The sequence below is a fragment of the Malus sylvestris genome, chromosome 12, assembly GCF_916048215.2.
Source record: "Malus sylvestris chromosome 12, drMalSylv7.2, whole genome shotgun sequence".
NCBI lineage: Eukaryota > Viridiplantae > Streptophyta > Magnoliopsida > Rosales > Rosaceae > Malus > Malus sylvestris.
Genome location: NC_062271.1, coordinates 11231243 through 11303331, shown reverse-complemented (window position 1 = coordinate 11303331; position 72089 = coordinate 11231243). Strand labels below are relative to the sequence as shown.

The following is a 72089-nucleotide window of genomic DNA, read 5'->3' as shown; positions in this document are numbered from 1 at the left end:
TAGTTTACGGACTTGGTACTACAAAACCATAGATTGTCTTTAATGGCTTGTAAAAGTACCAAAGTAGTCTCATCCTCACAATCTTCCTATTGATAATGTATCATTAGAAGAATATGTTAGAAAAGGTCTATCATAAAGAGGACAACACTTTTAATGTCATAATTCTTCAATTACAAATTGTTGTATGAAGAAATAGGAGTTGCTTTGAACAACTCTTAGTCAATGCAAACACTAGTGCTTATTTCTTTGTTAAATGAACAAAGAACTTGAGAAGAAAGCACAAAGGCATGAACACTTTATGTGCCATGTTTCTTCACTTACAAATTGTTGTATGAAGAAATGAGAGTTGCCTTGTACAACTCTTGAAGGTTTGTAATTATGTTTAGAACATAATGGTTGGTTGACAAAAATAGTCCATTAACATGGACTTATGATGATTTTGAATCATTGAATGTTGAAGTGATAAACCACTTAACGAGACGGAAACTAGGCAAGGACTTCACCTTTGTTTCCCTATCCTAATCGTTCACTAAGTTTATTGTAAACTATGTAGTGAAAAATAACCACATGCTCTCCAAAATTGTTTGATGTGATAACACAATTGAAAAAAAGGTTTCAAGAGAGATAGTGGGAGTTTAGGGACCATGACTAATGTAGTCAAAGGTGAAAGTCAAATAAAGAAGATAAATAACTCCAAGGGAACAAACTTTCTTTATGAAAGGATGGATATTGGAAGGGGTATTTGCAAGAAATGTCTTGCAAGTGTCAAGGACACACCTTTCGAAGGTGTTGTAAAATGTTCTTGAATAGTTCAAAACAGTTGGTTCTTCTACTTGAATGCATGATTCCGTATTAGTGACTATGTTTTACAATCGTTGTAAAAGTGTGGCTAATAAGAAGTAGAAGATTAATGAGAGAAGAGAAAGTACTTCACATTCGAAGCGTGAATCAAATGTAGATCTCTGCGAAAGCAGATGGTACTTACTTCCTCATATGAACTACCAAAGAAATTGGAAAAACATAGATTGTCTTTATATTCCAATTTTAAGGAACTAAATTCCGTCACTATGTGAAATGGATAAATGTTTTGTTTGACAAAACAATGTTCTTTATTAATCAATGATTGGATTATGGTAATCTAATTAATTATCTCTATAGTAGAGATAATATGGTAGTGTTAACTGTTTAGAAAATAATGATGCTTAAAACCCAAAAGGTTGCAAGGTAGTGACTAATCCCAACTAAAGTTGTGATACCTCTAAAACATAAATTACGAGTTGGTGAAAGATGGATGCTTTGGATCGTTAGATCCGGATCCAATACCTTCTTGTTAAAATTGTATGGAGGCGAAATGTTCGAATCTTTATTCTTTTGGAAAGAAGAAAGAATCACAAAGTTGTTGAGGTTAATTCACTTAGATGTTAGTGGCACTTGTCCACAAACATAATATTACTCATGTTGAATAACATTCACCGAAGATCATTCTCGGTTGGACTATAGTTTATTTTGAATAAACACAAGTCCGAATACTTTGCAAAATGTTTCAAAGAATTCAAGTAATGTATGTTGATGAGTAAGACGTCTAAAGTAATTACCTACTTAGATTTGATCCAAGATAAGGTAACACTTTAGATGAGTTTCCTTGAAGGATATCAAGGAAAATAGCATCATAAGATAATGTATTTCTCCATTAGGAGAAGAACGAACTTGAATAAGATTTAGTTCGTTAGATGTTATCTATTACCCATATATAGGATATATACTTCTAAAACAATATGATTGTCAATGAGAAGATCTTCCAATATTTTCATGACTCCATAAGATGTAGTTGGAAAAGAAAGACAAATCTTAAGCATGTTAAAGATTTGGGGTTGTGTGCTAATAAGCAATATTTGTTTGATAACAATCTTGTAGGATATCCTTAAAATAACTTTTGGATATCGCTTCTATAAACCAACTAACAAATGGTGTTTTGTTGGGTAGTTCATTGTAATTCTACAATGTGATTTGCCTAAGAGCAAATGAACGAGAGATAGAACTCGAAGAATGGGTTCTTTGAGAGACAAGATAGTAATCAACAAATATAACAACCTAGTTCCTATACCACAAGCTCCAAGGTAGTCGATAAGGATTTATAAACCGTCTCAGTTGAATGGTTTTGAACTTTATGACTACATTGAGTGCATATACGATATATACTCAAGAAAATGGTAAAGTACCATTTGACTCGAAATAATGAAACCTTCAAAGCTAATTGGTAGCTTAAGGTGACTACAATCAAATAGAATGGTTGACTCTAAAGGAACCATTTTTGACGTAGTCTTAGTTTCAATAAATTCGAAGATTGCTAGCTACAACTAAATGGTGATTCAATGTTTGGACATAATATGGGTTTCCGAAACCATTATTAAGATAGTCTTGATAATATATGTCTAAAACTATAAATCACAAGACATGTAAGTTGTAGAGATCCATCCATCATGGATCTTAGCAAGTTAGTGGGAGCTATTTGCATTTTATGAGGAAAAAGGATCAAATCGTTTGATTTCTCATAAAGATGTAAATGAATCTTTTGTTTACTAGGTTTACAAAAGATTAGTGGGAGTTAATCATGTTCCTAAAATTTAATATATATGATATATTAATTTTGGAAATGAAAAGAATACTTCTTCGTTAAAGTTATGACTTTAATACATTATATGAAGATAGAATGTATATGGGAGATATAGTCTATATACATGGGATGGAAATCTATAATGATATATTTCATGATATAATTGGATTATATCAATCCCTAATAATAGACAATGGATGCTAGGAAGTTTCTCATATGATGATAAACTTCAATAAGAAGGACGATTCTAGTGAGACTAGCAAGTTGCCCTTCTCAAAGGGAATGTACCCTTTGACTCCCAAAGAAATAATGCGTAAATATAATCCTTTATGCATACGCAGAAAGGTGATTTATGTATTTCATATTGTATGAAAAACATTGATATGAGTTGTACCTAGAACGGTACAAGACGATATCAGTGCAAGCCCAGGATCAGAACCATGGCAACTGTCAAGTGAGTCCTTAAGTATTTAAGAAATACTAAAGGATAAATTCCTCAAAGATCGAGGAAGAATCAAAGTGACGTAATGGAAGCGTAAATGTATTAGATTATGAATCTAATCCATCATTGGATGTTTCTTCATTATGAATGAAGAGATAAACGGATATCTCTTTATTATGACTAAAGAGATATTTGGATGGAAACATTAAAGTAATGACTTTAGTGTGTTCCATTATGAATGCAAAATATATTGCCATATAGAAGTTTACAACAATGTTGTTTGGATGGGAAAGTTCATTTATGAACTCTCTATTCGGTTCCAACCAGAAAGTGTATGACACTAATGGGGCGATAGCTCAAGCCTGGGAATCAAGGTCTCATCAAGATCCGAACACAAATGAGAGACTGAACCACATGATTGAGAATCATGTATAATGGTGACGTCGTTATTCTCAAGGTTGCTTCTGTGGATAACACATATAGATATCCACTGCCTAGGCCTACTATTCAGCCATTTATGAAATGACTACAGAAGAGATATCATCATTGATGATCAAGCTGATTGGCTCTAGTGCAAGTGGGAGATTGTTGGAAATGTGCCCTAAAGCCAATCATGTGATGATACTTTACGGACATTTCACATGTTAAACTAATCTAGTTTAACATATAAAGGGCATAAATTATTGTTTGAGCCGTCTCATATAAATGTTATATGCTTAAACAATAAAGTCCAAGGAATTTGTGATTGGGAGAATGTAATCTAATGAAGTTAGATTCATGAGACCATTCTTTCGTAGACACATCCTAAACGTTCCTGATCATAGGATTGCCAATTGGGCGTTGACAGTCCGTTAAGATCAGTACGTACTATGTCTTCTCTCAGGGAGAGTGATTAGTCTCGAATCATTGGTGTGTGTGACATCAAGACAAGTACGGTAGGTGCTCAATAGAGAATGAGTTCACTGAACGCGATCAACGAAGAGTTCTCATATTCCATGTCACATGAGAACTCATGGTTGGGATAATGCAAAGTAGTCCTTTGACCTGAGGCATCATAGTTGTCTTGTGGTTAAGACCTTGATCTTTGATTATGTCAAAGTCATCCCACCAGGAGGGTGTCCACGGCATCGTTGGGGTCAAGCCGCTTAGCTATGGAGACAAGTGAATGCGCAACAAGGGATCTCTAACCTTCAAACCGTTTGAAGGAGAATACTCTCTGATATGATTTGAATCTCTGGCCAGAGTATGAATGAGATTAGGGAATGCGTTCCGAATCACATTCAAGGTAATCATATAAGCACAAGACACACATTGGATAGTAGACATGAGAAAATAAACTATCAAACCAAACAATGTGGTCAAGAGTATTAGATTAGAGAAGGACCGTATTGCATTTGTAATCTCGAACTGAATAGGTTCTCTAACCTCTTCTGATTAGCTTGGGTAACCATGATATGCTGCTAGGTGTCACTCATGGTTTGTGGAAGCCCTAAACGTGTATAATCACTAAAGGGAGAATTGAAAATAGTTTCAATTTACAATCGATGTAAAATGGTTTTAATCGCCCACTACCTCGCTAAAAGGAACCTAATGGATCGCACACCGTGAAAGGTGGAGATTGAAGATTAAACGGAAATGAGTAAGAATGATTAAATGGTTTAATCATTTATTTATGGCAAGGATTAATTAATATGTTAATTAATCAAACGAATAAGTTCGTTAAAGACTTCGGGATAGTTTTGGACCTTAAGGCCCAATGGGCTTCGAACGTCAAGCCCATTAACTTAAGTTGTATGACAATTTAATGAATAAAGATTCATTAAAGCCCAAAAGCCCAAAATCCCCTAAATGGATGGCCATGATGAAATGAATTAGGGTTTTGGTTGTTTAGGTCACTTAAAGAAGTGACTATATAAATGACTTTATAACTAAATATTCATTAAGTGAAAAATGGGTTTATTTTTGGGGAAAATAGGTGAGAATTGTCTCTCCATTTTCTCTCTAAAGAGGCCAACACCTTGGAGGGTACATCTAGCAATCCTACTACTCCAAGGTCACTCATTTCTTCTACAATCGAACCTTGGTGTCGAGAATTAGAGGTTCTCAATTTTGGGAACTTGGAGAACCTATTCTTCCATCCAAATCCATGGATCTAAGAAGCAAGGAATGAAGGCCCTTATCTCTTTGGGTGATTAGCCTTTGCTTATGCAAAGAGGAATCTACAAAGGTATTAATTTCAACTCACTTATGTTTTGAGTTGATTATTGGTTCACCAATCTACTAGGCTTTGAATTTCATGTGGTAAATGTTTTGTTTTTGAGTGCATGTAAGCATGATTCCGCCTTTAATTGTTAATTGCATGCTATATGATGTTGCTCAAATGAACATGTTTTACAAAAAAATTCCTTCACTTTTTGTTTCTCTCTTGGTTTGGAGTTTTCTGTTGCTTGAGTATCTACGTAGCTTTCTCAATCCTCATACCACTTTTTGGAGGCTCGCAATCGAAAACCCTACCCATTTGGACGGACTGACTCGTCCACCTTCCATGCCGCAATTGTTGAAACTAAACCCATATTCTTACAAATCCTGAACCCAAGTGGCGGCAAAGTTAAAGGGTCCAGTACTTGTCTAGGGTTAGCTATGCAAAACCAAAATTAGGGTTGCCATCAAGTCATTGCATGTTTTGAAATCTCGATCGATCGAGATGGTGCAGGCAGCCGTCTATTTTCTATGTTTTTTTTTCAACATTGATGCAGTGCTAATCAACCCAACCATCATGCACTGTTGGTTGGCCAGGGCTCTCACCACCGACCCTTTGTTCATATCTTTAATTAATTTTGATGTAAGTTTGAAGTGACATTTGTATTCTTTTTCTGATTTGCTTGTTTCAATTTTATTAACACCAAATTCCTAATTCTACTGAATTTCTTTGTATTTTGTAGTGGTTCGATTTCTTTGTATTCTTTTTTGATTTGCTTGTTTTGATTTCTTTGTATGTTGTAGTGCTTTGATCTGCCCAATACTGCATTTTTAAACAAAGATCCGCCTCTGTTTATCTGCTTCCACTCCCCTTGTTTCGATTTTTCAGTGTTCAAGTTGCTTCCAGGAGGTCCTAATTTTGATGTAAATTTGAAGTGGCATTATTGAAGGAAAATTTTTGTCCTAGCTAAGAACAAGTGAGAACATTTGAATACATATGCAAACTATTAACATATTAAAGTAGGCATGCATTAAAAAACAATTCATAAAACCCATGACTTTCAAAGCCTAGTATATGGTGAACCAATAAACTCTTTAACAACATTAAAGAGAGGGAAAGATTTAGAGTTTCTTTACCCTTGAAGCTCATCCTTGATTACACAAGGGATTCACCCAAGTGGAGGGCCTTCAAGTCACCTCCTTGCTCCTTGGATCTTCCTTGTGATTTTCCTCCTTTTAGTGCTCCTTTGCTTCTTTGAGGATTTGAGGATTTGTTCTCCAAAACATCAAAAACTTGATGTCTCTAAGTCTCCACACCAAGGATGAAGTGTGAAGATGAAATGGATGACTTAGAGAAGAAAAGATTGCTAGCCAAATCCCCTCTAAGTGGCCGGCCTCTTTAGAGAAAATGAGAGAAAGTGTTTCACCTCATTTCACCAAGAAAAACCCTAATGAGAAATAAAGCTATAAAGTTGATTTTATACTTCATTTCCAGTGAGTGGCAAACTTGTAATTAATCCAAGTTTGCAACCCTCACCCTTATGGCCGGCCTTACCTTCGTTATTGGGCTAATTGCCCATTTTGTTTTAGTTGTCATACAACTTAAACATAATGGGCCTTGTGGACTAAAAGGCTTTTGAGCCCCGAAGCCCAAAACCAACTTAAAAGCCCAATACGAACCTTTCGTAAAATTAATTAACTAATTAATTAATCTTGACATTTCTCAATTAAACCATTTAATTGCTTATCCATCTCATTTATATTTCTTCACTTTCACCCTTACTCGGTGTACGATCCATTAGATTCCAATTAGCGAGGCAGTGGGCGATTGTTACTCTTAACGATCGATTGTGAATTGAAACAACATTTCAATTCTCCCTTTGATTAGTGTTTGCTAATCTTCAAGGCTTCCACAAACCATGAGTGACACCTAGCGGCATATCATGGTTACCCAAGCTAAGTAGAAGTGGTTGGAGAACCTATCCAGTTACAACTACAATGCAATACGGTCCTTCTCTAATACAATACTCTTAATCACATTGTTTGAGTGATAGTTTGTTTCATGTCTACTATCCAATGTGATACTTCTCTATATGATTCAATTGAATATGATTTGGAACAAATTTCCTAAGTCATATTCATATGCTTTGGCCAAAGACTCCTGAATCACATCTTAGAGTATTCTCCTTCCACCATAGAAGGTTAGAGATCCCTTGTTGTGCATTCATATGCCTACATGACTAGATAGCTTGATCCCAACAATGCCGTGGACACTCAAATGGAATGCCATTTAACATGATCAAAGATCAAAGACCTAACCATTAGACATCTATGATGCCTCAGGTCAAAGGACTACTTTGCATATTGCAACTATCGAGTTCTTACATGACATGTATGTTTGAACTCTCTTTTGATCGTTGTTCAGTGTACTCGATTAGTCTTTCGAGCACCTATGTGTTTGTCTTAGTGTCCAACACTAAATGACTTGAGACTTGTCATACTCGCGCTTAAGTCGACATAACACATACTAACCTTAGCGGATTGTCAATGCCCAATTGGCAATCCTATGGCTAGGAACGTTTTAGGAATGAACATAAGAGAAAGGTCTCGTTAATCTAACTTACTTAAATCACTTATCTCTTAGATCAAATACATTCCTTGGATTCCCTTATTGCTTAAACACAAGATACAATAAATAATGATTAACAATAAGCTTTGCCCTTCATTAAACATATAAAAGTTTAATACAATAAGTATTCCAAAAGCTATTACATGAAATGAGTGGCTTTGTGGGCATACTTCCAACAATTATTATTCTTAAGTACTTAAAGACCGTCTTGACAGCTGCCCAGTGTTCTGGTCCTGGGTTTGATTGATATCGACTAGTAATGCTCACAGCATATGCGATATCAGGCCTTGTGCATATCATGGCATACATGAGACTTCTTATGGCGGAAGCATAAGGAATAGTATTCATTTGCCATATCTCTTCAGGAGTCTTAGGTCCCATGGACTTAGAAAGGTGAATTCCATGTCTAACAGGAAGAAAACCTTTCTTAGATTGTTCCATCTGGAACCTACTTAGCACCATATCAATGTACATAGATTGGGATAATCCAATTAGTCTTCTGGATCTATCACGATAGAGCTTTATCCCAAGTACATAAGATGCATCTCCTAAATCTTTCATATGGAAGGTTTTGGACAACCACACTTTTATAGAAGAAAGTACTGCAGTGTCATTCCCGAATAGTAATATGTCATCTACATATAACACTAGGAACACAATTGCATCCCCTACGACCTTTTGATAAACACAATTGTCGTCTTCGTTTTGAGTAAAACCAAACGATTTGATTTCAGTATCAAAACGAATGTTCCAGCTCCTTGAGGCTTGCTTAAGTCCATAAATAGACCTCTGATGCTTGCATACCTTAGTCTTTTCAGACTTGGACACGAAACCTTCGGGTTGAGCTATAGCAAGCAAAATCCGAATGGACTTAATCATGGCTACAGGAGAAAAGGTTTCTTCATAGTCAATCCCTTCTCTTTGCCTGTAACCCTTGGCTACGAGTCTAGCCTTATAAGTCTCCACGTTCCCATCAACGCCTATCTTCCTCTTGAAGACCCATTTGTTTCCAACACGTACTATACCTTCTGGAGGGTCTACAAGAGTCCAGACCTGATTTTGATACATGGAATCCATCTCGGATTTCATGGCCTCTTGCCATCTCTTTGAATCAATGTCGGACATTGCTTCAGTGTAGTCCCTAGTGTCCTCCTTTGTGTCATTGTCACCTAGAAGGTGCAATTCCGCAAAGTCATTGTCTAAGCCATACCTCTTAGGTGGCTTACTAACCCGTTCAGATTTACGTGGAGCTAGGGGTTCAGGAACAGGGTTGTCAACTTGTCGAGTGCTTGTTTGTAGTTCATCATTAATCTCATTAATTTCCATCGTTTTACTTCTAGTTCATTTGAGAACAAATTGTTCCTCTAGAAACATAGTAGTTCTGGCGACAAAGACTTTCTGGTCGTCAGGATGGTAGAACTCATATCCCATAGTTTCTCTAGGATATCCCACAAAATAGCACCTTACTGATCTCGCTTCAAGCTTAGTAGCTTCAAGCTTCTTGACATATGCTTCACAACCCTAAATCTTAATGTGATTAAGACTTGGCTTTCTTCCATGCCATATCTCATAGGGCGTTTGTGAAACTGACTTGGAAGGTACTCTATTAAGCAAGTAAGCTGCTGTATATAGAGCGTATCCCCAGAATGTTACTGGTAGATCAGCGGAACTCATCATAGAACGAACCATGTTCATCAAGGTTCGATTTCTCCTTTCAGAAACTCCATTAAGTTGTGGAGTTCCTGGTGGAGTCCACTGTGATATTATTCCACACTCTTTGAGATAATCTAGGAACTCATTACTCAGATATTCACCCCCTCGATCTGATCTTAAGATCTTTATCTGTTTCCCAGTTTGCTTCTCAACTTCATTCTTGAATTCTTTGAACCTTTCAAAGGATTCTGACTTGTACTTCATAAGATACACATAGCCAAACCGAGAGTGATCGTCGGTGAATGTGATATAGTAGGAGAAGCCTCCTCTCGACGTAGTAGACATAGGTCCATATACGTCAATGTGGATTAACCCTAGAATTTCAGTGGCACGCTCTCATTTTCCAGTAAATGGAGATTTGGTCATCTTCCCTTTCAAGCAACATTCATAAGTACCCATCCGGTCATTACCTAATGGGCGGAAATATCCGTCTTTCGACATCTTGCGAATCTTATCAAGGTTCACATGTCCAAGCTTAAGATGCCACATCTTTTCTTGGTTAACTTCTTCTCTAGCCCTTTTGGGTTTTGAGGTATTCCCGCTTTCAATACAGTGCATCCCACTATTCGTCTCTAGGTGAAAAAGTCCCTCTATCATATTACCATGAGAGATAATACGACCGTTCAAGTATAAAGTGCAACTCATTTTGTCAAACAATACTGAGTGCCCATCTCGTAAAAGCTTAGAGATGGAAATCAAATTCTTTATACATGAAGGAAAATATAAACAATTTTTAAGTTCCAGGACTTCCTCAGAGGGTAGTTTAAGCATGTAGGTGCCTATTGCTTTTGCAGAGATTTTAGTGCCGTTCCCAACTCGCACAACCATCTCCCCATTGCGCAGTGTCCTGCTCCCTGCTAGTCCCTGCATCGTATTACAGATATGTTGACTAGCGCCTGAATCAAATATCCAGGAATTGGAGCTCACTGTAAAAGCACTCTCTATGACGGAAATAGTCTCTTCAAAAGTTCGTGTCATAAGGCTCGCAATGCGCACCCTGTATTTCTTCTTCCAACGTTCATCCTTTCCACAATGAAAGCATGTTCCTTTGGATTTCTTTGCCTTCTTCTTATGCAACCTTTTCCTTGTGATTGCATCCTCACTCCCACTGTCTTTTTTGAAACCTTTTTCAAATTTACAGCACATGTCAATCATCTCGTTTAAAGTATGATCGAATCTATTCACTTTATAGTTTACAATAAACTTAGTGAAATCATCCGAGAGAGATGTAAGGAAAAAATCTTGGGCCATTTTCCCATCGATGGAAGTTCCTAAACTTTGAAGATCTTGAAAGATCCTTTCCATCTTTTGTCCATGTTTATGGACCGATGTCCCCTTTGCCATTTTGGCATTCATTAGACAACAAACATTTGAGAATCGTACATTACTAGTCTCATTGTCATGCATCTTATGCAAACTTTCAACCATGGCACAAGAAGTGTCCATGTGCTTATGTAGCTTCATAAGCTCCTCACTAAGTGAAGTTAGGATTAAGCATTTGGCTTGTAAGTCATCCTCATAGTGTCTAACATAATTTTGACACTCCTCATTTGAAGCTAGTTTCGTAGGAGGTACATGAGGAGGGGATTGCTTAAGCACATACAATATGTCTTTCACCTTTGAGACATTCTCAATGTGGTGATACCAAGCAAGGAAACGTTGGCCCTTAAGGCCCCTTTTGTCAAGTATAATGGTGGGTATTATTTTAGGCATGTCGTTAACTACATAACATAACAGAAATCGTATTAGATTGTTTGTTTTAAAACTACTTGATTGGGTCTTAAATCAAATAGTACCACCCACTATTTTCGGCAAATTCCACATCCCTCAACGGAATTCGAGAGTTATATTGAACTCTTAGCGGGGTATGGGAGACTCACCATTACCAAGCCCACCTCACGATGATACGATATTGGTTAGCAAAAATAATGATGAGAGAATAACGCTTTATTCATTTACAACTTTTGTAATTTCCCATCTTGTTTGGCCTGTAGAGAATGATGCCTCACGATGATACAATATCGGCACCATTGCACTTAGTTAAGTCATTCCCACCATGCTTAGTTCGTGAAGGGGTTCAAGAATAGCCTCACAATGATATGATATCGGCCATTCTCGTTGCCTACACCCACCTCATCATATGTTTATGGGCTCCTCCTGGATGTAAGCACATACTTTGAACTTCCCCATGATAGGGTGAAGCTGGTGTAGGAGTCACAAACGATTGGAGCCCACCACGGTGGAAGGTCTACGAAGAGATGTTCAAAACATCTCTCGCTTATCAACTTAATATTCGTTTTGTTGAGGGAATAGTGTTGGGCTACATCAAAATCATTTTAATCTTATTAAAAGAACTTGGGCCGATCACAACTATTGGTCCAAGTTAATATGAATTAGTAGCATATAATACTCCCACTGTTTCGTTGAAACAAGCGAGACTATATGGAACTACTAACGAACGCATTGCATCCTCATATGGACTATATAGTCATATTAGGTTTTAGGATGATTATGAACCGTTTGATTTGATCCAACACAAGCCTTGTGTTGGACCTTGGGTTTAAGGTAGATAGTTGTTGATTTTAGTTACGCGTTTAATCCAATTAAACCGTTATTTCCTATTGGGCGTTGGACCCAACTATTCCAATTTGCATACAATTAAACAAAAAGGAATACTTGAAATAAAGAGAAGGGCTTATGCCCTTTTACAACACATTGGAGGACTTATGCCCTTTACAACAAATTGAATTAATCAAATTACATTCAAATCTACTCTACTAAACCCAAACATTCATAATGTAAAGCGGCCAATCACATAGCTCAATTATCGAAGCCTTTGGTTCATAATCACCCTTTTCTTAATCAATCATATTAACTAAGAAAACAACTTTAAACAATTGGTTTTTGGATCCATAGAATTGATTTAAATGGAACTAAATGAAATGAAAATCCAATTCTCATTAAAGAGACAAAACCATTTTGTTCTCATCTTATTTGGGCCAAAATAAAACAATGACCACAACAATTGGGCCACAATGCAAATTCATAAACTTTTGGGGTCACTTTGTAAAAACACAAAAGTCCACAACTTCATGTAATTACAACTAGAACCCAAAATTTTAATAATGTAAAAACATCATTAAAGGATCAAAACAATTTGTCCTTTAGAGTTTTTGGGCCTTAACGTAAAAACGTAAACTTTTGGGCCAAAGTGCAAATACACAAAAGTATCAAAACTTTATGTAATTGCATAAAAGGCCCCAAAAGTACCCCCACTAGGGGGTGGCCGGTTTTTGAGTGTAAAAGAGTGTGAAAGGGTTTTGGTGAAACAATCAAAGGTTTAATAAAGTTTTATGCAAGTAGAACATGCAAGTGGATTAGTTAGGTGAAGATAAAGGTGATGGGTTTATGTGTAAGAAAATGTTTTGTAAAACTTTAATGGCATTTATCAACCCTCACCAATAATCTATCACCCATCCAAATAAACCAAAACTTTATGAAAAACACCAAACACTTTGAATAAAATAAACAAACCTTTTGGTTCTTGGTAAGAAACTCAAGAACATTGAAGAACACACATGAAAACTCATAAGAGCTCCATGAATGTTTTCACACATTAAAACTCAAATTTTTACAACTCAAAAGAGGGCTAACATCCTAGGGTACTTAGGGGTTCCAAAAGTCACCTTAAAACCATTTTAACAAGACAAACAAGAACCCAAAAAATCACCCTTTGGATTTGGCCGAATTTCCCAACATACATGGCACCAAATTTTAGTTCCAATATTCATGCTTAAATGAAATACATCTACAACATTTGAGATGCTAAATTTTCTAGCAAAATTTATATTCAAAAGCAAGAACAAAGCTTGTAACATTTACAACATTTAAATCACAAATCATGAAAATCACAAAACCCAAAAGGATTCACCATAAACTAGGCCTAGGCTTTGATACCACTTGAAGGAAATTTTTTGTCCTAGCTAAGAACAAGTAAGAACATTTGAATACATATGCAAACTATTAACATATTAAAGTAGGCATGCACTCAAAAACAATTCATAAAACCCATGACTTTCAAAGCCTAGTATATGGTGAACCAATAAACTCTTTAACAACATTAAAGAGAGGGAAAGATTTAGAGTTTCTTTACCCTTGAAGCTCATCCTTGATTACACAAGGGATTCACCCAAGTGGAGGGCCTTCAAGTCACCTCCTTGCTCCTTGGATCTTCCTTGTGATTTTCCTCCTTTTAGTGCTCCTTTGCTTCTTTGAGGATTTGAGGATTTGTTCTCCAAAACATCAAAAACTTGATGTCTCTAAGTCTCCACACCAAGGATGAAGTGTGAAGATGAAATGGATGACTTAGAGAAGAAAAGATTGCTAGCTAAATCCCCTCTAAGTGGCCGGCCTCTTTAGAGAAAATGAGAGAAAATGTTTCACCTCATTTCACCAAGAAAAACCCTAATGAGAAATAAAGCTATAAAGTTGATTTTATACTTCATTTCAAGTGAGTGGCAAACTTGTAATTAATCCAAGTTTGCAACCCTCACCCTTATGGCCGGCCTTACCTTTGTTATTGGGCTAATTGCCCATTTTGTTTTAGTTGTCATACAACTTAAACATAATGGGCCTTGTGGACTAAAAGGCTTTTGAGCCCCGAAGCCCAAAACCAACTTAAAAGCCCAATACGAACCTTTCGTAAAATTAATTAACTAATTAATTAATCTTGACCTTTCTCAATTAAACCATTTAATTGCTTATCCATCTTATTTATATTTCTTCACTTTCACCCTTACTCGGTGTACGATCCATTAGGTTCCAATTAGCGAGGCAGTGGGCGATTGTTACTCTTAACAATCGATTGTGAATTGAAACAACATTTCAATTCTCCCTTTGATTAGTGTTTGCTAATCTTCAAGGCTTCCACAAACCATGAGTGACACCTAGCAGCATATCATGGTTACCCAAGCTAAGTAGAAGTGGTTGGAGAACCTATCCAGTTACAACTACAATGCAATACGGTCCTTCTCTAATACAATACTCTCAATCACATTGTTTGAGTGATAGTTTGTTTCATGTCTACTATCCAATGTGATACTTCTCTATATGATTCAATTGAATATGATTTGGAACAAATTTCCTAAGTCATATTCATATGCTTTGGCCAAAGACTCATGAATCACATCTTAGAGTATTCTCCTTCCACCATAAAAGGTTAGAGATCCCTTGTTGTGCATTCATATGCCTACATGACTAGATAGCTTGATCCCAACAATGCCGTGGACACTCCAATGGAATGCCATTTAACATGATCAAAGATCAAAGACCTAACCATTAGACATCTATGATGCCTCAGGTCAAAGGACTACTTTGCATATTGCAACTATCGAGTTCTTACATGACATGCATGTTTGAACTCTCTTTTGATCGTTGTTCAGTGTACTCGATTACTCTTTCGAGCACCTATGTGTTTGTCTTAGTGTCCAACACTAAATGACTTGAGACTTGTCATACTCGCGCTTAAGTCGACATAACACATACTAACCTTAGCGGATTGTCAATGCCCAATTGGCAATCCTATGGCTAGGAACGTTTTAGGAATGAACATAAGAGAAAGGTCTCGTTAATCTAACTTACTTAAATCACTTATCTCTTAGATCAAATACATTCCTTGGATTCCCTTATTGCTTAAACACAAGATACAATAAATAATGATTAACAATAAGCTTTGCCCTTCATTAAACATATAAAAGTTTAATACAATAAGTATTCCAAAAGCTATTACATCAAATGAGTGGCTTTGTGGGCATACTTCCAACAATTATTATTCTTTTTTTATTTGCTTGTTTCGTTTTCATTAACACCCAATTAATATGCAAAACATTTGTAATTTCCACTACCTGTTTTGGTCTGCTTTGGTTGGTTCGATCTGTTGTTGACTTCATATATAATAGTTCATCTAATTGACTTCAGCTGTTGCCATTATGAGTTGAGGAGGAAATGAGAAGGCTCTGGCCTTATTTCCATGTGGTTGTTGTGCCAAGGAAAGAGTTTTCTTTAAAAAAAATTATCCTGGTTTCCCAGTTATTGGAGGTTCCCGATATGCATGAATTAAATATCCCACTACAATGCATTTTAAACTTGCTATAATGGTGTTTGATATTTTCTATGCATGTCTGTCGAATAGAAGTTAATTTTTGTGAATTGCTATACTGAGCTTCTAGTTCACAGTTTTAAGGACCATGGAAATGTTTTGTTATGTACTCTAAAGAAAAATGTTGGGAACACATAGAACACTTTATTGTATTGTTTTATCACATAGCTCTCTCCAACTTTTTAGGTCAGTCGTTCAACTGATTGAAGCTTATTTGGTTGTACTTCGTTTTCAAGTCTTCAATCGCTAAAGTTATGGCTTGTTTGTCTAACTTATTCAGTAATTACAATGTAATTTTTGCTCAGCTATCCACATTTAGGCTTCTGATGGAGTTCTTATTTTTTTCTTCCAGATTCTCTCCAGTTGATACAAATTTAGTTATACGAGAGTTTGAAAAATGTGGAGTGATTTTGAAACATGTTCCTGGTCCAAGAGATGCCAATTGGATGCACATTCTATATCAGGTTCTTTTTTTCTTTCCATTATTTTGAGTTATGAATCAAATTTCTTATATCAAGCATTGATCTTCTCTTCATTTCTTCACCTCTTTGAATTGGTAATGTTACCATGAATTCGTTAATTGGAGAGTATGCAAGTCAAACTCATTGACTCTCTGTAAGAAATGCCCTTGAAATTGGGAGTAAAACTAACCAAAACTTTGATATAAATTAAAAATTTTGAGCAGTTGGGAATAGCTGAGTTTGCTTTTATGACTTATCTTTTGTTATGTGTTATGAAAGATGTTTTACTTGTAAAATGTATGGATTTGTCTCTGTCAAATATAATAATGGCATTGTGCATCACTTCTGCTTAAAGTTGGGCTTTATTATTGGCAGGATGCTGCCATGTATGTCAAAAGTAAGATCGCTTATTGGCCTTGGTAGTAAACATAGCCTCACAGAGGCATAATATTGATTAAGATTATTAGTAATACTTATGTCTAAGGAAGTAATCACAGGATCACATTATAATTATTTGCTACTGTTGTTGGCTTATGGCATGGAAGGAATTTGTAACACCATTATGTGTGCACCGTGCGTATATAAGTGAAAATGGATGTAGACCATGTTTGTGTATGTGTTTTGGTTGCCAAAGACTTACCTGTATTCCATCTTTCTACTCTCCGTTTGCTCAGTTTGGCTAGGTATCCTATAAGAATGCAACTGCTATTGAAAATTGTTAACCATTCACTTTGCTGGTGGTGCAGAGTTACTCTGATGCTCAGAAGGCTCTTAGCAAGAATGGGATGCAAATAAACGGAGCACTAATTATAGGCGTGAAGTCGTTGGATCTAATACAACACCATGCATTAAATGAAAGGGTCAACAATCATGGTTTCATGACATTTCCCCCTCAACCGTCCATGAAACATGCAGAGATGAATGCTTCAAGAGCCCCCCCTTGTCATTACTATCTTCAAAACGGCAATACCAGCGGGCAGAAATCTGGAGGCGCAATTGCTTCCCCAGCAAAGTCATTAGTGTCCAAAGTCATGGATTTAATGTTTGGTATGTAGAATTTTGTGGTTAAGAAAATGTAATTGTTGGTTAAAATTTTCAGTTAAAACATGAAAGAGGTGTCGATCCTCAACAGAAGTGTTGGAAGTATGCCCACAAAGCCACTCATTTGATGTAATAGCTTTTGGAATACTTATTGTATTAAACTTTTAATATGTTTAATGAAGGGCAAAGCTTATTGTTAATCACTATTTATTGTATCATGTGTTTAAGCAATAAGGGAATCCAAGGAATGTATTTGTTCTAAGAGAGAAGTGATCTAATGAGTTAGATTATCGAGACCTCTCTCTTATGTTCATTCCTAAAACGTTCCTAGCCATAGGATTGCCAATTAGGCATTGACAATCCGCTAAGGTTAGTATGTGTTATGTTGACTCAAACGTGAGTGTGAACTAGTCTCAAGTCATTTGGTGTTGGACACTGAGACAAACACATAGGTGCTCGAAAAGTAATCGAGTACACTGAACGTCGATCAAAAGAGAGTTCGAACATACATGTCATGTATGAACTCTAAAGTTGCAATATGCAAAGTAGTCCTTTGACCTGAGGCATCATAGATGTCTAATGGTTAGGTCCTTGATCTTTGATCATGTCAATGGCATTCCTTCGGATTGTCCACGGCATTGTTGGGGTCAAGCTATCTAGTCATGTAGGCATATGAATGCACAACAAGGGATCTCTAACCTTCCATGGTGGAAGGAGAATACTCTAAGATATGATTCTAAAGTCTTTGGCCAAAGCATATGAATATGACTTAGGAAGTTTGTTCCAAATCATATTCAAAGGAATCATATAGGAAAGTATCACATTGGATAGTAGACATGAAACAAACTATCACTTAAACAATGTAATTAAGAGTATTGTATTAGAGAATGACCGTATTGCATTGTAGTTGTAACTGGATAGGTTCTCCAACCAATTCTACTTAGCTTGGGTAACCATGATATGCTGCTAGGTGTCACTCATGGTTTGTGGAAGCCCTGAAGATTAGCAAGCACTAATCTTAAGGGAGAATTGAAATGTGGTTTCAATTCACAATCGATCGTTAAGAGTAACATCGCCCACTGCCTCGCTAATTGGAACCTAATGGATCGCACACCACATAAGGATGTTAGTGAAGAAATTATATGAAATGGATAAGCAATTAAATGGTTTAATTGAAGAATGGTCAAGATTAATTAATTAGTTAATTAATTATACGAAAGGTTCGTATTGGGCTTATATGTTGGTTTTGGGTTTCGGGGCCCAAAAGTGTTTTGGTCCACAAGGCCCATTATGTTTAAGTTGTATGACAACTAAAACAAAATGGGCAAATTAGCCCAATAACAAGGAGAGGCTGGCCATTAGGGTGAATGGGCAAGCTTGCTTAATTACAAGTTTGCCACTCACCAAAGAAAATGTTATAAAAGCAACTTTATAGCAATTTTCTCATTAGGGTTTTCTAATAGAGATTGGGTGAAACTTTTTCTCTCATTTTCTACATAGAGGCCGGCCACTTAGAGGATTTTTACTAGCATCTAAAATCTCTCTAAGTCATCCATATCATCTTCACAATATACAACCTTGGTGAAGAGACTTAGAGACATCAAGCTTTTGATGTTTTTGGAGAACAAATCCTTTTTCCTCTAATCATCAAAGGAGCACTAAAGGGAGGAAAACACAAGGAGGATTCAAGGAGCTTGGAGGTGACTTGAAGGCCCTCCACTTGGGTGAATCCCTTGTGTAATCAAGGATGAGCTTCAAGGGTAAAGAATCACTAAATCTTTACTTCTCTTTAATATTGTTAAAGAGTTTATTTTGGTTCACCATATACTAGGCTTTGAAAGTCATGGGTTTTATGAATTGTTTTTGGATGCATGCCTACTTTAAAGTGTTAATAGCTTGCATATGTATTCAAATGTTCATACTTGTTCTTAGCTAGGACAAAATTTTTTCCTTTAAGTGGTATCAGAGCCTAGGCCTAGTGTATGGTGAATCCTTTTGGGTTTTGTGATGTTCATATTTTGTGATTTAAATGTTGTAAATGTTACAAGCTTTGTTCTTGCTTTTGAATATATAAATTTTGCTAGAAAATTTAGCATCTCAAATGTTGTAGATGTATTTCATTTAAGCATGAATATTGGAACTAAAATTTGGTGCCATGTGTTTTGGGAAATTCGGCCAAATCCTTAGGGTGATTTTTTGGGTTCATGTTTGTCTTGTTAAAATGGTTTTAAGGTGACTTTTGGAACCCCTAAGTACCCTAGGATATTAGCCCTCTTTTGAGAGGTGAAAAATTGAGTTTTGGTGAATGAAAACATCAATGGAACTATTATGAGTTTTCATGGTGTTCTTCATTGTTCTTGGAGTTCTTGCCAAGAACAAAAAGGTTTGAAGTTTTGATTCAAAAGTTTTATGTTTTTCATAAAGTTTTGGTTTAATTTTGATGGGTGATGGATATTGGTGAGAAGTGATTAAAAGGCTTTAATGTTTGTCAAAACTCATAAATGTTTTACAAAACATTTTCTTACAAACCATCAATTTCACCTCACCCACCAAAATCAACTTGCATATTGCACATGCATGCACTAAAACCCTTTCACACTTGTTCACACACCCCTTGGCCGGCCACCCCTACAAGTGGGGTACTTTTGGGGCCTTTTGTGCAATTACATAAAGTTGTGATAATTTTGTGTTTTTGCATTTTGGCCCAAAAGTTTACGTTTTTACGTTAAGGCCCTAAAACTCTAAAGGACAAATTGTTTTGATCCTTTAATGATGTTTTTACATTAATGAAATTTTGGGTTCTAGTTGAAATTACATGAAGTTGTGGACTTTTGTGTTTTTTTCAAAGTGACCCCAAAAGTTTTTGTATTTGCATTATGGCCCAATTGTTGTGGTCATAGTTTCCTTTTGGCCCAAATAAAATGAGAACAAAATTGTTTTGTCTCTTTAATGAGAATTTGATTTTCATTTCATTTAGTTCCATTTAAATCAATTCTATGGATCCAAAAACCAATTGTTTAAAGTTGTTTTCTTAGTTAATATGATTGATTAAGAAAAGGGTGATTATGAACCAAAGGCCACGATAATTGAGCTATGTGATTGGCCGATATACATTATGAATGTTTGGGTTTTAGTAGTGTAGATTTGAATGTAATTTGATTAATTCAATTTGTTGTAAATGGACATAAGTCCATCATTTGATTTGTGTTGTAAAAGGGCATAAGCCCTTATTATTATTTCATGTATTCCTTTTGTTTATATGTATGCAAATGGAATAGTTGGGTCCAACGCCCAATAGGAAATAATGGTTTAATTGGATTAAACGCGTAACTAAAATCAACAACTATCTACCTTAAACCCAAGGTCCAACACAAGGCTCGTGTTGGATCAAATCAAACGGTTCATAATCATCCTAAAACCTAATATGACTATATAGTCCATATGAGGATGCAATGCATTCGTTAGTAGTTCCATATAGTCTCGCTTGTTTCAACGAAACAGTGGGAGTATTATATGCTACTAAATCATATTGACTTGGACCAATAGTTGTGATAGGCCCAAGTTCTTTTAATGTGATTAAAATGTTTTGATGTAGCCCAAAACTACTCCCTCAAATCAAATATTAAGTTGATAAGCGAGAGATGTTTTGAACATCTCTTCGTAGGCCTTCCACCGTGGTGGGTTCCAAGCGTTTATGACTCATGCACCGGCTTCACCTTATCATGGGGAAGTACAAAGCATGTGCTTACATCCAGGAGGAATTCATATACATATGATGAGGTGAATGTAGGCAACGAGGATAGCCGACATCGTATCATCGTGAGGCTATTCTTGAACCCCTATACAAACTAAGCATGGTGGGAATAACTTAACTAAGTGCAATGAAGCCGACATCGTATCATCGTGAGGCAACATTCTCTAGAGGCCAAACGGATGGGTAATTACAAAAGTTGTAAATGAATAATGCGTTATTCTCTCATCATTATTTTTGCTAGCCAACATCGTATCATCGTGAGGTGGGCTTGGTAATGGTGAGTCTCCCATAACCCGCTAAGAGTTCAATATAACTCTCGAATTCTATTGAGGGATGTGGAATTTGCCAAAAATAGTGGGTGGTACTATTTGATTCAAAGACCCAATCAAATAGTTTTAAACAAACAATCTAATACGATTTCTGTTATGTTATGTAGTGAATGACATGCCTAAAATTATACCCACCATTATACTTGACAAAAGGGGCCTTAAGGGCCAACGTTTCCTTGCTTGGTATCGCCACATTGAGAATGTCTCAAAGGTGAAAGACATATTGTATGTGCTTAAGCAATCCCCTCCTCATGTACCTCCTACAAAATTAGCTTTAAAGGAGGAGTGTCAAAACTATGTTAGACACTATGAGGATGACTTACAAGCCAAATGCTTAATCCTCACTTCACTTAGTAAGGAGCTTATGAAGCTACATAAGCACATGGACACTTCTTGTGCCATGGTTGAAAGTTTGCATAAGATGCATGACATTGAGACTAGTAATGTACGATTCTCAAATGTTTGTAGTCTAATGAATGCCAAAATGGCAATGGGGACATCGGTCCATAAACATGGACAAAAGATGGAAAAGATATTTAAAGATCTTAAAAGTTTAGGAACTTCCATCGATGGGAAAATGGCCCAAGATTTTTTCCTTGCATCTCTCTCGGATGATTTCACTAAGTTTATTGTAAACTATAAAGTGAATAGATTCGATCATTCTTTGAAAGAGATGATTGACATGTGCTGTAAATTTGAAAAAGGTTTCAAAATAGACAGTGGGAGTGAGAATGCAAACATAAGGAAAAGGTTGCATAAGAAGAAGGCAAAGAAATCCAAAGGAACATGCTTTCATTGTGGAAAGGATGAACGTTGGAAGAAGAAATACAGGGTGCGCATTGCGAGCCTTATGACACGAACTTTTGAAGAGACTATTTCTGTCATAGAGAGTGCTTTTACAGTGAGCTCCAGTTCCTGGATATTTGATTCAGGCGCTAGTCAACATATCTGTAATACGATGCAGGGACTAGTGGGGAGCAAATCACTGCGCAATAATGAGATGGTTGTGCGAGTTGGGAACGGCACTAAAATCTCTGCAAAAGCAATAGGCACCAACATGCTTAACCTACCCTCTGGGGAAGTCCTGGAACTTAAAAATTGTTTATATTTTCCTTCATGTATAAAGAATTTGATTTCCATCTCTAAGCTTTTACGAGATGGGCACTCAGTATTGTTTGACAAAATGAGTTGCACTTTATACTTGAACGGTCGTATTATCTCTCATGGTAATATGATAGAGGGATTTTTTCACCTAGAGACGAATAGTGGGATGCACTGTATTGCGAGCAGGAATACCTCAAAACCCAAAAGGGCTAGAGAAGAAGTTAACCAAGAAAAGATGTGGCATCTTAAACTTGGACATGTGAACCTTGAAAAGATTCACAAGATGTCGAAAGACGGATACATCCACCCATTAGGTAATGACCGGATGGGTACTTGTGAATGTTGCTTGAAAGGGAAAATGACCAAATCTCCATTTACTGGAAAAGGAGAGCGTGCCACTGAAATTCTAGGGTTAATCCACACTGACGTATGTGGACCTATGTCTACTACGTCGAGAGGAGGCTTCTCCTACTATATCACATTCACCGACGATCACTCTCGGTTTAGCTATGTGTATCTTATGAAGTACAAGTCAGAATCCTTTGAAAGGTTCAAAGAATTCAAGAATGAAGTTGAGAAGCAAACTGGGAAACAGATAAAGATCCTAAGATCGGATCGAGGGGGTGAATATCTGAGTAACGAGTTCCTAGATTACCTCAAAGAGTGTGGAATAATATCACAGTGGACTCCACCGGGAACTCCACAACTCAATGGAGTTTCTGAAAGGAGAAATCGAACCTTGATGAACATGGTTCGTTCTATGATGAGTTCTGTTGATCTACCAGTAACATTCTGGGGATACGCTCTATATACAACAGCTTACTTGCTTAATAGAGTACCTTCCAAATCAGTTTCACAAACGCCCTATGAGATATGGCATGGAAGAAAGCCAAGTCTTAAACACATTAAGATTTGGGGTTGTGAAGCATATGTCAAGAAGCTTGAAGCTACTAAGCTTGAAGCGAGATCAGTAAGATGCTATTTTGTGGGATATCCTAAAGAAACTATGGGATATGAGTTCTACCATCCTGACGACCAGAAAGTCTTTGTCGCCAGAACTGCTAAGTTTCTAGAGGACGAATTCGTTCTCAAAGGGACTATAAGCAAACAGATGGAAATTAATGAGATTAATAATGAACCACAAACAAGCACTAGACATATTGACAACCCTGTTCCTGAACCCCTGGCTCCACGTAGATCTGAACGGGTTAGTAAGCCACCTAAGAGGTATGGCTTAGACAATGACTTTGATGAATTGTACCTTCTAGGTGACAATGAAACAAAGGAGGACCCTAGAGACTACACTGAAGCAATGTCTGACATTGATTCAAAGAGATGGCAAGAGGCCATGAAATCCGAGATGGATTCCATGTATCAAAATCAGGTCTGGACTCTTGTAGACCCTCCAGAAGGTATTGTACCAGTTGGAAACAAATGGGTCTTCAAGAGGAAGATAGGCGTTGATGGGAACGTGGAGACTTATAAGGCTAGATTGGTAGCCAAGGGTTACAGGCAAAGAGAAGGGATTGACTATGAAGAAACTTTCTCTCCTGTAGCCATGATTAAGTCCATTCGGATTTTGCTTGCTATAGCTGCGTACCATGATTATGAGATCTGGCAAATGGACGTGAAGACGGCCTTTCTGAACGGCTACCTAGAGGAAGAGCTCTATATGACTCAACCCGAAGGTTTCGTGTCCAAGTCTGAAAAGACTAAGGTATGCAAGCTTCAAAGGTCCATTTATGGACTCAAGCAAGCCTCCAGGAGTTGGAACATTCATTTCGACACTGAAATCAAAACGTTTGGTTTTACTCAAAACGAAGACGACAATTGTGTTTATCAAAAAGTCGTTGGGGATGCAGTTGTATTGCTAGTGTTATAAGTAAATGACATATTACTATTCGGGAATGACACTGCAATACTTTCTTCTGTAAAAGTGTGGTTGTCCAAAACCTTCCACATGAAAGATTTAGGAGATGCATCTTATGTACTTGGGATAAAGCTCTATCGTGATAGATCCAGAAAATTAATTGGATTATCCCAATCTATGTACATTGATAAGGTGCTAAGTAGGTTCGAGATGGAACAATGTAAGAAAGGCTTTCTTCCTGTAAGACATGGAATTCACCTTTCTAAGTCCATGGAACCTAAGACTCCTGAAGAGATAAGGCATATGAGTAGAATTCCTTATGCTTCAGCCATAGGAAGTCTCATGTATGCCATGATATGCACAAGGCCTGATATCGCATATGCTGTGAGCATTACTAGTCGATATCAATCTAACCCAGGATTAGAACACTGGGCAACTGTCAAGACGGTCCTTAAGTACTTAAGAAGAACTAAGGACATGTTCCTCGTATATGGAGGAGCATCAGAGTTGCGAGTGGAAGGTTATACAGACGCAGATTTCCAATCTGACGTCGATGATAGAAGTTCCAACTCCGGATATGTATTCACTCTGAATGGTGGGGCTGTCAGTTGGAAAAGCAAGAAGCAAAGTGTAATTGCTGATTCCACGACAGAGGCTGAATATGTCGCTACAGCTGAAGCCGACAAAGAAGCGTTCTGGATGAAGAAGTTCATTACTGAACTTGGAGTGGTTCCAACCATTACATCACCAGTAACTTTGTACTGTGATAATAGTGGGGCGATAGCTCAAGCCAAGGAACCCAGGGCACATCAAAAGAACAAGCATTTTGATAGGCGTTTTAATATCATTAGAAGATATGTTGCCGAGGGGAAAGTCAACATCCTCAAAGTTGCCTCAGCCGATAACGTAGCAGATCCACTGACAAAGCCAATGTCTCAAATCCAGCTTGATCGTCATATGGATAAGATGGGTATTAGATACATGGGAAGATGGCTTTGAGTGCAAGTGGGAGATTGTTGGAAGTATGCCCACAAAGCCACTCATTTGATGTAATAGCTTTTGGAATACTTATTGTATTAAACTTTTAATATGTTTAATGAAGGGCAAAGCTTATTGTTAATCACTATTTATTGTATCATGTGTTTAAGCAATAAGGGAATCCAAGGAATGTATTTGTTCTAAGAGAGAAGTGATCTAATGAGTTAGATTATCGAGACCTCTCTCTTATGTTCATTCCTAAAATGTTCCTAGCCATAGGATTGCCAATTGGGCATTGACAATCCGCTAAGGTTAGTATGTGTTATGTTGACTCAAACGTGAGTGTGAACTAGTCTCAAGTCATTTGGTGTTGGACACTGAGACAAACACATAGGTGCTCGAAAAGTAATCGAGTACACTGAACGTCGATCAAAAGAGAGTTCGAACATACATGTCATGTATGAACTCTAAAGTTGCAATATGCAAAGTAGTCCTTTGACCTGAGGCATCATAGATGTCTAATGGTTAGGTCCTTGATCTTTGATCATGTCAATGGCATTCCTTCGGATTGTCCACGGCATTGTTGGGGTCAAGCTATCTAGTCATGTAGGCATATGAATGCACAACAAGGGATCTCTAACCTTCCATGGTGGAAGGAGAATACTCTAAGATATGATTCTAAAGTCTTTGGCCAAAGCATATGAATATGACTTAGGAAGTTTGTTCCAAATCATATTCAAAGGAATCATATAGGAAAGTATCACATTGGATAGTAGACATGAAACAAACTATCACTTAAACAATGTGATTAAGAGTATTGTATTAGAGAAGGACCGTATTGCATTGTAGTTGTAACTGGATAGGTTCTCCAACCAATTCTACTTAGCTTGGGTAACCATGATATGCTGCTAGGTGTCACTCATGGTTTGTGGAAGCCCTGAAGATTAGCAAGCACTAATCTTAAGGGAGAATTGAAATGTGGTTTCAATTCACAATCGATCGTTAAGAGTAACATCGCCCACTGCCTCGCTAATTGGAACCTAATGGATCGCACACCACATAAGGATGTTAGTGAAGAAATTATATGAAATGGATAAGCAATTAAATGGTTTAATTGAAGAATGGTCAAGATTAATTAATTAGTTAATTAATTATACGAAAGGTTCATATTGGGCTTATATGTTGGTTTTGGGTTTCGGGGCCCAAAAGTGTTTTGGTCCACAAGGCCCATTATGTTTAAGTTGTATGACAACTAAAACAAAATGGGCAAATTAGCCCAATAACAAGGAGAGGCCGGCCATTAGGGTGAATGGGCAAGCTTGCTTAATTACAAGTTTGCCACTCACCAAAGAAAATGTTATAAAAGCAACTTTATAGCAATTTTCTCATTAGGGTTTTCTAATAGAGATTGGGTGAAACTTTTTCTCTCATTTTCTACATAGAGGCCGGCCACTTAGAGGATTTTTACTAGCATCTAAAATCTCTCTAAGTCATCCATATCATCTTCACAATATACAACCTTGGTGAAGAGACTTAGAGACATCAAGCTTTTGATGTTTTTGGAGAACAAATCCTTTTTCCTCTAATCATCAAAGGAGCACTAAAGGAAGGAAAACACAAGGAGGATTCAAGGAGCTTGGAGGTGACTTGAAGGCCCTCCACTTGGGTGAATCCCTTGTGTAATCAAGGATGAGCTTCAAGGGTAAAGAATCACTAAATCTTTACTTCTCTTTAATATTGTTAAAGAGTTTATTTTGGTTCACCATATACTAGGCTTTGAAAGTCATGGGTTTTATGAATTGTTTTTGGATGCATGCCTACTTTAAAGTGTTAATAGCTTGCATATGTATTCAAATGTTCATACTTGTTCTTAGCTAGGACAAATTTTTTTCCTTCAAGAAGCTGAGTACCACTGTTTAATTGTAATATAACCTATTTAAGTTCTAAATGTTTAAACCCTAAAACGTTTACAACATGCTTGATCATTAAACTTATATATTTTTCAACATTTCATGGCAACCATGAACAGAACCATCTTAGCCATCTTATTCATGCTAACGATCTCATTACTTCCAATATTCACTGGCTCGAGGAAGTCTAACTTCATCAACAAATCATAGAAGACATAAATTACAAATTTTAAAAGGGTTTGCATGTGGAACACAACATATACCGAATAAAATTTGGACTAAGAAAAACAAATAATGGATAATAGTGTTCAAATTTGAACAACTTAAAAAAATAAAAAAAAATTAAAAAGTCTTGTCCCGTTCTACGCATAAAATTGTACCAAACAATAGACGAAACATGGGTTTTTAGTCATTTTAAGCTTTGGGTTCTGTTTCGTCCAACCGCTACCAAACGCTGAACGGAACAACCATCATGTTCTGTCCTGCGCGTACCAAACATACACAGAACATCTGTTTCATCACGTCCTGTCCCATCCTGTTCCGTCCCGTCTGCGTACCAAACGCTACCTTTGGCATGCTTTGTTGAGGTCGTTGTAGTTTACTCAAACCCTCTATTTGCCATTCTCTTTCTTCTTTACCAGAACGACGTTGGCAAGCCATGTTGAGTGTGATACCTCTTCTATGAATTCCAGTAGCTTGTCAATTTCCACTTCAATGATCGTCACTTGTTCAGGTTTTTTTTTTTTTTTTGGATCATCGGTTTGGCAGAGGGGTCGACGTGTAGCTTATGGCAAGCTATCTTGGGGTCGATGTCGGGCATGTCGGAAGGTGATCATGCGAAGATGTCATGATTTTCCTTAAGGAAAGCCGTGAGTTCTTCCTTTTCCTTTGGGCTTCGACGTGAGAAGATACTAGCAGTCTTCTCTGGCCGCTGGGGATCAAGAATGATGTGTTTGGTGTCCTCTTCGAGTTTCCATCTCGTCTTGTATGCTGGCATGTTGACTTGGACACCATATTCTTGATTCGACTGCTGCAATTGCTATTTGGTAGCTTCATCGTCCCTTTGGACCTTGGTAGTCTCTACGGGGGTAAAGGTTTTCTTTCTTGATTCCTTCAATACTTGCATAGTGCATCGTCGAGATGTGGCCTGGTCAAACTTAATTTCTCTGATTCATCATCTCGGGATGTGGAATTAGATTTTTTAATACTTGATGGAGGTTACAGCGTCCAGCTTGATCAGCCAAAGTCTCCCAAGAATCCCATTGTAGGGAGACATGTCACTTACGATCGTGAATGTCTACTTTGAGAAAATTGGTGGTGTTCTCACATCAAGTGTAATGTTGCCGATGACAATAGAGGTGTGCCCGTTGAATCCGATAAGTACCTCCGCTTGATTTATGATTATGCTTTCTAGGCCCATCTTCTGAATTATTGAGAACTGAAGTAGGTTGACTGCATTTTCGTTGTCAACCATCATTCTATCGACTATAACATGGGCTAGTTAGACAGATACCACTAGTGCGTCGTCGTGTGGGAAGTCGACGCCTTCTGTATCTTGCTCGATGAAGCCAATGATGGGTCCAAGTTAGGTGTTGACTGCCTGGACCTATGAGACTAGTAGAGCCTGCTGGATCTTCCTTTTCTTGGAGTTGTTGGTGGCCCTCAAGTGCTTAGATTCGGCAATGATGCCATTGATCCGAATCTCCTTGTTGGGCGGTTCTTCGTCGGCATCTGCGTTCCTTTTAGGCTGCGCAACCGACTTATCCAAGTATCTCTCGACTTTGCCTTATTTCACGAGCTTCTCTAGGTAATTCTTCAAAGTGTAGCAGTTGTCGGTTGTGTGACCAGTACCTCGGTGGAATGCGCAGTACTTAGTGTGGTTTAACTTGGAAGTATCTCCAATTGATTGTTTCGACAATATGAAATATGGCTCACTTTTGATAGCGCGGAGGATTTGATGGATCGGGATTGAGAACTTAGAGTAGTTCTTGGGCTTTGGGCCTCCTTTAGTCGAAGATCGGTCCCTAAGCTTAGCCCCTTAACTGCTTTTGTTATTGTATTGTTTTCCTTCCTCATTCTTTTGAGCCACCGCTGATTCTTTTTTAGACTACTCAAGCACTTTGTCTACTCGCCAAGCCTCGTCCTAGAGTGCATGCTTCTCTGGCAGAGCGAAAGAATCCCCCTGGGTTAGATCTTCTTTCATGATCAACTCTCCAAATAGTGCGTGGTATGCTGGGAGTAATTTTTGGAAGGCTGCCCTTACTATTGAGTCGTCGCACCCGACTATCTTCGCCTTCTTTTCTTTGAACCTCTTCATGCCGTCGCAGAGCGACTTCTTTAGATTCTTCTTCACATTGACCAAATGATCGGACTTTTTCTTGATTGAGCAGTAGGATGAGTATTCTTTGGTGAAAACCAAGGAAAGATCATCAAAACTCAGGACAGATCATGGCGGTAGGGTGTGAAATTAATCTTGCGCCTCGCTTTGTAAAATGGTGGCAAATATCTTGCACATAAAGGCATCGTTGTTCCGATAAAGAACCATCATGCTTCGATAGTGCTTCAAGTGCCTTTTCGGATCTCCATCTCATTTGAAAGATATGAAATGTGGCATGCTAAACTTGGGTGGAGGCTCTGCCTGCTTGATCTCGTCTGTGAAGGGTGACCTGCTCATGTTGGTTATGTCTCGTCGTAGTGCCTCATCGATGATCTTGTAAAGTTGGAAGTCACGCAATCGCTCATTCAAGAACATCTCTACTTCTTCCTGAATTTGCCTTTGTTGGGGTAGTGGAGCTCTCAGTTGCCCCCGGTCTTGGCCTGCTGGTTTAGGCTACTCTTCTTCGTGCTTGGCTCGTCTATGTCGTAGTTGTGGTGTATGTGGTTCATTCCTAGTAGGCAAGGGAATCCCTCGTAGGCTGCCGATTGAACTTGAGTTAGATCCAGTGACTGCTAATCTCCGTCCGTCGTTCTGCCTACTTCGATGTGAGGTGGAGGATGCTCCTTGCGGGCCTAGCCACACTTCGCCTAGAAGGTTGCTCATGTTGACTATTGGAGTATGGTTCCAACCATGAGTGTATGCTTGTCCGTGGGCCTAGTTAAGAGTGCACTTTCATCCATGCTCTAAGGTAGGAGTATACGCTATTTTAGGGGCCCAGTCGGGAATATACATTACCAAAACGCTCGTTTCGTGGCTGGTTAAGTGGCTGCTTGATAGGATTTTTACTACTCATGTGAACGGGCTTAAATCTCCTATTTTACTTGCAAGAATCACAAGGTTATTGTAGTATAAACGGATTTCGCAAGGTCATCTCCACAGGGATTATTAAATAATTCGAACAAATCAGATTCTATTTAATTATTGTAGAGTAGAAATTGAAGTGATTGATTTGATAACCTAATTAAAATAAAAACGAATTTAATGAATTAAAATAAACAATTTGCAATATTAGGACTAGAGAAGAAAACAGTTCTGAGAAAATCAAATTAATAAAGCACTAGGGTTCCACCATCACCTAGCAATCCTATGAATTTTTACCAATTACTTATAATCTACACATGCCACTTTGAAGGTTAGATTTTCCTAATTCATATTCTACTTGGAACCTCCAACATAGAACGTATATCTAACATGCAACCCGTCCGGACGTTCGGATCAAATCTAAACATGAAAGACTCATTATGCTTTATAAAAATCCTTTGAAAAACCATGCAATCCTTAAGACATGATATTCATCCTAAGAGAAATTACAATTATTAATCACAAGAAGCCAACATCAATTTCAGGGAACCTTCCGACCAAAATTGCATCAAATTACTTTTCTAAAGATCCTAATGGTGATCAGGCATTACGACAATTAGATAGTTTTTATCCCGGTGATTAACAATTCAAAGTACGCATGCAATCGATCATAAGCAATTAAATAAAAATCACATATTCATGCTAAGGCTCAAGGCTTCACCCTAGCAAAAGAAATTAGTTCCGCATATTCATAATTGAAATCATAGAAATATCTCTTAAGAAAAGGATTGAAAACACCTTCAAGTAGAAAATCTTCAAAACCCTAGCACTTCTCTCTGTCTCCAATATTGCATAAAATAAAGCGTACTCTAAAACTGTAGACGGCCAAGCAATATATTTGCTAAGCCCCCACACAAACCCTAAATAAAAATAGTAAAATTCGTCTAAAATCTGAACAGCCACGTTTTGGCCCAAAAGCTGCTCCAAAACTAACCCAATATAGCTGGATTTGATGTTTGGAATATTCTGAACACTTTTCCAGCAGGCCACGAACCCATCCGATGTCATCTTGGGCTCCAAAAACGCAATTTAAGCCCAAAAACGTCATTTTCCAGCACTGCGCACTGCTTCTTTATTTCATCGCCAGAGAATAACCGCTTGGTGGAAAAATCCCAAATTTTGATACGATCAAGCTAAGTGACTCACGAACGTCCTCCAACTGGAATTACTCCAAAATTCATCCATTTGATTCTGTTTTGCTCCAGAGGAAGTCGAAAGTCCTATATTGAAACTACAATTCAAAGTATCAAAATTCTTCCAATATATTAACCAAAATATACTAAGATTAGGGTAAAATATATAATATAAAATCTACTCATCACTGCTTGCCAGAAAATTGCTAGAAAGGTTTTTTGTCTGCCCTCGTCCTACTTCAGGACACTTCTTCTGGGACACGTTGCATCTCAGTGCACTAGAAAAGCTGATTCACCAAGGTCGTCTGCTATGCGAGGGCGTTCGTTAACTCCATGACTTGTCGAGACAAGTGTTGTTCGCCATTTGGGTTGGAAGAGCTTAGAAGGAATGCATCTCCTTGAGTGGTGGAAGTGTTGCAGACTCCAAGCGCGAGATTTGAGTTAGGAAATGCCAAATCTACAGAGAAGTGTGGTGAAAATACCCCCGGTTCAATTGTTGGCCCAGAAATTTGAAGTTGGGATGGTTAAACCACTCTTAGACTAGTTTGGGCTGCTTGGGACACCACGGGAGTGCGCTAGATTGCATGTGGGGCACACGAGTGCTAGGCTTGGGCTCGGCTCGGCAAATCTCGGGCTTAGGTCTGTGGAGCTTGGAATGGCGAGGCTTTGGCCTACTTTCCTTGGGCCTGGGCCTTCGTGGTTTGAAGTGGCGCGGGGCACTAAGTTTCTCTTGGCACAACTTGGGCCTGTGCAGCGCCTTGGGCATGTGGGCCTTGGCTTGTCACTTTGGCAGTTGCGGCTACAACTTGAGCTCCTTTACGCTGGGCCGAGTTGGGCTCCCTTGTGGTGCGTGCTTAGGCTCATTGCTGCAAGGTGGCATGGGCCTAGGCTTATGGCTGCAAGGTGAGGCCTTCATCATGAGTCCCTCTCTCACTGTGAGCTGCCACGGTCGCTGCCATAGGCATAGCCACGGTGGTGTCCCTTAGGAGTGGTGCCACTCCACTCTTCGTTGCGTTGAGCCTCATGGATCGCCACAGTCCAAATTCTTGAACGTTGGAATTTCTATTCATCGTGGTTTCCAAGTTTCTAGTCATTGTACTTTTCTTCTACATTTTATCGAAGAATTTTTATAAATAAAAATTCCAAGAATAATAACGTACGAAAAATCTACAAATGAACAAGAGAACAAAAAACCTTGAATGCAAGACACTTTTTTCGAGTGTTTGATCAAGACTTTCAATGAAAGCACCAATTTGTGGATGCAAATTTCCACCTTCTTCTTCTTGGACGAAAATGCACTTGCAAAACAATTAACACCTTAGGTCAAGGCCAAAAGCCTCACGCGCCCATGATGAATGGGAGTGGGTGGGGGGGGCATTGGCTGAAAAACCTCTAATGCCAAAGTTAGAATTTGAGGAAAAAATGTTTAGAGAATTTTGGAGAATTTTGCAAGAGAGTTGGAATTACGTTTTTGTGAGAAATGGAAGCTATTTATAAGGGTGTGGCTGGCCCCTATTTGGAGAAAAGGGGTCCGGCCACTCATAAATAATATCTTGCAATCAATTAGGAAATTAATCAATTAATTTAGGCAATTAATCCTATTTTGAATGAATAACTGAAGGTTACCTTGTGGGGAGGATTTGATGAGGATGGATGAAATAGGTTTTGAATAAATACCTATTTTGATCACTTTTGACCTTGATTGAGTTGTGATTATTCGCTGCTTGCGCATAGGAATTCCGGTGTGCCTCAAGGGTAATTTTGTTTGTTTTTTTACCCAAGAATCCACGTATCACCTCCATATTTTTCTTGATTATTTTTGGCTCCACAAATGGGAATTGGATCCTCTCCTGAGCTTGGGCTCAGGATCCTCCTGACCAACACACAAGGATCGTTGGATTTTGATCCAACGGCTACAATTATTATAACTTTTAAAGAGTTCTCTATTTATGGTTGTTGGATCAAAATCTAATGGTCCTTGTGTGTTGGTCAGGAGGCTCTGAGCCCAAGCTCAGGAGAGGATCCAATTCCCCACAAATGCCCCCACATGCACGTGGTATAAGTGACATGCTCCCTCCTGGCCTCGTGTATGTTATGCATGGCACGCGTTGTGTGCACTTCCGACTATTTTTTTTTATTCATTTCTTTTTGCTTTCTAATCCTTTATCTTTAGAAAATTCTCAAATAAAATCCTTTTTCAAGGTGAACAATACTTGCATCCATTCTATGTACTTTATTTACCCTTTACTATTAACGAATTTTTATTACACAAATTTTGTATTCGGAACCTGTCATCTTTTAATATCATTTTTAGTAAAATTGTTCAAATCGGAGATGTTAAGTTATTTATATGTATCAAATAAATAAATGCTTCATGATGAATATCTTATTTTATATTAGCATGGCTTGATTTTGTTTGATATAATAGATAAATTAATTAACGATCTCCAATTTGATTGATATTTATAGAGATGATCTCTAAATGAGAATTAAGAAAATAAAAAGTTCTTATTATAAAGTTTTTATTGTAAAAATCCGTTCGTTGCAAGAAGTAAACAACGTAGTACACACCATGAGGTGGAAGCAAATATTTTCCTTTCAACGTTTTGTTTTTGCTATAGGGTTCCAAATGTTTCTTTCCAAATTAATACGAATTAACATGTAGATTTCTCACCATAATTTTGGTATTTGGGTACATGAACTCTTTTGGCATAGTGGAACCTTTTACTCCATAAATTAGGTTAAGCCACATAGATCTCTCATCCAAAGAATACACATTCCCACACACGCAGTGGAAGTTGACAAGTCATTTTCTCATCCGTCTCATTGTAATAGTGAATATTTATTTATTTAAGACAACCATTTTTAATTTGATCAAGCAATTACGAATCCTAACCTTCCTACATTTTAATAAGGATAAATGTTGTAACTAATCATATAATATGATGTCTGCTTGTATAAATGCTTGACATATATATTTACTCATCTCAATTTCTAAGTTTCTAAGCAAATTTGGCATCAGCGCCGCATCGAAGTAATTAACCAGTACACGATGTTAGCATTGTCTCCTCCTTTGTTTTTAACCGTAGGATGGCCATTAGAGGATCCTATAAGCCATGATTACAACTACTTCTACAAGGACCGTAATACTACTACTACTGTTAATGATCATAATGCAGAGTCATCCCTTCATATACTTCCATCTCATCAGCTACAAGCTGAACTTGATTGTTCCACACCATCGACAACCATCAGCGGTGAGTATTCCAGAGTTTCCCCGATGGCAAGGAAGCTTAACCACAATGCTAGTGAGCGTGATCGTCGCAAGAAGATCAATAACTTGTATGCCTCATTGCGTTCACTGCTTCCTACAGATCAAACGGTATGTACCAAAATGAGTTATTTTTTTAATTTCAAATTGGATATTAGTCTACTAATGTTTTCTGAAGAGATTTTACATGTTATATATTTGTCATACTACAAATTTTGCTTATATATATTCGAAAACATGAGAAAAAGTTTTAGTCTGAAACTCCGAATAGATATGTTGTCAACATCGTTACTGAACCCTACCTCACAGTTTTGAAAATTTCATGTGCTCCATTACAGAAAAAGTTAAGCATTCCGAATACAATTTCGCATGCGCTGAAATACATACCAGAACTCCAAAAGCAAGTGGAGGGACTAAATCGAAAGAGGGAGGGACTCTTATCAAGAGCTTCTAAGCAAGAAGGTGTAATGCATGTGGTGAAAAAAGTAAAAATCACAGCTCGAAGATCACTATCTGCTGGTTCAACCTATCGTCTTAACGATACAGAAGTTGCAATTCAAATATCCACCTTTAAGTCCGACAACAATCTGTTATCTGAGATCTTGCTACATTTGGAGGAAGAGGGGCTTCAAGTACAAAATGCTTCTTCCTTCGAGTCCTTTGGAGGGAGGATCTTCTATAATTTACATCTTCAGGTATATGTTTTGTACTGCTACAATTTTTAATTTACTTACTTCCATTCAATCTAATTTGTTTACAACAATTCATATAAATTATAATTATATATTTTAGTTATTTTTCTGTATGTATTATATACAGGTGGAAAGAACATACAGATTAGACTGTGAGAGCTTAAACGAGAAGCTCAAGTTCTTCTATGGATGACAAAAAGGAAGAGCTAATTTTGAGAAGGCTAGCTCAACCAAATTCAAAGTAAAATTCCAAAGAGTGCCCATGTAAATGTACTAGCTAGTTGAAAGTTGAAATGAACCTCTCTGAACAATAGCCATGTACAAAAATATTGAGAGAATGTACTATAGCTACACTAACTCTACGTCTGCAAATAATGTTTGATGTATCGCTTATGATATATGAATATATACTTATAAATGTGTGTGTGTGTACATATTTATATTAAAACCTTTGATAATCAGTTTCGCTAATGTATATATAATCCAACTAGGTTTACTTAATGATCATAACTCTTTACAAAGGTCAAATCAAAGAGCAGTTAATCTAGTATTGTTCAACAACAATGATCAGTTACCATCATTTCCCTCCAAAGAATGTGGGGGTAAACTTCTTGTTATACTAAGGCATGTTTACTTAGAAGAAATGTGTTTGAACACGATATGTAAGACAAGTTTTTAAGATTGAACCTAAATATCAATGAAAGACCTCAAAGAGCTTAGAAGGCACCGATGTGTTGCCGGCTACAAATCGGTCAAGTACTTCTCAAAGTAGTAAGCTTAGAGGGGGATTATTTCATTCATTTGACGAAGCAATTTATTGGGATTGATGGAGAGTCCTTGTGAGTTATAAACCCTAGCACGGGTGTAATGCACTTTGTGGTACTAAACTTTCGCATTCTTCAATTTTGACAAAATTGTACGTATAAAACAAACTACACTTTTGATCAAGGCCAATATCACACGTGCTCCATTTTGGGGGGGGGGGGGGGAGAGAGGAGGGTTTGGCCAATAAATATCCGATGTCCAAGTTAGTTTCTCTGGTAAGGGAGAGAATTTTAGGACTTGTATGCATAGCGAAAGCTTACCAAAAATTGGTGTGGATGGAGTATTTATAGGGGGTGGCTGGCCATGGAGTAGGGTTTTTCTTACACATGGCCAAGATGTATCATCTATAGGATGGATGGGAAAAGAATAATTTCAAGATATTAATTATGAGATAATATCTTGGATATTCTTGGAAGTATCCTTGATTGAATGTGATTAGGATTCCTTACTTGTTTGAGTTGATATTCAATTAAGAATATATTAAAGATGGGATAGGATCAAGGGACAAACATTTTGATAAATATTTTTACACTTTTTTTAAGCTTTTAAATTACATAACATCCAAAGGTTCTTATTTATTCATTAAATGACATGAATGCTTATGTGTATTTTAACTAATATTAAAAATAAAACATAAAACAGAAAAAGAATAAAATTTAAAAGGAAATTAAAAATAAAATTAAAAGGAAAGAAACCCTATAAGCTTGCAAGCAAGAAAGGAGTAGAACCCCATTGATTCGTAACCTTCATCTCCCTCTTTGCCGATGAGGTCTGCAACTTCCATGCCTTGGATTGATACGAAATTATGATACCTTCTATCTCTGCTTGCAGAAATTAGTACATTGAATATCAATAATCTTTCACTTTATCGGCAGAGTAATTCTTCTTGAAAGCCCTAGGAAGATAGACCGGCAACAAGAACCCAAATGAATTGAAGCACCAAAACCCCATATTAGCAATAGCAAGCCATCTCCCAACATACAATTTTTTTTTTGCAAATCTCATCGATCGGCACCAAAACCCCTTACAAGTTGCAGACCTCATCGTCAAAGAGGGAGATGGAGGTTACGAATCAATGGAGTTCTACTCCTTTCTTGTTTGCATGCTTGTAGTGTTTCTCCCCTTTTAATTTTATTTTTAAGTTCTTTCCAGATTTTTTTTTTTCAGTTTTAATTTTATCTTTAATATTAGTTAAAAGCCACATAAGCATTCATGTCATTTATTGAATAGATAAGAACCCTTGGATGTTAGGTAATCTGAAGGCCTAAAAAAATTGTAAAAATATTTGTCCCTTGATCATATCCCATTAAAGATAAGATTTAGTAACTAATTCTATCTTTAATGCCTTTGACTTTTCCTCCTTACCACAAGCAGGGGAGCTTGGTGATGTCTTAGTTTGCTGCTCAAATCTCTAGCTAGGGACATTGGACTACACGTGAGAATATTTGTGGGCCTTGCCCATTTAATGAGGGCATTCTTGTCTTCTTTGGGAATAAAATCCAATTGTTGTCAATGGAATTTTTGGGATAATTTTTTTCTCCACAAATGCCCCCACACTTGTTGTGTTGCATGCATAAAAGGGCAGAAAGTGTAGCGAATCTCAAGTTGAGTAACGAGCAGAGGGTTGTCTCTTGATTTGTTGTAGGTTCTCCACTTTAACTTAGAGTTAAAATCTTCTAGGAAAGGGAAACCAACTGCATCCAAAACTTATTTAAGTCTACGTCAAGTAGAGGGTTAAATAAATATAAAGAGAGTGTTGCAGTCATATTTAGTATAGAAATGTGATTGTGCAAATCCTAGTGTATCTAGGGATATCTTTGAATATTCGCTTTAGTAGTTAATATCCTATTAGAGTTGTAATCCTAAAAGGGTAAGGATTTAACTTATCCTACTACTATAAATAAAGACACAATGGGGTGATACAACACACACCTCACAATTAAATCTCTCTCTTCTCTCTCTTATTGCTGCCGGTCTCCCTCTCTCTATTCCTTTAGAATAGTTTAGTCAAATAAGCCTACAACACGTTATCAGCACGCTTTTGCCAAAAGCTAAGGAACTGAATGATCGTAAGAGGAGGTTCTCTTCTACAAAATTCAAAGGCTTTTATTTGTTTTCTGCAAATCAGGTACGCTTAAAATAAAGGAAGATATTTGAAATGTCCACAAAGCTTGAAAACATTCCCCATGATGCATGAACCCCACTATGTTTATATTTTCCTTCCAAAATATGTATTGTATATGTTTTATATATTTGTCAATATATATATGTTTCATGCATTATGCAATTATAGTGCTATGTGGAATTTGTGAGTCAAAGCATATAAATAAATTAGAAGCAATTTAGGGTTTTCAAACCCTACTTATGTCGAAAAAAAAAGAAGAAAAATATGGGAAACTGTGTGGCACAGCAGCCTCACCACCACCATGGGATGGTGTCGTTTTAACACATTGGACCACATGGTAGCAACCTTTTGGGCTTTGCAGCATTGACCCAAAGATGTCAGGCCTTCAACATGATAGGCTTACGCGGGCCTGAAGCCCCCCAGCCCAAACCAAGAAGCCTGCAGCTTTCTTGGACCTTGTCTTATGTTTCCTTGGCCCATCTCCAACAGCCTAGAGCTGCTGGGCCTCTATTGCCCCATGACAGGTCTGCCTACAGCAGCCCTTTTGTTCGCTGGGTTTCGCCCAACTCGCCAGCAGCTATTTTTCTACTAGGCTTGCTTCGCCCAGACCCAAAACCAGAAACCCAGCTTCGGTTGGGCTTCCCCACACCAACCCGGTAGCCAACTTTGGGCTAGGCTTGCCTCGTGCATGGTTTTAGGTCCAAAAGCCAATAGCTTCTGCTACAGGGCTCACCCTGACCACTCGACCTGAGGCTTACAACCCTCCTCGAGGCCCAATAAGCATGCAAGCAAATCCTCAGGGTCCACTCCTGTGTCTTTTTTCGACCCAATGCAAATTTTTGGCATCCCTGCGTTATAAATCATGCCTAAATATTTATTTGGGGTCCTTTGATTTACGCTAATTATTTCTAATTTAATTATCAATTGGCTTATCACCAACCGAAGCTAATATGACCCGTTTGTTATTATTTTGCTTCCACAATCGACCCCATTTGGTCTCGATCTATTGAATTAATTAAAAGTGACATGCAATCCATTAATCTGATAATTAATTCAAAATTATTAACCTGAAGATCATTTTTCGATATTAACGATTCAATAATTTATTTTTATACTTTGAACCGTTGACATCCTTTCGTAGTCCTAATGCTCTCACACTTGAGTTCCCAAAGCAACTTAAATCCACTACACTTAAATCAACATATTGCATTCTGTGTTCTTGAAGGAACCTCTCCTTTATGAACTAATTGTTCAGAAAGCTAAATTGAACCTGTAGTTTCATATTTAGTTCCTTTGAAACCCGAAGTTTCCATTCAAAGCTTATCACACGAAACCTGTAGCTTTCATGCATAAATTAAACCAATACACGTCTATAGAACCTGAATGTTCTCCGATGTATGTCTAAAGCAAGACATGATTGGCATCATCTACGCTTTCAAGACTTTAGGTCCATGAATGAATACAACTCTAAAGTTTGTTGAATTCAATCACTGCTTAAGTTCTGTAAAGTGGACTTAACCGAATCAGATATCCTGGAGAATACCTATTTGATCTTCCATGACACCAATATTGTCTTGCAGCAATAATATAGGGCACAGAAGTTCACCAAATTTTTGGATTTGATCTCTGTTTTACTTCTTGCTAAAAAGCAAAACCAGCTTATGATGAAAAATCATCAAGCTCGACCCACTAGCTCAAACGCCACGCCTGAAGCGCATGCGACCAATTTTAGCAGCCACAAATATGTAAAAATTGTCATGGTCATGGCAATTGGCTGCATGCCCAACCACAGGCTCAAGATTAACAGAGTCAAGGCCCACCCAAGGGAGGAAATTTGGCCCAGAAACACCAACTCTTTGCCCCTAAAGCCCCAAAGTTCAAAAACAAGGGAAAAGTTGTCGTTCAATTGGCTTCCACTGAAATGGACATGTGCTATCGCTGTGGATCAAAGGATCATTGGTCACATGTATGCCGAGCTACCCCTGAGGCTATTGCCAAGTATCATTCCCGTCATGAGTCTAACTTTGCGCATGTGAATCATCCTGAAGATGCTACTACATCCATGGAGATATCAGATTTTCAGGAGGCATCAGTTCCTATGGACGAATAAACTTTAGACATTTTTTTAGGGTGTTTTACCCCTAGTGGCCGAACCCCCCTAATTTATAGGCTTATGGTTTAAATTTTGGACAATTTTTCTAAGTATTTGGAATAATTTGTTTGGTTTTGGTTTGTTTTAAATTATGGAAAATTGTTTTATGGATATTATTTCTCGAATTGATTAATTGAATGAATGAAATTATATTTATGCATGTGACCAATTCAATCAATTTATTTCTAGGTATATGTTTAGCAAGGAAGTTAGTTGTCTGGCTGATAATGCTACCATGCACAACATATTGCATGAGCGACACTATTTTACTAACTTTGTACCTAAGAAAGCACCTCTAACAACTCTTTCATGCTCATCCAACCTGATTGAAGGATACAAAAATGCATGTATCATGTTATCTAATGGTACCATCTTAACCATTAAAGAGACCCTCTATTCTCCATGTTCCAGAAGAACATTGCTAAGTTTTAGAGATATTCGAGAAGATAAAGGTTCCAAATTTCTTTGTATTACTTCGTATGAATATGGCCAGAAGCGCATTCACTAGAAGTTGGAACGTTTCCTGAGTGGGTTGTATATAACAACCATTCGTGGCATAGAAGCCCACCATGTGGCCGACCCTGTGCCTGAGTTCCAAAGCACTTTACTGATTTGGCATGACCGTATAAGACATCTAGAACGTCATATGATGCACCGTATCCTCAAATCATCACATGGGCATCATTTACCTCCCTACGTTGGATTCCCGCCATGCAAAGCGTGTTCTTTGGGGAAGTTGAATGCTCAACACTATATTACAAAGATTATTCACAACCTTCCTAAGTTTCTACAGAGGATTCAAGGAGATATTTATGGACCTATCTAACCAACATGCGAACAGTTTAGATATTTTATGGTGTTAGTTGATGCATCGACACAATGGTCACATGGTTGTTTGTTGTCCACACGCAATGCTACATTTACGAAACTCATAGCACAAATTATTAAGCTAAGGGCTCACCATCCTGATTATCCAATCAAATCAATTAGACTGGATAACGCTGGAGAGTTTACGTCATAGACTTTTGACGATTATTGCATGTCAGTAGGGATTGAAGTGGAATATCATGTACCCCATGTTCACACCCAAAACGGCTTAGCAGAAGGTTTCATAAAACGCCTTCAATTGATAGCTCAGACTTTGGTTATGCTAACCAAACTGCCGGTATCTACCTAGGGCTATGCAATATTACACGCAGCTATGCTGGTCCGCCTGAGGCCCACCGCTACCTAACCTCATTCACTGTTACAGTTGGTTACTGGATACGAGTCTAACGTCTCGTATTTATGTGCACCGCCATTACGTACCAAAATAGGTCATCAGAGAAAAATGGGATTCTATGTTGGTTATGATTCGCCATAAATTATTCGTTATATAGAGCCCTTGACATAAGATCTCTATACCGCACATTTGGATTGTCACTTTAATGAGACAGTCTTCTCGTCGTTAGGGGGAGATAAGCATGCTAACATTCCTAGAGAACGCCGTGAATTGTCGTGGTATACTCCCACTATGTCTAATCTGGATCTCCGCACTGCCCAGTCTAAAATTGAGGTGCGACGAATTATAAATCTTTAGAGCATTGCTCAGAGCATGCCGAATGCTTTTACTGATCTAACTAAGGTGACAAGATCACATATACCTACTGCAAATGCACTTGCAAAGATAAACGTACCCCGCGTACATCGTAACACTGCTTGGGAAGCCGGACCGTCCCCAAAGATGGGGAGGCCACAACTTCCATACGGCCCGGTACATTGGCGACTAGCCAATCATCTACTCTGATCCTGAAGCGTGGCAGACCCCTTGGTTCAAAGGATTCACAACCCCGGAAAAGGAAATCGGCACCAACTAGTGACCCTAGTTTGAATCCGACCATTGCACACTCATCTGTTCCAATGCATGAGGTTATTCTAGATTATGGTGATGTCTTAAATGAGGCAAACTGACCTCTAGAGAATCGAGATATTTCAGTCCACTACGCAATATTGGATGAGGTTTGGAATCAAAATAAGATGATTGTTGATGATGCATTTACATACACAGTAGCTACTGACATCATGCTTAGTGATGACATTGAACCACTTTTTGTTGATGAATGATGATGTATAATGGATTGGTCAAACTGGAAACAAGCAATTCAGATCGAACTCAATTCGTTTGTGAAACGTAAGGTGTTTGGACCTATAGCTCTTACTCCACCACATGTGAAGCCCGTGGGCTACAAGTGGTATTTCGTGAGGAATCGTAATGAGAAGAATGAAATAGTGTGGTACAAAGCACGCCTTATAGCACAAGGCTTCTCCCAGTGCCCTGCGATTGAGTACGAGGAGATGTATTCCCCCGTAATGGATGTCATAACGTTCTTCTACCTAATCAATTTGGTAGCTTCCAAAAAACTAAATAAGCAACTTATGGACGTGGTAACCGCGTATCTCTAATGGGAGATACAGAAATCTACATGAAAGTTCCAGAAGGACTTCCATTGACAGGTTCAAATAGTTCTAGACCACGGAACAATTTTTCTATCAAACTGAGGAGATCATTTTGCGGATTGAAATAATTTGGGCGGATGTGGTATAACTTTTTGAGTGAATATTTAACAAGTCAGGGTTATGTGAACAATGAATTATGCCTACGCGTGTTCATAAAGAAGTCACATTCTAGATTTACGATCGTTGTAGTTTATGTCGACGATATGAACCTCATCGGACCTCCCGTAGAGCTTGAGGAAATTGTTGTTCACTTGAAATCAAAATTTGAGATGAAAGATCTTGGAAAACTCGATACTGTCTCAGCCTAGAAATCGAGCATTGTTCGGATGGAATCCTAGTACATCAATCGAACTACGCCCAAAAGGTATTAAGACATTTTAATGAGGATAAAGTGAAGCCTTCGAGTACACCTATGGTCATTCGGACTCTAGATGCTAAACGAGATCACTTCCATCCAAAGGAAGATAAGGAAAAGATTTTGGAACCAGAAGTTCCATACCTAAGTGCAATTGGGGCTTTATTGTACTTGGCTCAATGCACTAGGCTTAACATCTCTTTTGATGTTAATCCTTTTGCAAGATATAGCAATGCGCCCACACGCAAGCACTAGAATGATGTTAAGGACATTTTCCACTACCTCAAAGGTACAATGGATTTGGACCTGTTCTACACCCACTGATCCTCGATAGGTGCCGCCCCTTCGGTTCTTGAGTTGATTCCCACCTTGTTGGTTATGCAGATGATGGATATCTGTCTAACTTACATACGGCATGTTCTCAAACAGGCTATGTCTTTACCATTAGAGACACCACTATATCTTGGAGGTCTACCAAGAAAATGCTAATTGCGACTTTTTCGAACCATGCTGAGATCTTCGCCTTGTATGAAGCATCGTGTGAGTGCTTTTGGTTCAGAGCAATCATGGAACATATTCGAAGCACTAGTGGTTTTACTTCCGTCGTTGACCTTCCTACGATGATCTTTGAAGACAATATAGCATGTATCGAACAGTTAAAAAATGGATACATCAAAGGAGACAACACCAAGCACATAGCGCCGAAGTTCTTTTATTCTCATCGGTAACAATAACATCAAAACATTGAAGTCAAGCAAATCCGTTCCTAGGACAACGTAGCCGATCTCTTTACTAAGTCACTGCCCAAGTCTACTTTTTAGAAGCTCGTCCAAGGAATTTGTATGCGTAAATTATCTGAGTTGAATCGCTTGTATTTTTCTTATTTGGAAGTTATGTCTAACTCAGGGGGAGTATCCAAAAGCATACTCACTTGATCTTAATGTACTCTTTTTCCTGTGATTAGGAACATTTTTCTCACTAGATTTTTCCTATCTAACGAGGTTTTGATAAGGCACCCATCCTAGGATGATCATACTCCTTTGAGTTCACTACTTTTGTCATGTTTGACGTTTGTTTTAGACATTATGCATACTTCTCACTTTTCACCTTAGTCTATGGGTTTTTCTCCTGTAGAACAGTTCAGTTAAATATGCCTACAACAGAGAGCAATTTTTATGCTAACAAAATAAAGAGTGAACGCTAGAGGAAATTGTACCCCTCCCCTAGTTTTCTTCTTTACTTGCCCTTGCGAGGAGTTCATTGTTGCGGTTGTCTTTTTCTCCATGCCTTTCTAGGAGCATTTTCGTAATTTCACAATTTTAGGGAATATAATACATTAAAAATTAAGGACGAGTCATAACAAAAAGGTACAAGCTACTCCATATAATAGGTCTAGGAATTGAGCTTGTTGTGATTATCTTTGTATGAATCTATTTTACTATAGTGGGCCAGACTCCTTAGAGTCCCAGGTTTTTAACCTGGTTAGTGGTTTTTAGAAGCACAAACTTGTTGTGTACACTTCTCCTTAACTTGCCTGCATATTGATAGGAGCATATTCATGCGACTTAAATGGCTTGTTCTCGTACTTTTACGTTATGTTTCTTTAGTTATTTTAGTCCTTTATGCTTCTTTTGTGTGTTTTCAGGTTCTAAGGGCTTAAGGAGCAAAGAATTGCATTTAGAGGCCTTTGTGGAGCACTATTGGGCTAAGGATGGATAGCTTAGGCTTGGAGCCAAAATGTTGGATGAAATTGAAGGCCTTGTATGCACTTGAGGACACAAAACAATGGCCCTAACCCAATTACACAACCTTGCCATGGGCTTAACCATATAACACCATTCCCTTGCCATGCAAACCACCCTATTTTAGGCCCATTTTATGTACTTAAACCCTAGCCCTTTAAACTTGCAGCCCTATTATGATTTATTCACTTCCATATTCTTCTTTAATCCACATGCATTCATCATAATTCACAACACAAAACAGCCACACCAAACCACCCATTGCCGTGCCTTCCCTTGCCATTTTTAGCCATCACACTTCATCATTGCAGCCACCATTCACCCTAGTTGTCAATCACATACTTTCCCATTGTATAATTCATCCACATGTATCTTTAATCATTCACTCACAAGCTTTCCCAACAAACAAATCAGCCACATGCACACCTAACCCCCCATTGCCGTGCATCCCTTAACAATTCCAGCATTCCACCAATTTTTCCTAGCTGTTTTTCACATGCATCCCCTCACTCTTTAATCATTTCCAACCTAGCAACCCCTTTAATCATTCATCCTAGCTGCCATTAACATGCTCACCCATCCATTCTCTCCCTATAAAACCATGCAATGCATTCATACAATGGAGGGGAATTCACCACAAAACAATCACACAACACACCATCACAAAATCCCATTCTTTGCCGTGCATATCTCTTCCATTTTCTGCATATTTTCTCTTCATTGCAATCATTCCCCACTCCATTCCACATACACCTAAAGCCCTAAACATTTCCTTAGACCTTGTGCTACAACAAAGAGGAAGAGAAGAGGGCCTAAACGTTCATACAATTCAAGTTTGAGTTGTTGGAATGTTTAGGTGTTTCTTTGATTTCAATGTTTAAATTCAATTCTCTTTGTCTTATAAGTATGAGGAACTAAACCCCCCTTTAGCTAGGGGGTGATTCGAAACTATGTTTATGCTTGCAATATGAATTGATTACCTTTGGTTGGAATTTCATAAGTTGTGGATTCAATTTGTTTAACCGTTTGATTGATAACTTATTTATGTATGTTTATTGAGAGTGCACGCTTAATTTTCATGCATAAATATGACGCTAGAATATAAGTGAGTTTCACCTAATCGTTATGAACTTATATTCACAAGTAGTGGAGGTTGCTTATAAACAATCGCGTTAAATGAATTCTTGGCACTAGTTTCATGCTTTTCATAGTAACGAATGCCTCGTCAACACTTATAGTTTTCATGATGCTTAATGATCTTTGATTGTATCTTTATTGTGCTTTTCACGTAAAGGACTTTTGGAGAATGTTGTGAATTGCGTTGCGCAAACCCATCCAATTCATTAACTTAAGGAGAACTTGACGGTTAATTTAAGCGGACCTAATTAACCTAGGGTGTTGAGTTTCATAATTTATCGAAAGACCAACTGAGAATCGATCTTGTATTGCAAGTGTGACATGTGTGGAGAAAAACCCCTTAAGCTATTCCATCATCCATATTTTTCATCGCATTCATATTTACATTTTGCCCTTAATTATAATCTGTCCATTTAATTTAATCTCGTCAAAACAACTCAATTCACCCCCCCATATTTTGTTAAAGTCTTAGTCGTTCAAATCTATCTTATTTTATGCTTTTAAGTATTTGGAGTCTTTTGAACTTGTTTTGAGTCTTTTGGTTTGTCTTAGTGTTTTAAAAGTTAGTTTTATTTATTTGAGTCAAGTGTTTAGCATCCCTAGTTAATCCCCGGTCTAGAACGATCCCTACTTGCATCATTACTACAATTGTCATCAATAGGGTTTAATTTGTGTGTCAAGTAATTTTCACATCAAATTTTGGCGCCGTTGCCGGGGATTAGCAAATTGCTAATCCCTTGTGTTTTTGCCGTGTGTTTTTAGTGTAATTTACCTAGTTTCTTATTTTGTTTTGTTTTCTTGGTTTAGGTACTAATGCATGACGCGGAGTTCTCAAACTGTGCATATCTTGGACTTTAACAACGATTTTGAACGTGATTTGAGAAGAAAGAGGAGGCATCCCGAACCTAGTGAACCTAGTTCAAGTTCAGAGGCCGAATCTGAGTTTGAAGAAGAGAAAGAAGAAGTTATGGCAGCGGACAATCGGACCATTAAAGAGCTTTCGGCCTCGGGGTTGACCAATGCCGCACCATTATGCATTCAATACCCCGCGGCTGCCCAAGGCAAGACCGATGAATTCGAGTTGAAGTCAAGCTTGTTGCACCACATTCCGAAATACCATGGGCTTTCCATGGAAGAGCCCAACAAGCATCTCAAGGAATTCGAGGTTGTTTGTTCGAGCATGACACCCATAAATGTCGACGGGAACATTCTGATGATGAAGGCTTTTCCATTCTCACTTTTGGAAAAGGCGAAGGATTGGCTTTACGAGTTAGCACCCGGAACGGTTACATCTTGGGATAGTATGAAAAGAGCTTTCTTGGAGAAGTTTTTTCCAACTTCAAGAGTCATTCTCTTGAGGAAACGGATTAGTGGCATCCAACAAGATCGAGGTGAATCATTTCCTTCTTATTATGAATGTTTTAAATCACTTGTTGCTTCTTGTCCACAACATCAAATGAAGGAGGAGCTGCTCATTCAATACTTCTACGAATGACTCCTTCCCATGGAACGCCAAATGCTTGATGCCTCGGCGGGAGGTGCGTTGGTGGATAAAACTCCGGGGGCTGCAAAAGTTTTAATTGCCAACCGAGCACATAATGCACAACAATACGAAGGTGTTGGACAAAGAGACCCCCCACGGCCACAAGTGAATGAGGTAAGTTCTATGCCCGAAATTCAATCCCAATTAGCTAACCTTACTTCTATTGTTTCTCAGTTGGCCGAGGGAATGAAGATTCATGGACCAAGTGTGTGTGGCGTGTGCTCTATGCAAGGACATGCAAATGATCAATGCCCTCAATTGATTGAGAATGGGGGTTGGGAATCTGCCAATGCCGTGGGTTTTGGGAACCAAAATCAACCACGCCATGATCCATACTCTAATACCTACAATCCGGGGTGGAGAGACCATCCAAATTTCAAATGGCGGGATCCTCAACAACCCCAACAACAAGGAGGATTTAGGCAACAACCACCGGGCTTTTATACAAAGCCATTCGTCCCCAATCAAAACCAAGTGCAATCTGCCCCAACAACCTCAGGTATGTCTTTGGATAATGATCAAGTTGTTAAGTTACTTACTACTTTGACGCAGGAAGTACAAACTCAAAATAAGGAGAGACAAATCCAAGACAAACGGGTGGACAATTTGGAGAAGCAAATGGGTCAAATTGCAGAATTTATGGGGCAAATTAGAGAACAAGGCAGATTGCCTAGTTCAACCGTTATGAACCCGAAGGGAGGATTTGAAACCGCTAAGGCCATCATGTTAAAAAGTGGTAAACAGGTTGGAACGGACTCAAATACATCCAAATCAAGTCAAGACGAGGAGGATAAGTTGCTGCAAGAAGAAGCACAGGGAGCAAAGCCCAAGGCCAAGGATGACCAAACCTTGCCGAATTCATCTATTCCTCCTAAACCGTCCCAAACCACCAAGGTAAGTCCCAATTCAACTTTTTCTAGTTCTATTCCACTAAATGTGCCCTTTCCTGGCAGGTTTAGGCAATCAAAGAAGGAAGAAGCTGAGAAGGACATTCTAGATACCTTTCGGAAAGTTCAAGTCAATATCCCGCTCCTTGATGCGATTAAGCAAGTCCCAAGGTATGCTAAGTTTTTGAAAGAACTTTGTACAACAAGGAGAAGGATTTCGAACAAAGAGGTGGTTCAAGTAAGTGAAAATGTCTCTGCTGTGTTACAAAGGAAATTACCCCCTAAATGCAAAGATCCGGGTAGTTTTACAATTCCGTGCGTTATTGGTAATACTAAGTTTGAACAATGCATGTTAGACTTAGGGGCTTCAATTAATGTTATGCCATACTCTATTTATGCATCTATGAACTTAGGTGAGCTTAAAAATGATGGTGTGATAATTCAATTAGCCGATCGTTCTAATGCATATCCAAAGGGTGTTTTGGAAGATGTTTTGGTGCAGGTTGGTAACTTGATTTTTCCAGCGGATTTCTATGTGCTTGACATGGAAGATTCACCCCATTCCACCCCATTGCCGATTCTATTAGGGAGGCCCTTCATGAAAACAGCCCGCACCAAGATAAATGTGTTTAAAGGAACTTTAACGATGGAATTTGATGGGGAAGTCATTGATTTCAATCTTTCTGAAAGTATTAAATTTCCTAAAGACGATCATTCTTGCTTTTCTATTGATATAATTGATGATTTGGCGCAGGATTTTCTCGATTGTTTGGAGAGGGATACACTTGAAACAACAATTGCACAAGGAATTGGGCAAAAATCTGGTTTTGCCGTGCCTAGAAGTGTGGAGGAGGCCGAGATAGTGGCTGCCCTTGAGTCACTACCTCAATATCATGGTAAGCCTTCTAACCCAATTTCAATTTTCAGTCTCCACTAATAAGTTGTTACCCTCAGTAACTCAGGCACCCGTACTTGAGCTTAAACTGTTGCCCGATCATTTAAAGTACGTCTTTCTGGGAGATAACGAGACATTACCCGTCATTGTCTCCTCATCACTCACGGCCATAGAGGAGGAGAAGTTGATCCGAGTGTTGAAAGAGCACAAGACGGCCATTGGGTGGACTTTGGCCGATATTAGGGGAATAAGCCCGACTACGTGCATGCATCGCATACTTCTAGAGGAGGGGGCTAAACCAACTCGAGAGGCTCAGCGCCGTCTCAACCCTCCGATGATGGAAGTTGTGAAAAAGGAGATTATCAAACTTCTTGATTGTGGAGTAATTTATCCGATCTCTGATAGTCGTTGGGTATCACCGGTGCAATGTGTTCCGAAGAAGTCCGGAGTGACAGTGGTGAAAAATGCCGAGAATGAGCTTGTGCCAACCCGTATCCAAACAGGATGGAGAGTGTGCATTGATTATAGGAAGCTCAACGCCACCACAAGGAAGGACCACTTCCCTTTGCCGTTCATTGATCAAATGCTTGAAAGGTTAGCCGGTCATTCTTTTTATTGTTTCCTTGATGGTTATTCTGGATATAATCAGATTGTCATAGCGCCGGATGACCAAGAAAAGACAACTTTTACATGCCCCTTTGGTACTTTTGCTTATCGTCGCATGCCTTTTGGTTTATGCAATGCTCCGGCCACGTTTCAAAGGTGTATGGTAAGTATCTTTTCAGATTTTGTGGAAAAGATTATTGAGGTATTTATGGATGATTTCAGTGTGTTTGGTGATTCATTTGATGGTTGTTTGGAAAATCTCACAAAAATTTTGAAACGATATGTAGAAACTAACCTTGTGCTTAATTGGGAAAAATGTCACTTTATGGTTAGACAAGGCATAGTTCTAGGGCATATTGTTTCAGAAAGAGGAATTGAAGTGGATAAATCGAAAATAGATCTTATACGCTACTTACCCTCTCCTACTTCGGTTCGAGAGATTCGTTCGTTTCTTGGTCATACAGGATTTTATAGGCGATTTATCAAGGACTTCTCCAAGATCTCAAACCCTCTTTGCCGTCTCCTCCAGAAAGATGTGGCATTTGACTTCAACGAGGAGTGTGAGAAGGCATTCAATCACCTCAAAGAATTGCTAACTTCGGCCCCTATCATAGTTCCACCGGATTGGAGCTTTCCTTTTGAGCTTATGTGTGATGCTTCCGATTATGCATTAGGAGCTGTTTTGGGGCAAAGGAAGGAAAAGAGGCCGCATGTTATCTATTATGCCTCTCGGACTTTAAATGATGCACAATTGAATTATTCTACCACTGAAAAAGAACTTCTTGTTGTTGTATTTACTTTAGATAAATTCCGTTCTTATTTGCTTGGTACTAAAGTTATTATTTATACTGACCATGCAGCATTGAAGTATTTATTCACCAAGAAGGAAGCCAAACCACGACTCATTCGTTGGATGCTTCTTCTTCAAGAGTTCGATATCGAAATCCGGGATAAGAAGGGAAGTGAAAACGTGGTGGCTGACCACTTAAGCCGTATGGTGCATGAGGAGGATGTCGTGCCTATCATAGAGACATTCCCAGATGAGCAACTGATGTCCGTCAAGGTAAGTGAACCGTGGTATGCTGATTTGGTGAATTATTTGGTGTCTAAACATGTTCCTAGTGAATTACTTAAACACCAATGTGATAAATTGAAGAAAGAGGCACGGTTTTATGTGTGGGATGACCCGTATTTATGGAAATATTGCCCTGACCAAGTTATACGTAGGTGTGTACACGATTCTGAGTTTAATGCTATTCTAACCTTTTGTCACACTTATGCTTGTGGGGGACACTTTGGCACTCAAAGAACAGCACTTAAGGTGTTAGAATGTGGTTTCTATTGGCCTACCATCTTTAGGGATGCTAGATCGTTTTGCATGTCTTGTGATAGATGCCAAAGAACGGGCAATATTGGTCCTAAACAACAAATGCCGCAAACCCCCATTTTTAGTGTTGAAATCTTTGATGTTTGGGGTATAGATTTCATGGGTCCTTTCCCTCCATCTTTTGGTTTCACTTATATCTTGCTAGCTGTTGATTATGTTTCCAAATGGGTGGAAGCCAAAGCCACCCGAACTAACGATTCAAAGGTTGTTGCAGATTTTGTGAAAACTAATATCTTTGCTAGGTTTGGCATGCCTAGAGTTCTCATTAGTGATGGAGGCTCTCACTTTTGTAATCGAATCATTGAAGCTTTGCTCAAGAAGTACAAAGTGACGCATAAGGTATCCACCCCTTATCATCCTCAAACCAATGGGCAAGCGGAAGTTTCAAATCGGGAGATCAAGCAAATTCTTGAGAAAACCGTGGGGCCTTCAAGGAGAGATTGGAGTTTGCGCTTGGACGATGCATTGTGGGCCTATCGTACGGCCTACAAAACCCCTCTAGGTATGTCACCTTTTCGCCTCATTTATGGTAAACCATGTCATTTGCCCGTTGAATTGGAACATAGGGTGCATTGGGCTGTGAAGACCTTCAACATGGACATAGATGCAGCCGGGGTGCATAGAAAGCTCCAACTAAATGAACTCGAGGAGATTAGGCATGACGCTTATGAGAACGCTCGAATTTACAAGGACAAGACCAAGGCGTATCATGACAAGATGCTTCGTACCAAAACATTCTCCAAGGGGCAGAAAGTGCTCCTATTTGACTCTCGCCTTCGGTTATTCCCCGGTAAGTTATGTTCCAAGTGGATTGGGCCATTTATTGTTACTAATGTCTTTCCTCATGGTGCAGTCCAAGTCCAAAGCTTGAAAACAGGACATGAAATCAAGGTTAATGGGCATCGATTGAAGCCCTATTACGACCTGTTTGAGGAGCATGTGGTGGAGGATCTATCCCTCCATGCCGTGGGCACCAAAGATCATTGATGAATGATAGACGTCCGGCTGCACGACGTTAAAGAAAGCGTTTCTTGGGAGGCAACCCATGGAAATAGAGAAGACCTAGGAATTTCTGACTCCAAAACCAGGTGTTTGCGTTCTTTAACCCTCCTCTCTGTTGCTTTTACTTTGCCATGTTTATCATGTTTCCTCGTTGTTTGTTTGTTTGCTTTTTTGTGAGTTTATGTTTGAAACATTGAGGACAATGTTAGATTTAAGTGTGGGGGGGGTAAACAAGTTTCTTTTGCATGATTTTCGTGGGATTTTATTCACCTATCACTTACAATGTTGTTTCTTGCTGTTTTAAGTGTTTTTAGTGTGTTTTTAAGCATGTTAGTGTGTTTTAACATAAAAATCCGAAAATTTGACAAAAATTTGAAAAAAATTGTTTTGAAAAAAGCCAAAAAGAGTTGTTTTTGTGTGTTTGTTTGTGTCTTAGGGTACCTTCCAACACAATAATGAGGATTTGGTTTTGAATTGCATGACTGTTAAAGAAAGTTATAAACATGGAGGACAGTTTGATTTACTCTTTGGTTTATGCTTGATTGTAGTTATAATTTATGAATTCACATGTAATCATAAAAAAAAAAAAAATCAGTTTTTGTAACATGCTTGAAGGAAGGAACTCAAATTAATGCTACAACCTTGTGAGACTTGAGCCTAAAACGTTTATTTGGAGAGTTGATAATCTGTGCATTATTGTTTTCTAAGTCGTTGCATGATCTCATTATTCTTTGCTTGGTTACTACTTAGAATGCGTTTCATCATTTAGTTCCAAATGCTAGAACTCATGCCCATTTCATTCAAAGCATGATATTGATTTGCATAACACATATTCAAGATGAAGTTGTGTAGTTACCACCACCTTAGCCAAATTACCATGTATCCTGTTTCATTATATGTTCAAGTTTAAACCCCGTTGAGCCTTGTTTAACCTGTTTTTCTTTGTTAAACCACATTTCCCTTACCTAGCCTAGATTAGGACTATCCTTACCCTTGTTTTTAAAGCATAATGAAGCATGACTTAAAATGAATTCCTTTTGATTGTCCTTATGCAGAAAACAAGTGTGGGGGAATGAGATTTTTGTGTTTAGTGTGCCAAAAGAAAGTAATAAGGCACGGGTTGGAAAAAAAAAAAAAATTGCAATAAGTGAGGAAAGGCTCACAAGTGTTGTTTGTTGTAGAAAGGGTCCAAAAAGTTGAAATTGGCCTTAAAAAGTTGAATGAATAACCCCATTGTGTTTAAAGTTAGTTGCTGCATTCAAAAGGAATTCTAAGCATCAATTTCATTACTTTGCTTATTATGCTTTAAAAAAACGTTTGTTTCCTTACCTTTCATTGTTAGCCAATCACCCCTAACCCCGTTACAACCCTTAACTTCAATCTTGAGTGTTATGTGTTTCAATATGTGGAGTTTGGGATTGGTACGAGCATATGGTGTCCCTGATTCTCGCATCTAAGTAGTAGCATTCCAGTCATGAGATCATATCTATACATGCTTAATAACTCCAGAAATTACTTTCTTTGCTATAAACATATGTGAGTGTTCGTTTTCATGTTTACATCAATCTTCTCACATACACCTAGTGTAGGGTGAGTAGTCAGAAAATCAGAGTGAAAATAAGAGTGTATCTTGTAAGGAATTGAGCAAATTCTCTAAGGCATGTTACTACATTCAAAACATGGTTTTAAATGCTTAATTGTGAACTAATATGTGGTGACTATGATTAAGTATGTACTTAAGTGTAAGGATGATTAAAATCTATGTGAGTAATTTTTTTTAACATGTCATGTGCATTGGAAATCCCTGAGGCAACGTTGGAAGGTTTAAGATTGTCTTTAGTTTGTTTTGTTTCGTTTTGTTTTGTTTTGATTTTTCTGTTTTGCTCGAGGACTAGCAAAAGCTAAGTGTGGGGGAATTTGATAGGAGCATATTCATGCGACTTAAATGGCTTGTTCTCATACTTTTACGTTATGTTTCTTTAGTTATTTTAGTCCTTTATGCTTTTTTTGTGTGTTTTCAGGTTCTAAGGGCTTAAGGAGCAAAGAAGTGCATTTAGAGGCCTTTGTGGAGCACTATTGGGCTAAGGATGGATAGCTTAGGCTTGGAGCCAAAATGTTGGATGAAATTGAAGGCCTTGTATGCACTTGAGGACACAAAACAATGGCCCTAACCCAATTACACAACCTTGCCATGGGCTTAACCATATAACACCATTCCCTTGCCATGCAAACCACCCTATTTTAGGCCCATTTTATGTACTTAAACCCTAGCCCTTTAAACTTGCAGCCCTATTATGATTTATTCACTTCCATATTCTTCTTTAATCCACATGCATTCATCATAATTCACAACACAAAACAGCCACACCAAACCACCCATTGCCGTGCCTTCCCTTGCCATTTTTAGCCATCACACTTCATCATTGCAGCCACCATTCACCCTAGTTGTCAATCACATACTTTCCCATTGTATAATTCATCCACATGTATCTTTAATCATTCACTCACAAGCTTTCCCAACAAACAAATCAGCCACATGCACACCTAACCCCCCATTGCCGTGCATCCCTTAACAATTCCAGCATTCCACCAATTTTTCCTAGCTGTTTTTCACATGCATCCCCTCACTCTTTAATCATTTCCAACCTAGCAACCCCTTTAATCATTCATCCTAGCTGCCATTAACATGCTCACCCATCCATTCTCTCCCTATAAAACCATGCAATGCATTCATACAATGGAGGGGAATTCACCACAAAACAATCACACAACACACCATCACAAAATCCCATTCTTTGCCGTGCATATCTCTTCCATTTTCTGCATATTTTCTCTTCATTGCAATCATTCCCCACTCCATTCCACATACACCTAAAGCCCTAAACATTTCCTTAGACCTTGTGCTACAACAAAGAGGAAGAGAAGAGGGCCTAAACGTTCATACAATTCAAGTTTGAGTTGTTGGAATGTTTAGGTGTTTCTTTGATTTCAATGTTTAAATTCAATTCTCTTTGTCTTATAAGTATGAGGAACTAAACCCCCCTTTAGCTAGGGGGTGATTCGAAACTATGTTTATGCTTGCAATATGAATTGATTACCTTTGGTTGGAATTTCATAAGTTGTGGATTCAATTTGTTTAACCGTTTGATTGATAACTTATTTATGTATGTTTATTGAGAGTGCACGCTTAATTTTCATGCATAAATATGACGCTAGAATATAAGTGAGTTTCACCTAATCGTTATGAACTTATATTCACAAGTAGTGGAGGTTGCTTATAAACAATCGCGTTAAATGAATTCTTGGCACTAGTTTCATGCTTTTCATAGTAACGAATGCCTCGTCAACACTTATAGTTTTCATGATGCTTAATGATCTTTGATTGTATCTTTATTGTGCTTTTCACGTAAAGGACTTTTGGAGAATGTTGTGAATTGCGTTGCGCAAACCCATCCAATTCATTAACTTAAGGAGAACTTGACGGTTAATTTAAGCGGACCTAATTAACCTAGGGTGTTGAGTTTCATAATTTATCGAAAGACCAACTGAGAATCGATCTTGTATTGCAAGTGTGACATGTGTGGAGAAGAACCCCTTAAGCTATTCCATCATCCATATTTTTCATCGCATTCATATTTACATTTTGCCCTTAATTATAATCTGTCCATTTAATTTAATCTCGTCAAAAACAACTCAATTCACCCCCCCATATTTTGTTAAAGTCTTAGTCGTTCAAATCTATCTTATTTTATGCTTTTAAGTATTTGGAGTCTTTTGAACTTGTTTTGAGTCTTTTGGTTTGTCTTAGTGTTTTAAAAGTTAGTTTTATTTATTTGAGTCAAGTGTTTAGCATCCCTAGTTAATCCCCGGTCTAGAACGATCCCTACTTGCATCATTACTACAATTGTCATCAATAGGGTTTAATTTGTGTGTCAAGTAATTTTCACATCACATATCTAGTTATTGATTGTACTAGATGTTTTTGTTGTTTGCTTAATGAACTGATATGTGAATGTGTTGAAGTTTTTGAGTTCATGTTGTGAGACAGATCTGAATTGACTTTGACTAATTGGACGTACTAGTCAATTAAGTTTACTTCTTGCAACTATGCTTTTTGTCACTGACCAACTTATAACTAGTTAACTACCTCATTTAACTAGTCTAGCACGCACAGTTAATTTTTAGTTGCAAGATATTCCTCCTTGTACCAATCTTCGAAATTGAATACGAAACTATCAAGACTGAAGAAACTAAACTCAAGAAAGTATCATATAGTTCATACTGTTTATGGTGCCATCGGCCAGCCAATACCTACGAAGGAATACTGCAGATCAAAGGTATGTGGAAAAAGGCTTTCAAATGGGACAGTACAAAAGAGAGTGGAGTGATTATGTGAACAAGCCCCCGTTAATCATACAGTCAAGCAATTTTAATAGCACTCCAATAAGTTTTGCCTTTTAGATATATGTAGTTCAGCTTATACTTGGTACTTGCACTTGATATCCCTCCCATAGACTTCACCTATTTTACAAATCCTCCCAGAGAATTCTTGATTTCCCCACCTTGCCAGAATATACTTTACATTTTTCTTTTTCTAGATAAAAGAAGTTCAACCATTCATGTGGTTTATAATATGTCATGTTGTGCAATAGTAATAGTAAACCCTGCAACAATAACAAGTGGTCTTTTCTCACAGTGGTGGAAAGGTGTTGAGTCCTTATATGACGACATGTGTTCAAACCCCATCATTGGCTAATCTAACATCTAATCTCACAAAATTCTATTGTTTGACGAAAAAAAAAACCATGCAACAATATGATCAAAGGAAAAATGCAACAATTATCTTTCTTTTTTATTTTATGTAATAAAAACAAGAAAAATATGGTGTTTTTCAGACGCATATGTTTAAAAAACGCGCGACACGCGACATACAAATTTTTATTTTATTTATGATATTTTTATTTACCTAAATACTTTTTCTATGCACAAAGTTTAAATACCAATATAATAAAAAGGTCTAAAATGAATATAAATTTGTATCGCACCTAGTGCACGTGATTTAAAATATGTAATTCAACCATTGCCCGCATGATAAACAAAGGCATCTCAAGTATTTGTGACAGATATTTAGGGATGTGTAGTGCTCGTGATTAAAAAAGGTCCGCGCATGCAGAAAGACTAGTATTTGTGGTGTCATCCATACGAAAACCCTAAAGCCCACTTGCAAAGCCTTTACTTGATCCACATGTCGATATAAGAATTTACCCCTTTGAAGGTTAAGCCTAGACCTGACAATTTCTTACACGACACGTAAACGACCCAAAAATAACGGGTTTCGCGTCAACACGATAACTAATCAAGTCGTTATCGGGTCACATGATAAAAGCTCATTAATAACGGGTCCTTAACAGGTTTACACAAAAGCAACACACAGGTAACTTGTTTCGACACGTTAAGAAAAAAGTTATTTTGATGATTTTAATTTTTTAAACTACTAAAAAAAACTTACTATAAATACAACAGTCATAGTGTATCTGTATATATTTATATTAAGTATTAAATATGTATTATAGAATTATTATTCTATAAATTTAAAAATTTTAAGTTTTATTTATTTATTTTTATAGTATACTAGGCAAAGAGTGAGATTAAAAAGTTATAAAACACCTTAAAATGAAAGTATCAAGTAATTTAAAAATACCAAACACATTAAAAAAATTATAATAATTAATTTACTAGTGCGAAAAATGTGAAAAAAATATACAAAAACTCGTGATCGCATCCTCTATGCTATGAGTATGGGTATAACGTCATTTGAATTTTAAAATCATACAAACCCTCATGAATAGTATTTTTAAGAGAGTTCAAAACAAATAAAATTCATAATCATTAATGTACAAGTCCGAAAAAAGGTGAAAGCATATATAAACTTGCAAGGTTCCTCAACCTTGAAACGCAACTCATTTCATTTTGTATATCCTTGAACATTTGGTATTTTATAGTAATGTACTAATGCTTTTTCATTAGGCTCTTATTTTGAACTATATAATACTTGAAAGACAAATGACTTTTTTTATTTTTTTTTAAATATATGTTTTGGAGTAATATTTATGTGACAATGTAGTATGCATATACTAATTTAGTATTATGTTTTCTATCTTTCTTTTTTTTTTTTTTATCAAATTATGTTTTTCATTATCATTATTTATTGATCAAAAATGTCTTTTATTTAACGGGTAATGGTTCAGGTCATATTACCTAATAATATTAATGAGTCAATTTCGGGTCGGGTCATATTACTTGTTTACTTTAACGGGTGTTACACGATACAACCCGTTAACATATCGGGTATGACACGAAAACAACACAAATGTTAGGTCTAGTTGAACCACTTTAGCCTCTAATTATTTAATCCAACACTAACTAGGGAAACCATCAGCTTTCCCTCGATATAATCCTTATTCTTAGCTTATAACTCATAATCCCACAATGACTATGATACCATATTGTGGAGCCAAAAATAATCTCAAAAATTATGGAACTGACTTGTGGATTATTTCCAAAGAAAGACATGACTATCCCTATTAAATGAGCAGGGAGCATTGTTATTCACCACGTGCAGCTGACCTCTACCCGTAGGAAATGTGACAACCTGTCCTGACACACCCCGTCCTGAAGGAGGGCATGCTGGCCGTCACGTGAATCACGCCTTGATTCTAGGATCAAGGTGTGTCACGTCCCAAATTTTATGATTCTATAAATTTTAAAAGAGTGATTTGACGAAAATGCCCTATAGGTGAGATTGTTGACTGTCGTTGATTGTCTTTTCATGATGTGTACGAGCTACTATTTTACCATATTCTTGAAGTACTCGACAGTACGAACGCATAGGTGTAATCGGAAGGGAAATCGGAGTTACGGTTAAAATTTTACTGATTTACGAATTCGAAAGTTTACTTTTGAAGAAATTACTATTTTAATTATATTTATTATTTTCTTATTGGATATTTTATTATTTTATTAATATATTCAGCCCGTGGGGACAAATCACCTAAACTCTCCTCTCATCTCTTGCCATTTGTCACTCATCCCCTAACTTTTGGGACACTCCCTCTCTAACTCTCCTGGCTTTCTCTCCCTCACTTCTCCCTCATGCCTCACCTCTGCAACAACAATGGTGACACCACACCCACTACTCGCCATCTTCTCCGGCGAGCTTCACCAAACGATCATCTAGGTTTTCCTCTCTCATCCCCTAGTCTTTCTTAGTTTAACTTTCTCATCTTTCTGCAATCACCGGCGCCGAGACACGCCGATGCTACCACACAGCTCCAACGACGGTGCTGAGTTCCCTTATATCCCGTGAACCAATGCCACCTCAATTCCCTATCTCTTTCTCTTCCCTGTTAACCTTGCAGCAACGCTAACGTGGTGCAGCCGCCGTTCTTTGGTGAGTTTTTGAATCTCCCAACTTGGGGTAAGCCTTAAGATACTTAAAATCCCTTCATTTTCATTTTGGTGAATCGATTCTAGCCTAGGTTACACATTTTGAATGAGGGAATTACCCATGAATGAAGAGATTAATAAAGCCAGTTTTCCAGCGAGGGTCCGAGCCCTTTTTCGGCGAAATCCGACCACGACCAAGGAAACCAATGGTATAATTTGAATATTTGTTCCTTGATCTTCAATTTGATATATTGGATGACCGAGTTTAGTGAAGTTTTGTGGTTGATCGAAGCCAGAGGCATTCTGGCTTTCTTCTTCTTTGAACTGGCGACCAAAAAAAAAGGGGGGGGGGGGGGGCTAAGCCCAAACCTTTGGCTCAACCAGCCCAATTCCAAAATGGACCTGGAATATTCCTAGAATATTCTTTGGAATATTCTCTAGATGTTCTTTAGAATATTCCTTGCGTTGAGTTTTTTTTTGAAATTTTCTCAAAAACCCCCTAAGCTAATTTCGACGTCTCGAGTCCCTTTTTGACATTCATTTAGTGAAATTTCGAAGTTTTAACGTAGTTGACCAGCTCGGCATCTCAGTTGACATTTTAGGGTTGACCGTTGACTTTTTACAAAATTTCGTCGAGAACCCTCTTAGCGTATTTCGACACTCTGATTCCAAATCCGCACTACTTTTTCTCAAATTCAAATGTTTTAATTGAGTTTTACTAATGGATCTCTATTATGCTTCGGTGCGATTACCATCAAAGACTCCAGCTTTCCTAGTTCGAACGGCTGCGACATCAAGTTTTTGTGAGTGGGTCTTTTCTTTTATATAGTATATATTATTTGAGTTTCCATACATAGATTAACAATGCATTTTCTAAGTGATGCCATAATTAAATTGACGTTATAAGAATTGTCGTGATGATCAAAATTATGAGATTATTATGAACCCTACGGGATGCACGGGTATGCATATTATTGCAGGATGCCTTATTTATATTTATGGTAGTGAATAGTATTATGTTGATGTAAATTATTGATTTACCATTGCATAATTTTGTTTACCTTAACTGCTCATCATTGCTACTGATAGGAGCATATTTATGCGACTTAGTTAGCTTGTTTTCTTGCATTTTCATAGCTAGTTTCTACTTATTATAGTGTTTTAAGCTATTTTCGTGTGTTTGTAGGTCCAAATGACAAAGTTGGCAAGAAAGTGCAATTTGGAGCATTTTGAAGTAGTTTTGGGCATCAAATCGATAATTTATGAATGGAGCAAGATGGATGGACGAATTTGAAGTTCAAGAGACTAGGAATGTGCTGAAAAGATGAAGAAAATAAATCCAAGACAAAGAAGATAAGGAAAGAGCAAGAAACATGGAACATTATCCAAACTGCCTTATCTTATCCAAAACTTTATCCAACCTTATCTTATCTTATCATGCCTTAAATCCAGCTGCAAGGGGACCTAAAAACCTGATTTCTAAAAGCCTTATCTATTCCTACATTGGTGCTGCATGTTTTAGGCCTTATTCTTCTAGAAATCAGCCACATAGCACTCTTTCTAGAAGTCCCTACAAATCTGGCGCCTCCCCCTATTCTAGAAGCTCTAGAACCTGCAAACCTAATTCCCTTGGTTTCTGATTGTTTTAACCGATTCCACTTAGGTTTTGGAGTGCCAATCCTTCTCCAATGCTACTTAGGCCGTGCCTTTTCTCCCTATAAATATAAGTGCCGCAACTTTCATTCAGATCACCACCCTCTACCATATTTTTCTACACCACTCACCATAAATTCATGCCATACATCCCTCTAGTGCCGCAATTGTGCAAGGAAAGAGAAGAATGAGCCACCTGGAGCTGTGCTTGCCATTCAAGACGTTGGATTGTTTGAGTGTTTCTAGGTGTATTCTATCTTTGTTTTCAATGTTTAAATTTAATTGTCCTTGTTTAATTGCGAACATGAGGAACTAATTTCTTTATAGTTAAAGGTGAATTCGAAGCCATGATTATATGCTTTTATGAATTGATTACATCCAGTTATTGTTTTTTGAGTCATGAATGTGACTTGCTTATCTGAGTTATTAAAACTTGTTTATGTATGTTGATTGATGATGCATACTTAATTTGCATGCATGAACTTGATGCTAGAGTATAAGGGAGTTTCACCTAATCGTTATGAACTTATATTCACAAGTAGTGGAAGTCACTAGTCATGATTGTGTTAAGTAAATCCTAGGCAGGAGTATCATGCTTTTCATAGTTACGAATGCCTTGTCAATGCTTATGGTTTTCAAAGAACTTAATGACCTTTGATATGTTTTTCTCTCATGCTTTTCATAGTTAGGGAACTTGAGAATGATAATTTGGTTGTGATGCGTATCCCGTCCAATTCAATGAGTTAAGGAAAATCTAATGGTTAATTTGTGCTGTCACGGTTAACTTGGGGTGTTGTCATTCATAGTCTAAGGGAACAATACTGGGAATTGGTTTATATGCATATGTCATGTGTGGAGAAGGATCATTTGGCTAAGTTTTCACCATTCAAATCACCTAATTTGCTTTGTTTTGCAATTTGTTTAGTTTAGTTAAATTTCGTCCAAATCAATCCCCTTTTTAATTAAGTATCTTAGATCAGTTAGAAAAGTATTTAAATCTGTCCAATTTAGTGTTTTGAGTCTTAATAGTCTTAAATTCGTCCAAATAACTCCTTAGAATCTATTTTGGGTCTTTTTAACTTAGTTTTGCTGTGTGGAGTGTTTTGAGTCAGTTTTGAGTCTATAGAGTCTAGTTTAGTGTTTTTGAGTCTTATTTGTGTAGATTAGCATCCTTAGTTACTCCCTAGTTTAGAACGATCCCTACTTACATCTTTACTACAATTGTCAACAATAGGGTTGAATTTGTGTTTCAAGTTAATTTTCACATCAACTACACCGATGTTAGTACTCATTTGGGCCAGGGCCAGTCTTTCACGTGTATGTTCACATCGCAACGTACGATCACCTTGGATTCATTGTAGGTGCCAGTCCTGTCCTAGATTGCTATAGGCAATTAGGACTTGTATGTGATGCACGTAACACCAGCCTTCACGTGATTGTAGTACTAGAGCGTAAATCATTATTACACCCAATCATGTTCATTTCAGAATACCTCTACATGAACTCTTGTGTCAACATGTGTTGATAAGCACTCGATGTGATTTGTTTATTTCTGCGAGATATTGGGATTACTAGAAGTTATATGCGTATTTACGAATTTTGTGACGTATTGAATTCTTGAGATATTTCAGGCTATGGTAAGTATTTTCATACTATACGTAGTATGTATATTTTGGAAACTATACTTGTTTTACGGCGAGGAGTTATTACGTTTTGAAAAGATTTTTACAACACTTTATTTTTAGGCCCACTCACCTTTGTCTTTCGTACCTCCAGATTTTAGTAGTAGAGCTTTCGTATCGACAAGCATTCTTGACAAATCTCGGTATAGAAGGTTACTTTCGATGGTATAATTCTCAATCTACACTACTGTACTTTACTTATGCTCTGACATCACGTGTGAAATGGGTTCATTCCAGCTCACAAGCGCACTCTTTCATTTAGGCACTTTTAGGTTTAAAGTTATTCACGTTTTCCACATCACTACACTTTATAATTTCGTCATCTTTCGAGTGACAACCAACGCATCTCGATTTGGAGTCCAAGTGGACATTCCAGGTCGGGGTGTGTCAGGAAAAGTCAAAGGTATTTCAAGTAAGAAATCCTAATTCTATTTGTTTAGAATATTTACCTAATTACTCCAAGATATTTATTTGCACAAATATTTTGGAATAATCCCACCTAAAATACCACCGTAGGGCCGACCTCTTATATACCCTGGAGGGCTGGCCCACTACCTCTTCTCTCCCATAAATACCCACTTTATCTCCAAAATTCAATAAGTTTTAGTTACCCTAAAAAGCCTTTTGCCATATAGAAATGCCAAACACTTATTCTCTCAAAGTTTCTGACTTTTAAACTCCATAAAATTCCATGGATTTATGAATCCATTAAAATCTCTAAATTTTCAATTGAATACACCCTCCTTAAGCATTGGAGGTCCTTTGACCAAAACTCCCCACTCATTGTAGGCACATGAGGCTTTTGATCTTTGACCAAATATGTTAATTGTTTTGTAAGTACAGATTCAACCAAAGAAGGGCGGAAATTCACATCAACACACATCATTACAGAAGAATGTCGTTGGAGTAAAACTCCAACAAACTAATGTTATTTTGCTAACAAATTTTACATTGAACATCGTTTTTTCGCTAACTCATATGGCCAATTGACCATACGGTGCATGTGCGTTGTAATTCGGTCTAACCTTGTCTTTGTACTTATTTTTTGTGTTTTACGTTAGCCCATTCGTCAAATGTGCCAGACCGCTACAAAAACTGTTAAACTTGTTGGCTTGGCTTGAGCATTTTTATTGTTTAAGTGATTAAAATTTTGGTAAGAATATAGTCATCATGCAGCTTGGGCTTTTCCTCATCCGATTGTTTGTATCTCAAAATGATTATCAAGCGAACATCTTTTGGTTTAAATAATGTTGTATCAAATATTGGGTCTCATTATATAGCTCAGGATGTACGTAGGAAGGGAGGAAAACTCTTTTTATATCAAGGAGATCCTTCAACCTAACTTTATCGGATGGCAAACCTTAGCCTCTAGCGACAACAATGTAACTCTTATTTTATATAGTGAAACCAGATTGACACTAGTGCGGATGTAACCCCAACTTGAATTGAACCACGATATATCTTTGTGTTCTTGTGTGTATGTGTGATTTACTGTCAAATTTAGCAGATCCAAAATCTACCCGATTTTGTACATCAACAAATAGTGTAAGTATTTCTTATACATCAACTCTTAAAATATTATACTGTAATGTGACATACTATACATGAAGGAGTAAAATGTAATCGAATACTTAAGCAAAAAAAGTATAACATAAGAAAATGGGGAATTCATTACTAATTAGTGATGAGAATGACAGTCTTAAGTTACAATCTCTTTCTCACATGTCCGGAATCCGAAATGTCCATGCATTTGGCCCCATCAAATATTTTTAAATAGTAATGATTTTTTCTTTTCTTCTGGTCTAAATATTTTGTGATAAGAGGGGCAGGGCTATCTACTTCAACTATCCGACTATTTTTTTGGTCCAATAACAACCTTTACCACACATATAATACTTTCTAGTATTCTACTAACACTCTACACGGACGCTTTCTTCATGCCATGCTGTTCTCATAAATAATTGGGAAATAGACAAAAATGATCAATTTTTTTAATTTTGGGATTAAAATAGGACAAAACGGCCATGCACACTGTGCACAAAAGAAAATTGATGAAAAGACCCACATATAAAATAGTAGAAACTCACAGCTCATTGCGTCATTTTTATGATTTCAAAGAGAGAGCTGTGAGCTTTGAGTTTTTGCGTTGGTACATAAATGCATTGGTTATAATATCACGATAGTGTTCAGTACAACTATTTATTTATTTTTTGAAATAATAACTACTTAAAATGGTTTAAACTTTTAGAGTGAGATTAGTACGTAACATTCACGCAACATTATACAAAATGGGGTGAATTGCTAATTTAGTCTCTGAATTATTATCTAAGTGAAAATTAGGTCCCTGAACTATTTTTTCAGAAAAATCAGTCCTTGAATTATAAAAATCTGCTAATTACATCCCTAATATTATATTCGAAGCTACTATATTCAAATTTTCATCAATTTAGGTCACGTTTGCATGTGATACACATTGGAGAGTAGATTGGTAATTTTTCATTAAGAAATGGTGTATGAAGTTAACTTTGGAGGGTAAATTAGACGTTAGCTTCACAACCTATATGTGATGTTAAGGGCTTATAGGCGAGAAAATGACGGTATCACACTCTAAAATGTGTCAAGTGACTTAAGTTGACGAAAAATTAAATAAAATAGCTTTAAATATAGTAGTAAAGATGAAATTAATTAGCGATTTTTAATGAATTTAGGGACTTATTTTATTGAAAAAATAATTTAGGAACCTAATTTTTACTGAGGTGATAGTACGGGGACTAAATCAGCACTTCACCCTATAAAGTGAGATTAGCAGATGGCATTATCCTATTTGATTTTCTATTTGTTTAAAAATAGACTAGTTGGTGGCTTCACCTCAGTAGTTCATTTTTCCGGAGGTTGGGAAGACTCTCAAAGGTATTTTAGCCTCCCCTGACCACCATCGTACGATTCACTAGTGTTAGGAATCAACCTCCAAACATATTGTATTAAATACGAGCCTAAAATTCGTTTCCAATTGTGGATGCAAATTTCCACCTTTTTCTTCTTGGACAAAATTGCACCTACAAAATAATTAACACCTTTGGCCAAGGCCAAGAGCCTCATGCGCCACCTTGGCCGAAGAACCTCCGATGCCAAATTTAGAATTTGAGGGAAAAGTGTTTAGAGAATTTGGAGAATTTTGCAAGAGTGTTGAACTTAGGTTTTTGGAGAAATTGAGTGGTATTTATAGGGGTGTGGCCGGCCCCCTTTGGAGAAGTGGGAACCGGCCACATTTGATGGTTTTAGGGTGTAATTGCAAGATATTATGTCACCATAATATCTTGCAACCAATTAGGAAATTAATTAGGAAATCAATTAATTAATTTAGGTAATTAATTCTAGTTTGAATGAATATTTGGAGGTTACCTTGTGGGGAGGATTTTATGACAATGGATGAAATAGGTTTTGAATAAATACCTATTTTGATTATTTTGACCTTGATTGAGTGATGATTGTCCGCTACTCGCGCATAGGAGTTTCGATGTGCCTCAAGGGTAATCTTGTCTTTTTTCACCCAAAATTCATGTGTCGCCTCCATATTTTTCTTGATTACTTTTGGCTCCACAAATGCCCCCACACCTATTGGCCTGCTCGCAAGAAAGGGTAACAAGTGTAAAAATCTTCTTGCTTTGGGAAACATAGGATTGTTTCCTGTTTTGATGTAGATTTCCTTTTTAATTGGAAATTAGATCATCTAGGAAAAGGAAATTAATTTCTCCCAAAGCCTATTTAAGTCCACCTTAAGTGGATTATTAAATCAACTTTAGAGAGCAATTTATTTTTCCTACAAGAGAGAGAAAGCTTAGAGGATATTTGTTCCCCCTCCTCTAGCAGTCTTCTACATCTTGCCAGTGCAAAGGATCGTCTTTCATTGCTTGCTCCATCTTCACGTCGCTTCAAGGTAAGAAAAATTAATTTTTCTTGTCTTCTTAATTTTTTTAGGAGCCTCGGGGCATGAAATTTGGCTTGATGGGGGTCGAGGAGGTGTGAAAAGTTGACTAGGAAGTCACGACAAGGTTGTTGTCATGTGTGGCTTAGTGTGGCTTCGACTCGGGTTTGGATGCTGGGGCACTGGTGACGAGCCATGGAGGCGTGGGCCTCCCTTCTTTCTTCCTTTTTTTTTTAAGGTTGGGCTAGGGCCCATGCTTAGGAGAGAAGAGCAAGGAGGCCATGAGGCCTTTTAGGCTAGGAGGGACTTGGACTAGGCCCTGGGGCTTGCCATGGTTGTTGGGTTCCTACGGTTTGGGTCGCGACATTGGCCAGGGAGGCCTAGTGCGCCGACTGCTGCCCTTTTTGTTTTGTTTTTTTTTTCTTGATGGCAAGTAGCCATCTAACGAATTTTCTTCGCGTCTTTGTAGAATTTCTTTTCAAGCATGTCTTCCTCAAGCCACAAGAATGATGATGGGGTGCCGTCATTGTATCATCTGTTGGAAGTATGCCCACAAAGCCACTCATTTGATGTAATAACTTTTGGAATACTTATTGTATTAAACTTTTATATGTTTAATGAAGGGCAAAGCTTATTGTTAATCACTATTTATTGTATCTTGTGTTTAAGCAATAAGGGAATCCAAGGAATGTATTTGATCTAAGAGATAAGTGATTTAAGTAAGTTAGATTAACGAGACCTTTCTCTTATGTTCATTCCTAAAACGTTCCTAGCCATAGGATTGCCAATTGGGCATTGACAATCCGCTAAGGTTAGTATGTGTTATGTCGACTCAAGCGCGAGTATGACAAGTCTCAAGTTATTTAGTGTTAGACACTAAGGCAAACACATAGGTGCTCGAAAGAGTGATCGAGTACACTGAACAATGATCAAAAGAGAGTTCAAACATACATGTCATGTAAGAACTTGAGAGTTGCAATATGCAAAGTAGTCTTTTAACCTGAGTGTTGGAAATATGCCCTGAAAGTCAATCTTTGGAAGAAACCTTTCAGGACAAATGAATCGATGTATAGATGACTCTTATACATCAAATGGCAAAGATACTATTTAGGACTATCTCAATTAACGATATATGTCCTAAATAATGAATCCATGGACAATGGATCGATTGAAGCAGTAATCTAATGATGTTAGACTACAGACCTTCTTCACATAACCATTATGTCCAAAAGGTTCTTGGTTATTGGATTGTCGGAGGGAAACTGACAATGCTTAGACCGGTACATACTGTGTCCGCTTCAAATGGAAGAATGGAAAGTCTCATCCCATTTGTGTAGTGACACTAAGACAAGTATGTAGGTGCTCATTAAGGGAATGAGTTCACTGAACACAATCGAACGAGAGTACTTGCATGGAGGTCTACTCACATGTCAAGCAAGTAACTCTAATGGTTGGAATAATGTAAGTAGTCCTTTGACCTGAGGCATCGTCGTTGTCTTGTGGCTAAGTACTTAGTCTTTGATTATGTCAAAGTCACCCCATTCGTGGGTGTCCACGGCATAATTGGGGTTAAGCCACTTAGTCATGAAGGCAAGTGAATGCGCAACAAGGAATCTCTAATCCTCGATAAGAGAGGAAGAATACTCTAAGATATGATTCGGGAACCTTCGGCCGAAGTATCGAGCGTAATAAAGGAAAGCGTTCCTATACGACTCAATAGAATCATATAAGAAGGAATGATCACATTAGGGGTTTGACATAATATATCCATACCCTAGTAATGTGATTGAGAGTATTGTTTTAGAGAAGGATCGAATTACATTGTAATTCCAACTGAATGGGTTCTCCGAACAACTTCTACATTAGCTTGGGTAGCTATGACATATGGTTAGATGTCACTCATAGCTTGTGAGTTCTTCTAGATGATTAAATGTAGTCATCAAAGAAGAAAGGTGAATTAAAAGGAAGTTTTAATTCACTAAGTGATTGGATTAAATATAATCAATTGGATTGATGTCAATCACCTCACTGCCTTGCTAATTAGAACCTAAAATGATTGTACACCGATACACTCTTGTAGTGAGAAATTAATGGATGATGGAAATAATTAATTGGATTAATTAAGTGTTGTGATTAATTTAGAAAGTCTAAAGAAATCATAAAAGCGATAAAAGATCGTTTTGGGCTTAAAGAAACGTTCGGGTTTAATTGGGTCCATTGGGCCTTAACCCATTGGGCTTTTATTCAAGCATTGGATGACTAGAAATAAATAAAAGCCCAAAGCCCAAACCAACACAAAGGGGCCGGCCAATTAAATTGGAGAGGGAGAGATGTTAGTCAATTTGTTGACTAGGTTTCTTTTTGTCTATATAAGGAACTTTATAGAGATTTATTCCTTAGGGTTTTTGTGTGTTTTAAAACAACAAAGAGGCAAAAGAAACATCTCTCTAAAAACACCAAAGGCCGGCCACCTTGAGGGTGATTTAGCTAACAATCTTTCACCCTTTTGGTTATTCCTCCATCCATCTCACTACACTAGTGGGTGTGGATATTTAGAGGTCTTCTCCTTTGGAGACTAAAGGAGAACCTTGGAGCACTCTTACTAACAAAGTGGAGGAGGCAAGGAGGGAGGCTAGGCTCAAGGACTTCAAGGAGCAAAGGACTTCGAGGTGGTCCATCCTTGGTCTAAAATCAAGATCAAGAGGTATAGATCTATACCTTCACATAGTTCTTAACTTGAATGTTTTAGATGCATTATATATAAACCTATGAACCTTGAAGGGGATTTGCATGACTATAGCTTTGATATTATTTGTTAACATGCTTCCGTTGCTTATGTATATAAATTTTGAATTGTATATGCATGCTAGTCATTTCGAAATCCCATGTGTTAAACTCATAGTTTTCCCTTCAAGTGGTATCAGAGCCAAAGGTTTATGTATAATATGTCCTTTTGGATTTTATGCATATGGGTATTAATATTATATATGACATAATTATTGCTTCATTCAAAATAAGTTTATCTTTTGTTTTTCAATAGTTGAAAAATGTTAGTCAATAGTTGAGAAAGATATGTATGCAAAAGATGTTTTGTATGCATGAATGAAAATTGAGTTTTGAACTAGTTTGACATATTATTTCTTCATTTAAAGTATGTTTATCTTTTGTTTTTCAATGGTTGAAAAATATAAATCAAGAGTTGAAAAAGATATGCATGTAAAAAGGTGTTTTAGATGCATGAATGAAGAGTAAGTTATGAACAAAATTTGGGGTTTTGTTCCTTGTGGTAGGCACGGCATTAAGGGGGTTTTTGGGCATGTGTTTGTGTTTTGTTGTAAGACACTCACACATCATTTTAAAGCTAGAAAGTAGAGCCCTTGTCACTTTAGTTTTTGGGTTTGAAAAATCACCAAGAATACACAAATCTTGAAAATGTGTTCATGGTTTTGTTCTTGGTGTTCATGGTTTGTTTTTGGTGAAAATTGTTTTATTTGGTTTTCATAAATTGTTTTATGGTTTTGGATGATATACTTATCATCCATAGCCTTCCCAAAAATTTATTAAATCCTAGACATGACTAGGAAATTTCCATCAATCCTTTTCACCTAAGTTTTAATGCCAAAACCAAGTGACAAGCAAATTTGGATTTTTTCTACTTTGCATTGAATTAAAGCAAGATGGGTGAGACTTCCCATCTCCCCTTAATGTGGCCGGCCACCCTAGTGGATTTATCCACTTGGGGGGTTTTTTGTAATTTGGAAAAAGATATTTTATACTTTTGAGTATTTACGGTTTGACCCCTAACTTTTTCTTATTTGCATTTAGGCCCCTACTAACTAGAAAGTTAAAATATTTGATTTTAATTTTGTTAGTTGTTTAAACTCATAATACTATTATGCCCATATGCACTAAATCTAAATGTTCATGTTGCATTCCATTTTGATTATTTAATGTGATTAAGTAGTTAGAAAATGGTGACTATGGACTTATGCCTTAAACGATAATTGAGCTATGAGATAAGGCGCTAAAATCAAATTGTTTGAACCTTGGGAATGTGTTTTAATTACTGTTTTAATTGGACCTTGTCACGTTTGACATTAATCTATCTCTCCCTCTTAGTATGTGTAATTTGTAGGAATTTGTACAAATCGGTTTGTAATTCTTATTATTTCTTAATCTCTTTTAGTTAGTTGATTCCCTCTAGTGCTAGACTAGAGTTTCTTTAACTATTGGTAAGGAGACATAACTAAAAGAGGGTTTTGACATGAGATTAAAGATTAAATGGGTCCAATGCCCTAATTAGCAATGAATGATTGTCTTTCATTTCTAATGGCTCAATGAAAATGTTTTAATTGGATTGAAAAGCACGTAATTAAATTGACACAACCTCCCCGAGTTTATATTCAACAATGTTGGCTCGTTGTTGCAATAACCTAATAAGTCCATGGTCATCCAAGAGCCTAAGATAACTATAAAGTCCAATTTCAAAGGAATGCAAAAACCTTAGTAGTAGTAGTTACTTCCAATATTTGAAAATTCGTTTTTTTGATATTGATTTGTTTTTCTTAAAACAAATAGTGGGAGTATCATACGCTACTAAACTATAATGAAAACAATTAGTAGTTATATATATCTC

The 72089-nt window shown here is 37.5% G+C and overlaps 2 protein-coding genes across 2 annotated transcripts; both read left to right on the top strand.

Moving 5' to 3' along the window:
* Positions 1–34684: 34684 nt before the first annotated feature.
* LOC126592724 (transcription factor ORG2-like) lies at positions 34685–35788 on the top strand. Its single transcript, XM_050258490.1, has 3 exons — positions 34685–35018; positions 35213–35598; positions 35723–35788. Exons 1-3 carry the CDS (start codon positions 34685–34687, stop codon positions 35786–35788), a joined length of 786 nt encoding a protein of 261 aa, XP_050114447.1.
* A 16551-nt stretch (positions 35789–52339) lies between these two features.
* LOC126592152 (uncharacterized) lies at positions 52340–52732 on the top strand. Its single transcript, XM_050257899.1, has 2 exons — positions 52340–52535; positions 52599–52732. The coding sequence occupies exons 1-2, from the start codon at positions 52340–52342 to the stop codon at positions 52730–52732; spliced, it is 330 nt and encodes a 109-aa protein (XP_050113856.1).
* Positions 52733–72089: the final 19357 nt, after the last annotated feature.

What these genes read in the sequence shown, in the direction of transcription:
- LOC126592152 (XM_050257899.1), top strand. Translation starts at nt 52,340, where the DNA reads ATGGACATAGATGCAGCCGGGGTGCATAGAAAGCTCCAACTAAATGAA. An exon ending in TCGCCTTCGGTTATTCCCCG is followed by an intron (nt 52,536 to 52,598) that starts GTAAGTTATGTT and finishes CTCATGGTGCAG; the next exon opens with TCCAAGTCCAAAGCTTGAAA.
- LOC126592724 (XM_050258490.1), top strand. Translation starts at nt 34,685, where the DNA reads ATGTTAGCATTGTCTCCTCCTTTGTTTTTAACCGTAGGATGGCCATTA. An exon ending in TCCTACAGATCAAACGGTAT is followed by an intron (nt 35,019 to 35,212) that starts GTACCAAAATGA and finishes CCTACCTCACAG; the next exon opens with TTTTGAAAATTTCATGTGCT. An exon ending in TCTATAATTTACATCTTCAG is followed by an intron (nt 35,599 to 35,722) that starts GTATATGTTTTG and finishes TATTATATACAG; the next exon opens with GTGGAAAGAACATACAGATT.